At 42.9% G+C, this 72,089-nt stretch overlaps 1 non-coding gene across 1 annotated transcript; it reads left to right on the top strand.

The window, feature by feature from the left end:
• Positions 1–46,010: 46,010 nt before the first annotated feature.
• Positions 46,011–46,114, top strand: LOC123326050. The gene has a single exon (XR_006540840.1). It is a non-coding gene; the product is annotated as a U6 spliceosomal RNA (small nuclear RNA).
• The last annotated feature ends 25,975 nt before the right edge of the window (positions 46,115–72,089 follow it).

Here is a 72,089-nt window from a genome sequence, read left to right as displayed (position 1 = left end):
AATGACTGAGCCACCCAGGCGCCCCTCTACTTTCTGTCTATCTATCTCTTTTGGTTTGCCTGTTCTGAAAATTTCATATACGTGGAATCATATAATATGTGGTCTTTTGTGACTGGCTTCTTTTACTTAACATGTTTTCAAGGTGTATCCCACTGTAGCATATGGGAGTTCTCCATTTCTTTTCATGGCTGAATGATATTTCATTGTATGGATATGCGACATTTTGTTTATTCACCAGCTGATAGTCAGTTGGGTTGTTCTTATTTTTTGGCTGTGATGAGTAATGCTACCGTGAACATTTGAGTACAAGTTTTTCGGTGAATGTGTTTTCATTTCTCTTGGGTATATACCTGACAGTGGAATTGTTGGGTCAAACGGTAACTCAGTGTATAGTCGTTAGGGGAACTGCCAGACTGTAATCTAAAGGGGGCTACGCCATACTACGTGCCCACCAGTTGTGTATGAGGGTTCTGATTTCTCCGCTTCCTTACTGATACTTGTTGTAATCTGTCTTTTTTATTACAGCCATCCTACTGGGGTATGAAGTGGTATATAACTGAGGTTTTGATTTGTATTATCCTGGTGACTACGATGTTGAATATCCTTTCATGTGCTCGCTGGCCCTTTGTATATGTTCTTTGGAGAAATTTATCTTTTAAGCTTGTTCTGTTGGGGTGCACATCATAGTCCCTTTGTCTTCTGTCATCTGGTTCCAGGATAGGGAAGTTGGCAAATAATTTCAAGTCTGCAGATTTTGGGAACCGTAATACAGTATGTTTAATGACAAATCAGTTTTATTATTCTCTGACTCCATTTTAAAAAATAAGTAATACATAACTACTTTTATGAGAAAGCATTTTCCGTCATTACACATACCCAGTGCAACATGATACAATCCAGCTTTCAACTTTAATGTCTTAATTTTATATACTTGATTAGGATAATTCTAGTTTTCATAATATTGTCTTTGTATATAATGAAATACTACTGGTTCAGGACAAATCAGCTTTAAGTATAAAGATCCTTAGTTTATCTTAGAAATACTAGCAATCAAATAAGAGAATTAAAGTAAAACAAATGATTGAGATTATGTTTCTTCTGCTTCAGGGGCCACTGCTGAATTCTAAGGAACAACATTTCTATTCTTTCTCTTTGGATCTCTTACCAAGAGTTCACTGCCAACTCGCCATGTGGTTTTCATACAGAGAGTTCATGGCAGTGCATCAGACTGAGTTCTTCATCTCTTTAGACTGATCTCTTCTAAAAGGATGTCATTAGTCATGCCTTAAAAGCCTTTTCTAAGAGTGAAGCTTCTAGTTTGTGTCTCATTCTTGATTTAGTTCACACCTGGGAGGTGTCAGTAAATTAGCTATGGGTCCTAGACACACACACACACACTCTCTCTCTCTCTCTCTCTGCATTTCTTAAGAATCTGTTTGTTGTTGGGGATAAGAAAATCAGTAAGGCTTGGTCCTAGCTCAGTGAATGAGGCAGGGATATGCAGAAGGTGTTCATCCACCAGTGATGTGAGATGTGTGATGGAGAAGTACACGGGGGCTTGAGGGAGCGCAGAAGATGGTGCCTGGATGATGGAGTCTTTGCAGTGCAGGAGATGTTGGGGCCAAGATTCTGCAGGCCCCAGACCAGTGACACAGTGATTATCTGGAGGGGGGCACATGCAGGTGGGCCGCATGATGGTGAGCTGGCAAGAGTAATAGACTAACACTGTTCTCAGTGGCATTATTGCTTATATGATTTCTTCCCATTGACCTCGGTTTCACTCCCTGGAAAAAACAAAGGGTGAGTGAACTCTTCCTTCATCATAGCTTGTCACAGATTTGACACCATCTCTGATATCCATCTCAGGCCTTCCATTCTCCATGGGAGTGCTCCCCATTCCTTCACTGTTTCCTTAGACAGAATGGATTTGGGGATCATCACCATCTCAGTCTTCTCTGATGGATCTACTTCAGTTTATAAACTTCTCTGTAAATGTGGCTCTCAATGCAGAATCCAGCACTCCAGATATGGTTTTCAAAGTGCGATGTCTTGGGGCTACTCTTGCCTCTGCCATGAACACTAAACATTGACATCCAATCACACCCACCCAGGTGAGCTCATTTTGAACCTCTGAGCCTTGTTTACCTGCTAAACCAGGCTCTTTCAACTTTGGACATGTTATTCTTGATTCAAATTACAGGGCTGGTTGTTTATACATATTTATTTTCATCTGGTTAGCTTTGACTTATTTTTTCCCAGGAATGCCAGAACCTTTTAAAATCCTCGTCCAACTATCTAATAATGTCTTGGCGATCTCTCTCCACCTAGTGTCATCTGAAAATTTCACAGTCATGAAATCTTCTGGTTTGTGTCTATCCAGCAGTTTGATAAAAATACTGATAGCAACCGGGTTGAGAACAAAACCAGTGGTCTTGCTTTTATTAAGAACTGGTGTTAGTGACGTTTAAATGGTGTATCTGTGAAATTGACAGTAGTGTAGAAAGTGTTGTTCATTGATTGATCAACAGATATCCCAGAACAGCATCTCTGAATTCAATCTATGGATTTCTCTATCACAATAAACTGAGATGCTATTAAAGTGCAAATTCGGGGGCCTTGCTGGAGACCGGCACTGCCAGGCACTAGAGGATATGCATTTTAGCAGGTGATCTGCCTGAGCACTGGGGTTGGAATGAATAAAGGAGTTAAGCTGTCCTTAGCGTGGACTCTGAGCAGTGGTCTAGGACAGGCAGTTTGCATCTGGCTTGGTAAAATGAGCTGTGGCATTACTCATGTGGAAATATGTTTATAGTGATGTGTTGGTGAAGTGATGCCAGAGAGGTTTTTGGTGCACTTACAAAAAGTCCTTAACCTACGAGATCCTCCGCTATGCTGCAGCCTTTGGCCTGGGCCTAGGAGCATCTCTGCCTTCGACGAGGTGCCAGCGTGATTTCAGCATGTTGCCGCCTTAGTCACTGCTGTCTTGGGAGCATGAGCATTCTGCATTGTTTGCATGAAGGGCCGATCTCATTGTGGAGTGGTAGCACCTCCGGCCCGGTCAGACTCTGGAGCCGGGGGCCTCGGTGGGACTGCCGCCCATACGCTGCAGCTCTGGCTTCACACCAGGGTAGACAGTATGGGTTTGGCGATGTGCTAGGGAAGAGTCTCCCGAAACACATTTACTGAATCACAGCTCTCGCTCTATATTTACTCGTCTCACAGGGGCTGCCAGGGCTCTACCTATTCTCATGTGATTCTGACACTACTGAGGATTTAAAGATCACTCTTTTCAAAGCCAGTCATGAACGTCACACCTTCCCTCTCCTTAGAAGATTCTCATTATCTGTTTATTAGACATCCCTCTGTTCTCTGCAACTTTGTTCAACACCACAGGCTCTCTTTATTTTAGGAGGCAGTGCAAAATTGTTGTTCAGGACTTCTGTCGGGAAGTTTCAGCGGCTAGGTTCTTCCTCTCTTGGCAATTGCAAGAGTGTCTGGGGGTCATTCCAGATCTTTCCAACATCTGACCACTCCTACTTCATGATGACTTGCTACTTAGCTTTCTTACGTCAGTGTCTCTTCTGAAATATGTCTGAAAGTCTTTCTCTGGTTTCTTATTTATAAAAACTACTATGTCTTAATTTCTACCGTTCATTTTCGACACAAACATCAAGAATGAAAAGCTCATTCAAAAATGCAGATTTCTTTTTCTGATTATGAAAGACAAGCATGGTTGTTGGTGAAAATTTATTACTTAGAAATGTAGAAGAAATTGATTATAATGATCCCACCCAAATACTAGTACATTTTGAGTTTAGTTTAATTGAATCTTCCTCAGTGCACACATATTTTCACAGTTGCCATTACTCCTTATGTACAATTTAGTATCCTCCTTTGTTCACTTAGTGTGTAAGTTGCCTGCTTCATGCCATCATATGAATATCAAAATAAAATTTACTATGTAGTTGTACACTTTTGTTGATCATTGATGGTGTTTCTTATAAATACAGCATCATGATGAATGTCTTTATATCAAGGTTTTCTCTATATGTCTCTCTTGGATAACTTCCTCAGAAGTGCTAGTATTGAACAAGGGGACATTTTTAAGGTTCTTGATATATATTTCCAAATCGCTTTCCAAAAGAATTGAATCCATGTATACACCTACTGGCAATATAAAATACTTATTGGTGTGATTTGTCACTAGGAATTCCATAGTTACACATTTTAAAGGGAAAAAGGTAACATTCTATATTAGGAGAAAATTAAAAGCATTTTCATAGTTGAAGCAGATCTTAAGACAGGTTCCATGAGCACATGGTAAAGGATGCTCAGCAAATCCTTTATCCATTAGGTATGATGTGGTGTGCATTCCAAAGAGAATGAGGAACACCAGCAATAAATAAAAATGCTAGTATGTACATCTCTTGCTTTTCTTTTGACTTTTTAATCATTAACCCAGTCATTCTCACAGCTCTCTTATAAGAGCAAGAGAGAAGGTCAAATGTAATACAGCTGCTTAATGCCTCTTGTGTATTACCTGGGAACCAATTCATGAAGGCAAATCCCTGAAAATCCCAAATAGAGATGAGATAATCCAAGAGGTAGGCTCTTCGGAGTAAATTATTGTGCTCTTGTAGTATGATAAATGGGTCTAATTGCTGCCTTTCACAGAACTCAAATGGTTTTCATGAATCATCAAAGTTGATAGAGAAAATTCAGATAGAGAAAAATGGATATAATAGAGAACCAGGCACTTAAAATTGGTCATCAAAGTTGTTATTCCAGGTGAACTCCTCTTGTCTCCCTACACAAGATCTGCACAGTCCAGATTGTGCCTACCACGCTAAGGAAAGGGACAGTCTTGAGGTCAAACAAACTGGGATGAAAATCCTCGTCCTCTTACTTCTTCAGGCTCCTGGGAAACTTCCCTAGCTTCCCCAGTCTTCATTTTCCTTATCTGTCAAAATAATAAATTTTTTAATAAATAACATTTCTTTTTAATCTAGTGGATTAAGTAAAACAACATGAGTAATTCATATGAATTGTAACATGCACATAGACATTATTCAGCTAACACGTATCTCTTCACTCTTCCTTCTCTGTATAGCCCCCAAATGTGCAACACATATTCCTGCTTTGCCTTTTGGTTTTTAAAATGCACTTTCCCTACCCTACAATATGCTTCAGTGCAAACAGATCTCCTGTTCCTCTAATCTGCTAACCATCACGGCTTAGGCCATTGATCCTTTGCTTTTTCTTTGAATTTTCAAGTGCCAACCAAGTCATTGTCAGAGATCCCTGGAAGAATGTCTTGTGCCATAGTGGTATTTTATTATCAGTCTCTGTGTCTTCTAACCAGACTCTGCCATTCCAAAGGGCAGAAAACACAGCTTTGTATTCCCCTTAGCTCACGGCTCTGCTTCTGAAATGCATCAGACCATTGGTAAATAACCTATTGGTTAATTGAATTTTCAACATTCATTCAGTATCCTACACATATTTTTTTAAACTCATTTTCCTGCGTGCCAGAAATACAGTCATCAATGGGGTTGATAAAATATCTTGGAGCTCCAGTGCACCTCTATCATTTTCATATAGGAACAGCTCAGAAGCAGAAGAAAGCAATATGGATGGAGCTTGAGGTTTGGGAGACTCATCTTGAGCCCAGGTGTGCATTGCAGAGACTGAGGAATGGTCAATTACCGGTATCAAAGAAAGGGACTCTGTTGGACATGGTGAGATTGTAGTGCCCGGTTATTAACTCCTGCCATCCTCCTCATCCCCCTCCAGTGGCTCCTAGAGTAGTAGGGAAGGCAGACATCTTAGCAGAAAACTATGGTTATGTGGTAAGTGCTATGCTACAGGTGGTGCAGGATCCTACAGATGCACAGACGGAGGGTCCTCACCCAGAGATGACATGTCAGCTGAGCATGGAGGTAAGCTGGCCATGTGGTGGGCGTTTCACAATGAAAGAGCCCCTATGTGAATAAGCCTGGAGCCCTAGAGCCATATCTTTGGTGAGCTGAAAGTGGTGTACGGTGAATGGAAACTGCAGGAAGTAGGAAGCAGCAGTAATTCATTGGATTGAAAGCTAAGTAGGTGAGGGGAACAGGAAGGGCATTATAAACTTTTTAAGAGTTTGGACTTTATCCTGAGGGCACTAGAGAACAACCGAAGGATTATAATCACCGGGGTGATGTTATTGTGATAGAGCACCTTGGCTGACGTGCAGAGAGTAGATTTGAGTAGAACAAAATGCAGGTAGGGAGACCTTGAGACTGTTGGAATGACCCAGGAGAGCTGCACCCTCTGACCCTCTGTGGGGTCGGAGGGAGTCTGTGTATTGGGAGAGAGTGTTAAGGCAGAAGCACCAGGGTGTGATTGGTTGTGGACATGTGGAAGTTAGAGGGAGTAAGGTTTATGCTGGTGTTTCTGATTTGGGTGATCAACAAGGAAATGCTTCTTGTCACTGAGCAAGAGAATGCAAATAAATGAATTGCAGCAGAAAGATCATGAGCTTGAGACATTGGGAATTTTAGGTGTTTGGGGGATATCCAAGGGGAGATAGACAACGAAGAAATCCTGCGTTTGAGTCTAAGACTCAGGGGATTACCCTCTGACCTGGAAATGGGGATACTGGAGGCGTGCACATATAGGAGGAAATTAAACCAAGGACATAGATGAAACTTCCCAGAGGGAATGCAGGCTGTAAAAAGAAACACCCAATTACAGTGTTTTTATGCAACAGATAATCAACTACAGACCTGGTCCAAAAGGCTATATGCTACATTGTCACTCAATTTTTACTTATTCCTTTGCTCAGTCATTTGTTTATTCATTCACATATTCATTGTTTTCTTTCTGGACCCCAAGACATGCAATGTAGGTGGCTTCTGACTTTTTCTCCATGGAATGCTAAAGAAACTTTATGGACCACGGCCTGGTCTGGTGGGCTCTGCTTCATACCAGGCCCAGACCTGGCTGTGCTGACAGCCTTCCTAGCTGGGGGACCAATGACCCACCAAACCTCAATCCAGAGTAATGTTTGTGATTAGGGGGCCTGTACCTGAACAACTGCCCGTATTGCATCTTTGAGGTGTTTTCTGACTGAGGACCAGCAGCTCCACCATCACCTGGGTGAACCTGTCCCTATGGTGTATGTCTGGCTTTTATTTCTTGCATTGACAGGGAAGTTAGACAGAATGTAAAGAAAGTCCCAGATGTTCACCCCAAAGCTGCGGCAATCTGTGGGGCACTGTAGGCTACCACAGAGACATGGAGGCTGTTGGCCCAATGAAGTCACAGCCCCTGTGCTGTAAATTGTATTATTGCTCAAAAATATTCCTAGCTTAATGCTCTGCCTTGATAAGTGCCTATTAGTCCCTCAGTTTTAACGACTCATTAAGATACTCTTCTTTGGTAAATTACTAAGCTTTTTTCTTTGGGAAAAGTTCTCAGCTCTACTCACTTACTGTGCGTACTCACTTTGATGGTGGTATCCTCATAGATCTTGCTGTGATGCTCCTTCCTCCAGCCTCAGTATCCCAGAATCCCACCAGATAGATCACCTCCCCAGAACAAATCAGACTAGTCTGTTTTAGATAGTCTAGATGGAGGGAATTGTGCTAATAGCTCTAATTTCCCCTTGTAGAGGTGCTTTGATTCTTTGACATAACATCTAAAAAGGACAACATCAGCAGCTCTCGGGTTCACACACCCAGTTCACTCTGGAGAGGTTGGCTGGAGTGTTGGTGTCTGGGTCCTGGGCAAAGTGGTCCTAGACAGACTCTTCTTTGGTAAACCCACTCAGCCTGGGGAGTTTTCAGAGCCAGAGCCAGAGTTTTCAGAGCCAGCCTTCCCCTAAGTGGGAAGATAATGGCAGCAGGAAATCTCATTTCTGTCCTGCCTCAGGGCTTAAGTCATTGTACCGGAGCAGCCCAGCTAGCTGTATGACTTAGCAATGATTCTCAGCAAAAGCTGGGACATCACGATATATTCTAGTTGTCTCTGAATGAAGTTCTGGGAGTGTGTGGAGAGTTCTGAAAAGTCTTACATTTATTTTCCACAATAGAGATGAGTCTTGTGGCTATTCTCAGGCTTCAGGAACATGAACACGCCTGCTGTGAACCTTGCTTTTTCAAAAGGAAATCCAGGCTTTTTGCTAGCTAGTCTTTCTGCACTGTGTGTTTGCTTGCTTACCTGCTACCAGGTCTTCCTGCTATCAGTGGGTGGGAAAATGTTGGCAGAGAGTAGAGAATGATGAGATTGTGGTCTCATGAAAGCCTCATTGATATTTAGATTCTTAACCCACCCAGCACGATGAGTCACTATGAGTTGTACACCATAATTAGCAAAATAACATTTCTTTATAGTAATATGAGAGCTGTTGTATTTTTCTTTCTTGGGATATATATATATATATATATAGCCTGTTGAGAAAAACAATATAAAACTAAATCATATATTTTCTTAACCTACACGTAGGATCCATGTAAAAAGACATTATATATTCATGACAAGATAATAAAATGGTGTGTGTGTGTGTGTGTGTGGAGAAAGAGAGAGAGAGAAATGTGTTGCCAATAATGGCAACAGAACTTCACTGGGGTTGGTGGTAGCAGAAGGTTGTCTGGTGGAGGTGAGACTGAAGACACGCAGAGTTTCCTTATTGCATTCTATACTTATTATTGTGGTATTTAAGGGCCTCTGTAGCCTGTGCCCACTACTGCTACTTTGTCCTCCCCAAGTCCTATCCCCCACCCACTCCTTAACCACACCTGCTACCTAGATTCACAATTCTTTGGACTGGGTACCACCTTGCTCTGGGCTTCAGCTTATGCTTTCACTTTTTCTGAGTATTGTCCTGTCTCTCATATCTGGGGCCAGATGGTATTTCCATTTTTATTAATGGCAATGTGTTAGAACTTCTAGGACCCAAGAGACAAAGGCCATTTAAAGGGTTTTACCAATATCTCAACATAATGAAGGCCACATATGAAAAGCCCTCAGCCAACATCCTATCAGTGGAGAAAAACTGAGAGCTTTGCCTCTTAGATCAGGAACACTACAAGGATGTCCACTGTCACCACTTTTATTCAACATCATACTGGAAGTACTAGCCACAGCAATCAGACAAGAAAATGAAATAAAAGGCAACCAAATTGGTAAGGAAGAAGTAAAACTTTCATTATTTGCAGATGACATGATACTACATATACAAACCCCTAAAGATCCCCCCAAAACTACTAGAACTGATAAATGAATTTAGTAAAGTGACAGGATACAAAATTAACATACAGAAATCTGTGGCATTTCTATAATTAGTAATGAGGTAGCAGAAAGAGAAATTAAGAAGACAATCCCATTTACAATTGCACCCAAAATAATTAAATGCCCGGGGGGGAAAACTAATCAAAGAGGTGAAAGACCTGTACTCTGAAAACTATAAAACATTGATGAAATAACCTGAAGGTTACTCAAACAAGTGGAAAGATATTCCATGCTCATGGATTGGAAGAACCAATATTGTTAAAATGTTCACACTACTCAGAGCCATCTACAGATTTAATGCAGTCCCTGTAAGAACACCAATAACATTTTTCACAGAACTAGAACAAATAATACTAAAATTTGTGTGGGACCAAAAAGACCCCTAATAGCCAAAGCAATCTTTAAAAAAAAAAATGAACAAAGCTGGAAGTATCACAATCCCAGATTTCAAGACATACTACAAAGCCGCAGTAATTGAAACAGTATGGTACTGGCACAAAAATAGACACATAGATCAATAGGACAGAATAGAGAGCACAGAAATAAACCCATGCTTATATGGACAATTAACTTATGACAAAGGAGGCAAGAATATACTATGGGGAAAAGATAGTGTCTTTATTTCTTTTTTTAAATTTTTAAAAAATTTTATTTATTTGACAGAAAGAGAAAGAGGGAACACAAGCAGGGGCAGTGGGTGAGGGAGAAGCAGACTCCCCACCAAGCAGGGAGCCCGACACGGGGCTCGATCCCAGGACCCTGGGATCATGACCTGAGCCGAAGGCAGATGCTTAACTGACTGAGCCACCCAGGTGCCCCAAGATAGTAGTGTCTTTAATAAATGGTGTTGGGAAAGTTGGAAGGCTACATGCAAAAGAATGAAATCGGACCACTTTCTTAGACCATACACAGAAATAAACTCAAAATGGATTAAAGACCTAAATGTGAGACCTGAAACCGTAAAACTCCTAGATGAGAACATAGGGTAATTTCTTTGACATTGGCTGTAGAAGTATTTTTCTAGACATGTTTCTGAGGCAATGGAAACAAAAGCAAAAATAAACTATTGAGACTACATCAAAATAAAAATCTTTGGCACAGCAAAGGAAACTATCAATAAAATGACAAGGCAACCTACTGAATGGGGTGAAGATATTTGTAAATATATATCTTATAGAGGATTAATATCCAAAATATATAAAGAACTTACACAACACCAAAAAACACAAATAATCCAATTAAAAAATGGGCAGAGGACATGAATAGACATTTCTCCAAAGAAAACGTACAGATGGCCAACAGACACATGAAAAGATTATCAACACCATTAATCATTAGGGAAATGTAAGTCAAAACCACAAAGATCACTTTACACCTGTAAGAATGGCTAGAATCCAAAAGAAAAGAAATAACAAATGTTGGTTAGGATGTGGAGAAAGAAGAACCCTTGTAGACTGTTGGTAGTAATGCAAATTGGTGCAGCTGCTGTGGAAAACAGTATGGAGGTTCCTCAAAAAATTTAAAATAGAATTATCATATGATCCTGTGATTTCATTACTGGGTCTTTACCCAAAGAACATGAAAACACTAATTTGAAAAGATATATACACCCCTATTTTTATTGCAGCATTATGTAGAATAGTCAAATTATGGAAGCAATCCAAGTGTCCATCAGTGGATGAATGGATAAAGAAAATTTGGGGTGGATATCTATAATGGAATATTACTCAGTCATAAGAAAGGATAAGATCTTGCCATGTGCCACAACACGGATGGACTTGGAATGTAAAGTGCTAAGTGAAATAAGTCACAGAAAGACAGATACCATATAATTTCAGTCATATGTGGAATTTAAGAAATTAAAACAGAACAAAAACAAAACAAAAAAGAAAAGAAAGATCAAACAAAAAAACAGACTCTTAAATACAGAGAAGAAACTGGTGGCTGCCAGAGGGAAGGTGAGTGGGGAGATGGGTGAAATATTAAAGGGGATTAAGAGTACACTGAATGTGAAGAGCACTGAATAATGTATAGAATCGTTGAATCAGTATATTTTACACCTGAAACTAATATAATGCTGTATGTTAATTATACTTCAAATAAACAAACAAACAAATGGAGAAAAAATAGAAAGTTTTGCCACATCACTTCTTCTCTCCCAAAATGCAGTGACCCATAATGTCCAGACATCCCCTGCACTGTGTCAGCAGAGTTGACTGATGTGAAGATGCCAAAGGACTGAGCTTCTTTTTAGGACATCCTAAGCTTTAGAGCTCCCAGACAAATGCTCTTTTGCTTTTCCACTTGGGAAAATACATCATTCCTCAAAGCTCAGCTCAGATGTTATTTCTGGATGAAGCCTCACCTCATCTTGCCCCCCTGCACCCTGCCTGGGGTAGACTTAATACTGCCCTCCAGAGTTCGGGCAGTCTGGAGTCAGGCATTTAAATAATGTCTGTTCAGATGTTATTGCAGTAACTGGGTGCACATCTCTCTTCCTCATAGGACTGTGCACTTTTGAGGGGAGGGTCTGACCTTCGTTGGTCTCTAAATCTCCATCAGAGAGCCTAGCTCATTAGGCATGAATGCAAGATGATGTCCCAATGAATGAATGAACTTCTCACGACTGGAAGGCTGGGGGAGAAGGAAGAACCCGCATAGCTGGAAATTCTGTCAGTGCAAATGACTGGAGCAGAAGTTTTACATTAAGCTGTGAAGAAGAAAACATGGAGAGTTAGAGAGACGTTTGTCACCCTGTAGAAAGACTGTGATCAGAGATGTCCTCACTTTCCCCGTCCCTGTGAGTAACGAGGAATGAAGTGAGGGAGATTCTGACATCGATGTTAGACCTTCCAGAGTGGCATGAAGCACAGAATATGGCATTTTATTCAGCTGGTTGGTGTGTGTGTGGTGGGGAGCAGGTGGGAGAAGGGGGTTACGTGTTCTGTTCTGTTACATGTCCTATCAGTTACATGCTCTCTCTGGCCCTCTGGCTCCTCAGCAGCAGAATAGAGATGGCAAGATGCAGCCCCTGGGGTTGTTATGATTGTTAGCTGGGTGGGTCAAGAAAGCCTCCAGCACAGAGTTGGTATTTAATGTTTGCTCTCGCCCACAGTTACGCATTTGAGCTTGGGAAAACAATTTTTTACTGCCAACATTGCCACAGTATTGTTCTTGAGTGAGGGCAAAAATAGCTTCAATTTATCAAGCAGCGACTATATTCCAGGCACTGGACTAGTTCTTTTTTTTTTTTTTTTTTTTTTTATTTTTTTATTTTTTTATTTTTTTAAAGATTTTATTTATTTATTTGAGACAGAGAGAATGAGAGACAGAGAGCATGAGAGGGAGGAGGGTCAGAGGGAGAAGCAGACTCCCTGCCGAGCAGGGAGCCCGATGCGGGACTCGATCCCGGGACTCCAGGATCATGACCTGAGCCGAAGGCAGTCGCTTAACCAACTGAGCCACCCAGGCGCCCTGGACTAGTTCTTTGTATGCATTACATTCAGTACTTACAGCAATTTGACAAGAACAGTTGTATTGATTCTATCTTGCTGATGTGAAAACTGAAATTCACAGCTATTAACAGACTTGCATAGGGATGGTCTGAACATAAGCCTGGCTCTGTACGTCGTGGCAGTCCATTTCTGCATCACACAGTATAGACTCCCTCTCTGTTCTCCTCTTCTTCTTATAGACATGAGAAAGCTTAGCAGCTGGAGTTTTACATCAGAACTATGTGTGAGATTTTGGAAATCAGCAGCAGCAGCTCCCCCTCTTTTGGATCTTAACTATAGTGGAGCCAGTGGTTCATCAGCGGCTCTCTCATGTGCATTCCTCTGTTCTGTTTAATGGTTTAAGCACCTCGTTTCTTATATTAAATCTTTTTGTGTTACAAATACATGGAGTAAATTTTGTTTCCTGTGCTGGATCCTGACACATACAATCACAGAGCAGAGATAGATCAGAAATCCTGAGGAAAGAGCTCTGAGAATAGGATTATGCACATAATCATAGCATCATTTGCATATAGTTACCCTCTTTTACATCATTCTACCTCCATTTTTTCCCTTAAAGTAGTAGAAGTTTAAAAATAGATAAAAGATGATGTCTTTCTTTCCCCCTCTGAAATGTGTCATTTGAAATGTAAGAGAAAATAGAGCATGCTACCATGATCTTGAGGAATAACCTGCTCACCCAGATAAAACATCTTGCTCCATTATGTGTGAACATTTACTGCAGGTGATGTCAGCTCTACGTTTTATACTGGGCCTTGACTATAACCATAGCTCATTGAATTGATTCTTCTTCTATCTTATGAAATTAATCAAATAATCTAGTGGTTATAAATGACATAAGACAGAGCACGACAGCTTGCATTACATGACTTGACTCAGGTTAGAAAAAGAGTGATGGAAAAACTAATACTTAAAGACATTATAGTTAGATTTGTAGAATAGTTTATATTTATGAATGTGGTCTACCCCTGGACATAATCTGAATGCATGATAATGTTACAGAATAACAATGTATATCGATGTGTTGGCATCCTACAGTTTGTGTCTCCTTTGTCCAGTTCTGACCACAATAGGGCATCATGGAATTATCTTTGTCACTTATATCTCCATTCTCAAATTTAAAAGGAAGAAAACACAATGAGTGGGTACATTCTCTCCGGGAAAGCAGCCAGGCAAGCAGAATGAGAAAGAAACACTCAAGGTCTGCCACTTGAGTAGTAGTCTAGGAAAGCAGAAGGATATCGGGAAAGAGAAAGGTGTGGTTCAAAACTGTGTTATGGACAAGCAAATGGAAGAGGTAGTCAAGAGGCCAAGACAGTTGTGTCCGGTTGGTCTCCTGCTCATGTGAGAGAGCAGGAGTAGGCTTGCCTGGGAGGGTAGGTTGGGGTCAAGTGGACTGGAATGCCGGGTTGGGAATACTTACCTTATTAGCTAGGCAATGAAGATGTTTAAGCATTACTCTGATTTTGAGAGTTAGCAAAATTGCTGTTTTGGAGAGGAGTCTGGGATCTGTGAACGGGCTGCATGAAGAGGAGAGAGGCTAGAGGCAGGGCCATTGGAAGGTACCACTGGGTCCTGGTGAGAGGAAACAGGATGGTGGCCATGGGATTGGAAAAGATGAGCATTGCACTGTCCTTTATTTTAGGCAGTGTGTTATGTGCGTGCATGTGTTTATGTGTATGTGCTTGTGTGTGTGTGTGTGTGTGTGTATAGGTAAACACACAAATTTGCAAATTTTAAGCAACATTTGAAGGGGCACTCAGTTAACATTTAATATATACTAATTAAAGATATGTATTAAGCAAAGGTCCATATTACTGAGGAAGCTACTACTAGCCCTTCTGCTAGAGTTAACTCCCATTATAATCAAGTGGTTTGTTAAATAACTTTAATGAATATTATTAAAAGGTGGGTGGTTTTTCATTGGTGAAGTGAATGGTTTTTAAGATATGTAGACTCCTGTCAAGAATGCATAAAAAACTCTTTAAACTCATTAAGAACTTACCCAATAGAAAAATAGTCAAGGGATAAACACATTTTTCCTAGCCAATAAACACTTGATGACTTCGTGATCATGGTAATGCAAATCAAGACCATGCTGAGATCCATTCAGTTGGCAGTAATTTTATACCATTTTATACCATTCAGTTGGCAAAGGTTAAAAATTCGACAACATCAAGTGCTGGAGAGATGCATATCACAGAAGAGCTCTTTTACCCTGCTGGGAGGACAGCAGTGGAGGACAGTTTGGCATTTTTTTCCAAACACTTATCTGCTCTATTGTAGTTCCACGACTCAGTTTATACTCAAGATAAACTTTTGTATATGTATAACAAGAGGTCTGTTCAAGAATGTTTGTAGCAGTGTTGTTCAAAAGAGGAAAAAAAAAAAAGCTGGAAATATTCTAAGTGTCCATCACCTAGAAAGTAGATGAACAAATAGATATTATAAAATAGTCAAAGTGAACTACAGCCACATGGAACAATATGAAGCATATTAGTGAGCTCTTGTAGGTGGGGAAGTCCCAAAGACTACACCCAACATAATCTCCTTTGGTTAAAAATAATTACAATAAAACTGTGCATATATACCTTTTTTAGGAACACATACTGACACAATAGAAGTACGTAAACAGGAGAGGAAAGGATGTTGGGCACAGATTTTGGTTACCCCTGGGGAAGGTGAGGTTTAGCATGAAGCACCATAAACACCATGGATGCAGCTTGTTGTCAAGGTCTTAGCCTTTATTATTATTTTTTGGCTCTTGGGTTCACTGGTATTTAATACATAATTAAAAATACTAATTAAATAAAAACTGATGGAGAAACACAAATGGACTGCTTAGATAAATTACGTAGTCAATTCTGCCCTTGTGTGAACAAGCTAGAAAAGTTCAGTGAGCCTAATTGCCAGTATCCTTTGGAGTAGGCCCTTAGGCTAAGGATTCCAAGCCTGTCTGTGTTTAGCTGATGCTGGAAGGGTTTTTGTCATATGACTTGAACTAGAAGGTCAGCTGAATGATGCTGCTAGAATATTGTCACATCAGTATCAGCTGGACATATGCAAAATACTCAGTGTTGGAAAGCATAAAGGGCTGCATTTCTTCAGTTCAGCAGAACAGGTTGTTGGATATATTTTTTGTCTACTTACTGATGAATATATGTGTTGGAATTCAGCTAAGGCATGTTTTCATTACGACATACCATCTGAGGTTGCAGGAAAAAAAACTCAAGAGTCCTCACCTGACTCCAACTATTGGTGGCTTCACATATTTACCAAAAAGTCCTCACCTGACTCCAACTATTGGTGGCTTCACATATTTACCTCTTAATTGTGAATGTGACCAACTTTGGCTTTGGGTGGGTTACAGCAGTGGGTTTGGAATGAGACTTGATGTGTGGAGATGAAATGATTGATTGAATGGGAAAGGTGACAGTGTGACAGGTTTCAGAAATTATACTGAAGCGTGGGTCCCTATGGTTTGGACATTCCATTAACCATAAAGAGAAGCCTGTAGGAAGAACCAGCTTAAAGAGAGCGCTGCTGAATAGGATCTTATTACTTGTTGGGTTTGAGTTGCTAGAGGAGGTAAGAGTTAAAGCATATCCGTATGTGGAAATTCAGGGTTGAAGGGTGGAAAGGAAGGTCACGGAAATGCCATTTTCTTTTCTGGTCAGTCACATTGAGGCAGTGGATGAAACTTCAGGAGCTGTGCAAACTCCAAAAAACAGAAGACAGAAAGAAAAGGTGTAGAAATGTGGGGTTCTGCAGCATTGGGATACAAGGCAAAGCAAAAGGAAAAGGATGCAGAGCCCAGTGGTTTGGGAGTAAAAGATCTGCGATGCTGCAATTTCAGGAGAACAGACAAACAACACAGCAGTAGCACCTAGAGAGCTATAAGAAGAGTGGCCAGCTGTGTGAGTGTTCCAGAGGGTCACAGGTGAAGAACCCAAGGAAGGGGCAGTCTATACAGTTTCCAGAGCCCAGTGGAAAATGAAAATGCAGGTTCCTTGTTCTGAATTGTTAAGAATATCAAGATGGTGACAGCGGAGTGTTAAAGCAGATTCAGAGCCCTGCTACGTGGGAGGCCTGGGTGAGACTGTGGAGGTGGTACACCCATGAAGTCAGCCCTGCATCATATAGATGATGCTCAGCCAGGACATGGATAAGTTATAGGGCTTTGGGGGAAAGGATATTAATAAATAGGTTATGAAAGGAGGGAACTAGGATGGTAAGTCAGAGGTCCGGGTGAGTAAAAATTCTTTTTCCTTTTTTGAGATAGGGCTATATGGTGATTTAAAAATTTTTTTCAGGGAAGAATGCAGGCAGCAGTAACTTGAAAATGCTGGAGAAAGAGCCATATTATCCAAATCTAGAACATAGTATGCAAACCTGGGTACTTGCATTTTGGAAAAGCTGTTAGAACATTGCAGAGGATCTAGAGGGCAGATGGATTGATGTGATCTCATAGTATGGATGGGCCCACAGGCCTTTGATGTGGAAGTTCAGGAAATGTGTCCCAGGTCCACGACGTTATGACAGGTAGTGGACTTGGATATCAATTAATTTATCAAATCCTGGACAACAACCAGAAAACATGTCTTCATACAAAAAGTAAGTTTAAGAAAACTGAAAGGAAGTAGGTTTTCACACAGTGGCTGCAAAGCTTAAGAAAGCACTCACCCAATGGCCAGCCCCATCTGATGTCAAGTAATGTTAATTAATCTGTTCCTTTGAACCGCTTTGGTGTTATTTTGTTTTTATTTCTTTCTTACTTATTATACTATGTTTAATCTTGTAAGTGACCAAAGCCGTTTGTGGAAATAGGTAAAGTAGGTAAAGTGGATTAGGTAAATTTGTGGGTAACTTATACACATTAGGTTGTAATGGGCCTGGGAAGTAGACTCTAATTTTTGAGATTCACATCAAAGTCCCCCTATAATGAGTTTTTGGAGTCTAATGTCAGAGAGAGAACTTTGAGTAGCATGGGTGAGGAATTGATTCAATCAGAGACAGACCAGAAATTTGAATTTCTGCTTTACCCCTTCCTGGCAAGATGGCTTGGGGCAAAGTCCTTGGGCCTTTGTTTGCTCACCTTTAAAATGAGGTCAAAATAACCACTTGTCATGGATAGTGTGAAGATGAAGAGGTTTCACAAAATTGAAAATCACCTGGCATATTGCCCAAACTCAATAAATGTCAGTTCTTCCTCCTTTTGAGTTGTGAAGAGAGAGGTAGATGTGGGGGCCATAGGAAGTGAAAAGGCTTGGAGGAAAATTCAGGGCAAAAAGAAACACACGCACACACAAAACAGGAGAGAAGCTCAGGGAAACAAGCAGAGAAAATGTGTTGAAGATGGCACAGCTTGCAGACCCAGAGCCCGTGGCCTTTTCTAGAGGTGGTCTCATTTTTTTTGCTTAAAGAACCAGTAGCACTGTGTTTGAGACACATGCACTAAACACTTGGAAGCTGTGTCATGCCTAGTCTAGCAGACTGGGTGGAAAGTGGACTCTGAGACACAGCTACATTTCATAAATGGAAAGTATTCGGTTGCTCCGGTCAATGAGGCAAGCCTTCTAAAGCACAGCCAAACAGCTCTAATTTGTGTTATTTTTATGCATACTGAGGTTGCTCAGTTTCTTAAATAGCCTTTACTGAACCTGAAATTAGTAAAAGCTTATTATTTAAATTTGGAAAATACACTTAATTAAAAAGAATGCAATAAATGCCCTTATAACCAATCTCTTTAACCACTGTTAGCATCTTGATATAGTTCTTACTTTTTTTTTTTTTTTGTACTTTCATCTTTACATAATTGAGAATACATTCTGTAATTTACTCTATTTTTGTCCCTTAACATTATGGAGTAAACCTCCCTCTAAATCATTGTAAGTTTTTAGAAAACTAATTTACTGAGGCTAGAAGACATTTCATTGAGCGTATGTACCATAGATTAACTCATAAATTCCTACACTTGGACATTTGAGAACATTTCATTTTTTAGAACAATAGTAAATAATATAGTAAACATCTTGCTCTATAAGAGCTATTTTATTAATGCTTTTTGGACTTTTGTTTTTCATTTATATTCATTCATTTGAAATTACCAGGTCAAAGGGCATAGCTATTTTAAGACCATGTGTGCACGTGCATGCACGCACACACACACTTGTGTCAGATCATGTTCTAAAGCATTGTACACTCTCAAGAGCAGGATGTAAGCTGGATATATATCTTTTAGAACATAGCATTGTATGGTATGTATGAACCTTTCTATGCCAAAGCTGAATCTTAGCAAACAATGGCTGTTTTCTATTCAAAGTCTTTGGGATTGCATGATTTCTGGATGGATGGCCAAGCAAGTCTACAAAATGATAAAGCAGACTCTTGCATCAAACAATAGCTTTAAAGCATAGTGCTGGGGTGGACTGAGAGTTCTTGAAATGCACACAAGCAATGATTGGCCCTCCTGGGAAACCGAGTGCTTACTTAGGTTTTAACGAGAACACAAGAAATTTCTTTTATGCTGTGATTAGTGTTTTATGTTTCTTTTTGTCTGGCAGCTACTTCTACAGTACCTTCCCATAATATCTACTATCTACTAATTTAATCTGTCACACTCTGTGCCTCCATACATTGCTGCTTATATTTAGAATCAGTTCTTTCTCTCCAAGAACCAGGCAGATTTCAAACCCTACTAAGCCAGAGGATATGTGTGTGTGTTTTGTAACCCCGTTGTTATATAAAACACACACATGCACATACATTTTAAGAACCCACCCCGAAAAATATGGCCTTTGCTTAAAAAAAAATAGTAGAAGAAGACAGTTTACACTGCTGTGTAGCAAAGACCATATTTTCTTGTATTTAGGAACAAAGACATGTCAGGCTTTATTGAGCACATCACTAACTATATAACTAGCGTTAAACACTCTATTTGCAACTGTTGCTGTGTATTTTGTGTGTGATTATCACCCCTAGATCTGCATCCTATAAAAAGATATTTCTGTTTGCTTAATTATAAAGCTCTTTATGAACAGGCTCATCTGTAAATAGCTTGGTGCAGCTGAAATAGAAATATAATTATAATGAAGGCAGATGTTTGTGAGATACTGGCTCATGAAACTTGTTCAGAATCTACAAAGGATAAACGTGGTGAGCGTGTGTGTGTTCTGGTGGGCCAAAGCGGGGAGCAAGGAGTGTTCGCCTTACACTTATTTTATAGTCATCATTTTTATGCTCACTCTTTGCTTCCCTAGATCTCTGTAATTTGGAAAAGGAGTGGCTTACCTCATCTTACTACTGAGCTGCAGGGAAAAATTGTTTATAGAAGAGTGAGACAAAGCCAAAAAGAATAAAATCACTAAGTCGAGTTTAGGGGAGAGAAGCAGTATTTAGCATGGCTTCCATCATTTGTGCAACTTGGGTTGAGTTTTCCTGGTTTGAGATTGGAGATCGAAGATCCCATTGTGGTTCAGATGTTGTTCTTTCAGAGACAAAAAGTTCCTTTTTGCCAATGCAGGTTTTCTAGAAGACACATAAGAAAGACCTAATGTGTGGAGAGAAGGTTAAACACATGCTGATGTAACAAGCTTTAACTGCTCTCCACTCTGGAAAGTGGGCATGCTGATGAACGGTTTTGGTGGACTGCTGCACAGGGCTTGGGCAGACCCAGGAGTTCATTTGAGGTTTTAAAATTTAAAAAAAATTACACATCCAATCAAATAATTATTTCCAGGCAGATAGTCAGTTGTTCTATTTAAACTTTTTGATTCAAATTAAATTCTTTTCTGGATTCTTTTGTAAGCAGACCTGGTCTTAGAATTACTACATTTGGTTTGTCCAGTTTTTCTGAGCCGTTCCCGTGTTGGGGTCTTTTATGTACTTTGAACATTAACATGTGCTTAATTTTTAGCTGTTAAATAATTGAATGAATTAAGGCACAGATTAATCTCCTGTGTTAATAGTCTTTCTGTGGGCACATTCTTTGTGGTCATGCGTTCAAACCACTTACAGCTATGTGTTGTGTTTCAGAATTTGCGTTGGGAGATCAGTAGGCATTAATAGCTATGATTTTCAAATGTAAACAAACATGAATTATTTTCCACATGTGCCCCTATGTGATGAAATATATGTGCCCCTGAGATACTAACTATAAATTGTACTTTTAAAAGTCCAATTAGGGCGCCTTGGCTCACGTCATGATCCCCGGGTCCCGGGATCCCATTCCACATCGGGCTCCCTGCTCCACGGGAAGCCTGCTTCTCCCTTTCCCACTCCCCCTGCTTGTGTTCCTGCTCTCGCTATCTCTCTCTCTGTCAAATAAATAAATAAAATCTTTAAAAATAAATAAATAAAAATAAAAGTCCAATTAGTTACATCTTAATTTCAACAGGATGTTAGAAATTTTATGGTGGATCTGCTTCTTTCATGAGTGTTCATAATGTGAACAATTTCCCTCATGTCTCTATCATATGTATTATATTTTTATGTATCTATTATGTATATGAATATAAATCTGTCTATCATCTCCTGTATTTTTACATTTCTTGCGCTTGAGCACACGCCAGCCATCAAAATTATTTTACCATATGTACTGGCAATTGGAAACCAAGCATTATGAATGTAAATAAACATTGTAACAAATAATATTCCTCAATAATCCACCATCTCAAGGGAATAGTCTCAATAAGTGAGTTTTTAGTGTGCATACTCTTCACAATGCATAAATTTTCAAAGTTGTCCATATTTATTTGGCTGGCGGTTGGTCTGATGGCCTACCCGGGAGCTGCCAGTACCCCATTGGATCAGGTGGTGCTTGGCAGGAAGCTCAACATGAATCAGCAGCGAGAAGTCGCTGTCAGAATCTTGCTGGAACAACAAAAGATGGTAAAACCAATTATGTATTGAGTGCCCACTATGTGCCAGGCTTTATTATAAGCACATACATAATTTAGATACAAAGCGGGTTATTATTCCTGATTTTCAGCTGAAGCGTTGAAGCTCAGAGATACTAAGCACTGTCTAGGTTTGCAATGTAAATAATTGCTCTGGGGAGCAGTCTTACAAAATTTAGAATCTCTGTTTGGTTAGGACTGTTTCTTTAATTATAGGTCTTTTAAAAAATTCTCGATGTATATTTCCAAACTTTTCCACTGAAGGCAAATATATGTGTACCCTTGCACAGTAGGCTTGCAGCATTGAAAAACCATTTACAAATCCTTCATACATTGATGGGTGAAACATAGTATCTCATTTTGCCAGTTGGTGGGAGTGAACCTGTTTTCAAATGTGTTAACCATTTGTATTGATTCTGTGAAATTTATGTTTAGGCATTTCATATTTTTTTTTAAAAAATTAAATATTCAGAGATTTTGTTGATGACGAGTAAGTGCTCTTTATATGTTAAGAACATTGGCCTTTTATCATTTATTGTGACTATATTTCCAGTTTCTTTACCTTATTCACTTTACAGTGTGGCTATTATATTATTTAAGGCATCATTCAGACTTACCAGTGGTTTTGTTTTGTTTTATTTTGCATTGTTTACATGCTTAGGGACTCCTTTTCTATCGTCCTTTTTTATAATTAGATTCACATGTATTTCCCTTTCTGTGCTTTCTTTTTAAGTTTTCTTTCAACTCTAATACATATAGAGTTTATTTTTGGTAGAAGGTAAAATTCTAACTTGATTTTAGTTAACATTCAATTTTTTAAAAAACAATGGTTACACTGAATAATCTATCTTTTCTCTCTGGTTTATGACGTTTCTGTAGCAAAGAAACTGTACATTTCTGTGTGGGGGGGGTTGTCTTCTGTTGCTGTTTTCTCTCATCTATTTCTGTCAATTCTTCTTACATAAATGATAAAATGTCTTTTTCTTGATTTAGTTTTAAAAGAAGTTTTAGTTAGGGAAAAAAATCTTCCCAGTAATCATTTATATTTAAAATATTTGAAGTTGTTTATATATATTCTTCAAAATGAATCTGAGAATTATTTGTTCAGATATAAAAAATGTCAGTTGGGGTTTTGATAAGTATTTAATAATCAATTATAAAAATAGTTTTAATGACATTTTCAGTCATGAAGGGAACTAATCTAATCTGTAAGAGGCCTGAAGGCAGTTTGGGGAAGTTGGATGTGTTTTGTGTTCATCGATGACAAATGAGCTGTGTCCCAGAAGAAAAATGGTACCTGCACCCTCCCATCTACTCTCCCTGCAAACTTGGTGCATGAACTTCCCAAGAGCCATCTTCATCACACTTGGAGCCTTTTTTTTTTTAAACTTCCTTCCTTCCTGATTTAGGATCATTTGAAATAGCTGGGGTAGATGGATATATGGATCTCAGTTCAGAGTACAGTGCTGTGGTCCAGACATCCAGTTACACTCTTCTGGTGGGGATCAGCATCATTTCTAGCTTTCATACTGAGGCAGAGTTACATACTTCTCATTCTTATGCTTATATCTTCTTCCTATAAGGTCCTCCTCTGCCTTCCTTTTTATTTTCCTAATAAATTAAATTGCTTTCACTGCAGAGTGTTGGGCCCTCACCAGTGTGGCTGTTCAGACACTCTGCACACTTTCACTCATTGGGATTGCTGGGTTCTAGGGTGTTTGGTACAGTTGGAGACAGAAGTCCCCTCCGTGGCTCTGAGGGGGTGCGTGCCACTCGGGGTCCAGGCTTGTCTGCTTGTGCACAGATCCTTCCAAATCTGTCCAGAGCTGCGGTTCTTCAATTTGCTGGTCTCAGGACCCTTTCTCATTCTTGAAGATGATCAAGGACTATTTCCTATATTAAAAATTAAAAGACATTGTTAAAGCAGAAGGATGTACAAATGCCCCTCCTGTACATTCTGCCAGGGCCTGCTAACACATATAAGAAAGACTTTTCTCTTGCAGCATGAGAAGGAAGCTGCCATGCTGTGAGAGGCCTAAGAGAGGGGACCATGTGGCAAGTAACCCCAAGGGGCCCCTTGAGCTGAGAGTGGCCTCAGCTGAAGGCCAACAGCCAAAGGACATGCATTCTTCTAGCAACTGAGGGAGCTCACAGGCAGATCTTTCCCTCCGTGAACCTCTGACGAGACTGCAGCACAGAGCACACCTCCATTGCAGCCTCGTCACACCTTGAGCAGAGCAGAGGACCTTTCTAAACCCTACCTGGGCTCCTGACCACAGAGTTAGTAAGATAATAAATGTGTGTTATTTTAATCCACTAGTTTAGTGGTAATTAGTTACCCAGCATAGAAAATGAATACACATGTGATGGCCAGATATGTGATGAGTATTTCTGTGAAACCAATAAAAACAGTGGATTCCTTCCTATATATAAAGTAATGTCTGTTATACAAATATGTCTCATTTGAAGGAAGCCCAGCAAGAGAACTTAGAAACAAATGGATCACTCATGATTCTTCATTATGTTAGAATAGTTGCTGCTGAAGCCCTCCAGGGCAAAACATTAGGAGAATTCAAAGGGGGGCCATTATGGAGGAAAAGCAGTTTGGTAAGCAAAATTCCACACCCCTGGCTCGGTTGGATAATCATAGACCCAGGGAGTGTGTGGCTGTGATTGGGCAGGCAGCTGTCTTAGAACCATGAGCACACACTGTCAGACTGAAACAGACCTTCCCACTGCAGAACCGATGTGAAAAGTTCAGGATTCATGAAATCCCTTGAGCATGAATCCTGCACTGTCTCTAGACTTCCATTTGTACAAAGCAATGTTTCTATAATTTGAACACTAATACTAATCCTGCTGATAATATTTCATTTCTTGCTGCATTTCACTTAATCCTTAAAAATAGGATTGAAGGAAGGATCATTAACTTCATTTTAGAGACTGCGAGATGGTCACACAGCTAATAAGCAGAGGAACAAGAACTCCTACCCAGATCTGTCTAATTAAAGCCAATTCTCTTTCCACTATACCTTGTGCATACTCTCCATGGATAGTTAGTAATTGATTTTAGAGTAAAAAGGAAATGTGAAAATTATCCAATCAAATCTGCCAATTATACAAAAAAATAAATTGAGGCTTTGATTGATTAAGGATGGTAAGTCTTTCTAATTTGGAAAATAAGGAAGTGAGATGTAGATATCTGAGGTACAAGATGATAAAATACTACAGCTATTCTTTCAATTTGCAAATTTGAGTTTACATTAAATAAACCAAAATTTGTATACAAACCCGTATTTTACATATTTAGTATTATATATATTCTTAATGGTAGGAAATCTTCTCAAAGAGACTACCCTTTCATTTTTTAAAAACTTGGTAAGGAGTGGGGAGAAGGTATGTTACTTATTTTCAGGAACACAACAAATAGTAAACCATCAATGAAGTGAAAAGGCAACCAACAGAATGGAAGAAAATATTTGCAAATCATATATCTGATATATAAAGACCTCATACAACTCCAATAGCAACCCCCCCCCCCCCAGCAATCTGATTTTTACAATGGGCAGAGGAAGTGAATAGACATTTTTCTAAAGAAGACATACAAATGGCCAACGGGTATATAAAACGGTGCTCAGCGTCACTGATCATCACGAAAATGCCAGTCAAAACCACCATAACATGTCATCTCACACCTGTTAGAATGGCTGTCATCAAAAAGATAAGAGATAACGAGTGTTGGGGAGGATGTGGAGAGAAGGGAGCCCTTGTGCTCTGTTGGTGGGAATGCATGCTGGTGCAGCCACTGTGGAAAACAGTATGGGGGCTCCTCAAAAAAATTAAAGATAGAATTACCGTCTGATCCAGCAAGGCTACTTCTGGGTATATATCCAAAGGAAACAAAATCATTATCTCAGAGAGATATCTGCACCCTCATGTTCATTGCAGCATTATTTGCAATAGCCAAAACATGGAAACAACCTAATTGTCCATCAAAAGATGAATGGATAAAGAAAAAGTGATGTATATACAATGAATATTATTCAGCCATAAAAAGGATATCCTTCCATTTGTAACAACATGGATGGACCTTGAGGCATTAATGCAGAGTGAAATAAGTCAGACAGAGAAAGACACATCCTATATGATCTCACTTATATGTGGAATCTGAAAAAAACAAACTCATAGAAACAGAAGAGATTGGTAGTTGCTAGAAGCATGGAGGGAGAAATGGGTGAAGGTGGTCAAAAAGTACAAAACTTCCACTTACAAGATCAGTAAGTTCTGAGGGTGCAGAGTACAACATGGTGCCGATAGTTAAAAATACTGTAGTGTATATTTGAAAGTTGCCAAGAGAGTAGATCTTAAAAGTTATCCTCACAGGAAAAAAAAAATTGTAACAGTGCATGGTGACAGATGTTAACTATACTTATTGCGGTGATCATTTTGTAATATATGTATATCAAATCATTATGTTGTACACCTTAAACTAATACAATGTTATATGTCAATCGTATCTCAGTTAGGAGAAACCCCCACAAATACTCTACTATAAGGAATCCCTGAATTTCTTAGATTTTAACTATCACATGTGTGTTTATGTGTATGTGTGTGTGTATCTAGCAAAAACCCCGTTTCAAAACACAAGGAAACACACATCTAGGTTCCGTGCTCTGCCTCTGTCATTAACAGAATCAGTTAATGTGTCTAAATGCCTTTATATATGGAAATGTAGCCTATTCGTTTATTATGGGCACATCATTAAAATTGGTAATCTCACAATTATTTTTGATTTTCATCTTTTAGTCTCTGAGTGCTTTGGCAAAGCACATTTCCCAAAACTTGTCTAAACTGATAGTTTTTGCAATGTGAATCATGGGTTGAAAGTGTATATCCTATAGGATGTTGAAAGGATTTTGGCCTTTCTCATACATCTGCCCCTCCCCTTTCTTTAAAGACGGTTGTTAACAAGCTCTTAGAAGTTGTGATCTAGAAACCAGACATAAACACAAGGTAGATACAGAATTGACTCTGAAATTATTTGAATGTCTGTGAAGGTTTAACTGGCCCCTATAGACAGGAAGAATAAGAAAGGGGAATCAAGCAGTAAACAGGCTATGCTGTATGACTCTCCCCTTTGCCAGTGTGTAGGATTTTTGCTGGGGCTGTGGTGCTCCAGTTCCATCTGGAACCTGTTGTCTAGGCATCCCACCCAGTTTTCAGTACTGTACAGCCTCCGGTTGGAAATTTCATACCCAGAAGCACTGAGCCATCACTCTAATCTGTTGTATTTACGGTGTGGGGCCTTGCACAAGAACCCTGTCCCTGTGGTTCTCACAGTTGTCAGTCTAGGGAACAGAGGTGCCTCTGCCCTTACACACAATTCAACGCATCTTTATCTTGTAATCCATCTTCCTAGTGGACGAGCAGATCTTGCTGAATGGACATAGAGGTGTTCTCCGTGGTGCTCTAGCCTGTGGGCCCTCTTCTTCCAGAGGAAGAACATGGTGACTCCTTAGTTGGCCTCAGGTGTCCAGGAGCCTTTGGCTCTTTTGGTTCCACTGGGAGCTGACTCCAGGGTACGGTTGTCCCTCAGAGCACACAGCTTCCTCCCCATGCTGCAACAGGAAGTGAGTGGTGGAGAAAAGGAAGTAAATCTGATCAATCAGTGCTCAATAAAACTGAGGTGCCTGTAGTCATCAAAAGGGTCTACAAGCATCCATTTCTCTCCCCCTCCAACTGGATTCAAGCCCTAAGCCATTTCCGGACTTGCCCTCGTCCAGGTTTTGGCATTGTTCTTCAAATCTTCTTAATTGTTTGAACTTAAATCATCTAAATAAATAGCAGTGAAATTATAAATGTATGTGTGTTGTGGGTAGAAGGCAGAGATAAAAGGGAAGAGGTGTGCAAGAAATTGGTGAGTTTTGTTTTTGTTTTTGGGGGTGTAGGGGCAGAAGGAGAGAGAGAGAGAGAGAATCTTAAGCAGGTTCCACACCCAGCATGGAGCGCAATGTGGGGCTCGATCTCACAACCCTGAGGTCATGACCTGACTCGAAATTAAGACCAACAGCCACCCAGGCACCCCAGAATTAAGGGTTTATAGTGGGAGCTTGTCTCCTCTTTAATGACTAACAGCACTGGGTGGGTTGTATTTTCAGAAACCAAAAATGGACTCTTTAGTTCACATTGAAAAGCACATTTCTGTTCTTGGCTTCAATTGTCTACATGTTTTATGATTCTTATTTCTTTAAGCCCTGAAATTCTAAGTTATCTAGTTTAGTTGGAAATTTATATTGAGGCAGTCAAAAAAATGAACTTTGCCATTTGATGACAGATGCCAGACAAACATTCCACATGTCATAACTGGAAATAAATGTGAGCCACAGATAGTTCTATTCCCTAATGTTTACAAATTAATTTTATTCTTTGGACTCTCCCATCTCCCTGGTCCTGGTCTGATCTTAATTATTCATGCTTCATCAAGCCTTAATTTCCTCTGTCTTTTGATATTATCCAGAGTTTCCAATCGGCCCAGAGTTTTGGGCATGGTAAATCTTACTCCTAACTTGGGTTTCCATTTCCAGCTGGTGATCACTTAGAGTGTTGAATTGCAGGGATCTGCTGGCCAGTTTTCCCGTGCATGTGTGTGTACATGCGTGCATGTGTGTGTCTGTGTGTGTTGCTTATGTTAGACATTAAGTATAAGAAATTGGCCTCACAGATTTATGCCCTGTAAAAGGGGTCTATTTTTGTTATTTTTTTCCTCCTAATTTGTATCAACGAAGAAAGAGGCCAGGTCTAAAGTTGGAACTAAGTAGGGAGCCCATCTTAGGGAGAGTTGAAGGTCTTTAAAGAAGTATCACTGAAGAGAACAATAGTTACAAGTCAGGACTCATCCTCTCCTCCACAAATTCAGGTGCCTCCTCACGATTTCCTCCTTCCCCACAGAGTAGACGCTCAGCAGGTATCTGTGGAATGGACATACAGATGATGGAATAAATGTGTGCTGTGCATGAGACTCACTGACATCCAAAGTTACAGTGCTCTTCCATAACATTATTGGCCCTTACTTTTTACAATGTGGATTCCTTGAGGGCAGTAAGTTAAATAGAGAGATCAAGAGGTCAGCAGATGTAGGAAGATTGCTCTTGTCACTTTCACATGGGTGGAGTTGGTGTCGTTGAAAGCAGTTCCTGTGGTTCTGTTATGTGCGCGATGACACATCTGCACTGTCCAGTAAGGTGGCCACTTGCCACACATAGCTATTGGAATTAAAATTAAGTACAATTAGAACCCAGTTCCTCATCACACCCGCCACATTTCAAGCACCCACTAGCCAATTGTGACTTGTGGCTACCATTTGGGATAGTACAGAGATCGAATATTACCCTTGTCACAGACAACACTGGTTTATGTATACAGTAGGTTTTTATATTAAGTTCATCAAAGATCAAACTGATTCTCAATAATTAAAGAAGATGACCTGTAGTTATATAGTTAACAAACACCTGCTTGTCTCGGATCCACTTAAATGTCAGTTTTTCTAGATATTAGGCTGTAAGGGAAATCAAGGAGGCTAATTGGAAACCAACTGTGAGAGATTGACAGGAGTGGTTCCTGTTGCTGAACTCCTTCGTATGGCATTTAATGGGTTCTAAGATGTGCTGGAACTTAAGCCTCTATCCCATGTGAAGGGAGGTTCTCTTGTTGACTGAAAAGGTGATACACCAGTGCCTTACAATACCCAACCAGAGCATCCTAGAAATGCGCTGGCTCTTCTAATGCAGCTTCCCCCATGGAGGGTCCCCTGCTTTAAGTTCATGCTGAGGTAGATCAAAGAATCCTAAATCATCCAAACCTGAACGGACCTATTGGTCAAGTAGAACAATGCCTTTGTGTCATAGATGGGGAAACTGAGGTCAGGCAGCAGAAGTGACTCACCTGCAGTCACACAGCCAACACCGAAGAGGCAGGACTTGGAGCCACGTTTGTTCATTCCCAATCCATCATTCCTCCTGCTGTGCCTGCTGATTGATTTAAATAAATGACATCTGCTTTGCTGTGTAGCATCATTCATTCCACCATTTAGATACATTTTTATTAGTCATTCACCATGTGCTGGGCACTGTGAATAGTGAACAAATTGACATAGCCTTGCCCTTATAAAACTTCGGTCTAGGGCGCCTGGGTGGCTCAGTTGGTTAAGCAACTGCCTTCGGCTCAGGTCATGATCCTGGAGTCCCGGAATCGAGTCCCGCATCGGGCTCCCTGCTCAGCGAGGAGCCTGCTTCTCCCTTTGACCCTCCCCCCTCTCATGTACTCTCTCTCATTCTCGCTCTCTCAAATAAATAAATAAATCTTTAAAAACAAACAAACAAACAAAACAAACAAAAAAAAAACTTCGGTCTAGTAGGAGAGAGAGCCCATAAGTAAGTAACGAGCAATGGTTATGGATTTGGGGTCGTAGAAGCAGTATGGAACTTTTGGAGTGCCTCTACTGTGGACTTGACAGAGCAGCCTCCCCTAGGAAATCACTTTTGAGCTAGGATGTGAAGAGCAAATAGGGGTTGTAGTAACCAGGTGAAGAGGAGAAGAAAGAACATGAGAAATGCCTCCCCCCTCGGGGTGTGTGTGAGAGATCATATCGCCCTGGGGACTGGAAGAATGGAGTGTGCTTGCAGTGGGGACAGCAAGGGGAGAGATGCGTTCAGTGTGAGGAACACCCAGGGAACCATTCTTTCATGAGGCAGGAACCCCCCTGACGGTGTCAACCTGTTTTCAGGGCCTGGAAATACCAGATTCTCACTTGAGATTTGCTGGGGGGGATCCAAAGGGACCCCAGATGGTGCTGCTCTCTGGGATCTTCTTGATGGGCACACCCAAGAATGACCAGCACCTTGGTCTCTCTTAGCTTCACAGGGAATTGGTAAGATGGCAGTGTCTCCCTGGGTATGAGCTGTGATTCTCAGAGTCTGCTGCACATTGGAATCACCAGAGGTGCTTCTAGAAGTCTCCAGTATCCAGACCACACCAAAGGCCAAAAATGAGAACCACTTAGAGTGGCCCCTGGGCATCAGTCACCTGTAAAGCCTTCAAGGTTTTCTGGTAGCAGCCGAACTTGAGAACCACTGGTTAAAGGAAAACAAAGGCTCATGTGAAACCAACATCTGTCCAGTTTCTTTTCTCTCTCCCCACATTTCCTCTTCTCAGCTCTCAGTCTCTCTTCTTCTCCCTCCCTCCTTTTCTTTCCCTTTCCCTCTCCCTTCTCCTTCCCCCTCTCCCTCCTCCTCCCTTCTCTTCCCTTCCCTTCCTTTCCTTCTTTCTTTCTTTTCCTCTGTCCCTTATTTCCTTTCTTTTATGAGTCTCATTGATTTGGAAACTATTCCCTTTTGGCTACTCATTTCATAAATGTATTACAAAGATTTTATTGATTGCCTGTTGTGTATTAGGGATCCTGTATTCAGTGATTTAAAAACAAAGTGACAATAAAAATTCATGGACCAAAAAGAAAAAGAAACAGGCTCCTTGACTCCACAGAGTTTACAGTCTATAGGAAAGACATTCATCAGGTGAACACAAAACAAATATTTTAAAATGTGACGCAGACTGTGAACCACAGGGATAGAATGTGGCTGTAGAATGAATGTTTGTGTCTCCCCACAAATTCATTTGCTAAATTTCCAGAGTGGTGATGTTTGCAGGTGGGGCCTTGGGGAGGTAATTAGGTCATGAGAGTGGAGTGCTCCTGAATGGCATTAGTGCCCTTACACAAGAGACCCCGGAGAGCTCCTTTCCCCACCTTGTGAAGACAGAGCGGGAAGACCTGGTCTGTGACCCAGGAAGCAGGTTCTCACCAGGCTCTGAGTCTGCTGGCACTTTGATCTCAGACTTCCAGGCTCCAGAACTGTGACAATAATTGTGTGAAAAAGGGATATTATGTCAATATGAAAATGTGTTTAACTAGAAATAAAAAGCCAAAGAATATTTCTTTCACTTAAGTAGTATAACTGGATCCTTTTACTATTGAACATGGCTTTTATAAATGCAAGGTTCGATCATCTTATTTGCTGTCAGTATTTAATAGCTTATCAGTGTTTTCCTTCCCCTCTAATAATGAATTTTAAATTACAAAAAAAAAAAATCATCCAACAGCTTCAATTTAAAAAAAGAAACTAGATATTGAAATAAATTTCATACTTTTCTATGTAAAAGAAAGTCTTGTCTAAGCCGTCCAGCCTCTGGTATTCTGCTCTAGCAGCCAGAAAAATAAGACAAACACTCAGAGCAAAAACAGAGGGGCCTACTGTAGTTGGATGGTGATGAACCCTCTTGGGGAAGGTACCATTTAAACTCTGGCTTGAGAGATGAAAAAGGAACCAGTCAGAGAAGAATGCAAATAAGAACATTCCAAAGAGAAGAGCACATGGGAAGGCTCTGGGGTGGGGAAGACATCAGGCCACTTGAAGAATTGCGGGACAGTGAGTGGTCTCAGCAAAGATTGGGGAGAGACCATGCTGGGCAAGTAGCAAGGGTCAGTCCTGCAGAATGAGAAGCAAGAGACTGGTGTCATGAACTTGCATTCTTAAAAGATTATCACAGAGAACTTCCAAAAATGAAGATTTACTTAGAATAAAACCCTAAAAGTAATTGGGAGCATGGTGAAGGAATTATCCTAAAAATGTAGGCTAACTATTGAACACCTAACATTTGGCAACTGTAGTGTTAGTAGAATGATCGTCTGGAAATGGATACACCTTTTCTTTTGCTAGGCCTTCAGCAGAGGGATTTGAGTCAGTTTAGTAGGGAATTTGCTGAGTGTGAGATTTGTTATTGCTGTCATTGTCCTTGGTGCTGCACGTCACAGGATTCCAGCTCCTCTGGCATTACTTTGTGCTTCAGCTGGGGCTGGTTTGCCTGATGGGTTTTCTCTGTTGTTTCACCATTAGTTTTAAGTCTTTACTTTATGCTTGAGCCTCAGAGAGACTCTCCCTCCACACCCTCACCCTGCCCAGTGGCAGTCCTCTGTTGTCCTGGTTAAGCCTGCATCTTGGGCAGGTCCTGTGACCCTAGTTCCCTGGGTGGGAACTCTAAGAGATGGATCATGTCCTCCCCAGCAATAGGGGATCTCTAATTTTCCAAGCCCAGGACATTTTCTCATACCCCCTCTCTGGAGGTAGAGTATGTTTTCTTCTGTTCCATTGCTGTAGCTGCATTGGATTTCACCTGTGGCCTTGGCACAACACACTTGCTGTCTTCCTTCCAGTGTCTTAAACCATTTATTACCTAAAGGAGATGGTGGGAGAAAACTCTGGGTGGAGCTTTGTGGCCTCCCGCTTCTGCCATTTGCCTCCCACCCACTTGCCCACGGGCTTCCTCAGGTTTCTGCCCTTCCACAGTGCTCTTGTGAGCACCTCCTGAGGTCCACAGAAAGAAAGTGGAACTCTGTGTGAACCTCTGTGTTTGGGGCACCCAGGGGTTCCATAGCCTCTGGTAGTGCACCCTTAGTTACAGATATTCTTTAGTGCACCCTTAGCAACATCTGCTCCAGGAAGCCAGTGCTTACATCCACCTCCTTCCCAGTTCCCATCTTTCCCTATGTTTTGAATTAGTTGGTTGCACTGAGACCTCAGGTCTCTTACTGGTTCAGGAACTTTTGTGATCTTCCAGGTTATCTGTCTTTTTTTCCTCTTTTTTTTTCTTGAATTAAGGATGGGAGCAATATTTTTTTTCCACATCCTAGGTCTCCTCACCCTTTTAATCTATAATTTTTTATAAGTTTAATTGTTTTTTTAAATAATTTCTATACCCAACGTGGGGCTCAAACTCACAACCCCAAGATCAAGAGTCACACACACACTTTTCCTGTGGAGCCAGCCAGGCACCCTTTAATCCATTATTAAAAGAAGATAGTTGGGCTTTGCTTTTTTGTTTTGTTTTATTTTTAATCCAATCTGACAGATTCCATGTTTAATTAGCAGGTTAGGCCTTTTACATTTAGTGTAATTACTTATATGATTGATTATACATTGAGGAATTACAGTTATGATAGAACCATAGGCTGTATTAAGAAGAGCACATGGCTTGAGGTCCAAGATTCGAGGCCAATTATGTAACTTGACACGTCTTAGTTTTGTGTAGTCACTTCATTTTCTGAACCTCCATTTATTTACTGTTAGAAGGGTCTTATGATACCAGACACAAGGAATTACTTTGGGGAGTGTGAAAATTAATGTAGCTGATACTGTATTAAAACTGTGTTCTATACAAATATTTGATGGTTTTATGATCAAGGAGGAAATTGTGGTCAGACAGTTCCATGGCAGCTGGATGGGTTTGTAGTTTTGTTCTGCCCTAGACCTGCAGTGATGGTGATTTAAGTGGTGCCTGTAACACATTGAGCTTCCTTTACGTAATTCTTTGTAATACTTGTCACATTCCTTGTACTTACTTGCTTATGTTTTTCTTGTCAGACTAGGTCCTCATTAAGAGCAGGAAATACAGTTTATTTATGTCTATATTTCTCTCTCTTGCCGAGTGCCTGGCACAATATATGCTCAATATGGGTTTGTGGAATTGAAATACATTTTAAAAATACAGCACTGAAGCTCTCCGCACTAGTTGGAAAATGCAGCATTCCCTGGATACAGGATAGCTAAGTATTTAAGAATTTGACCAACCTCCGAGGTTCTTACTTCAGAGCCTCGATTGCCGTCGACATTGCCTGAACCCCTTGACACCCAGGACAGCGCTCGCTAGTCAGCAGGCATCATGGGTGGTGAAAATTCTTTCCGAAGCTCCTGGGAAATTTGCCTGTCAGGTCACGGTCAGCTCTACACAAATGTATTGCCAGTTTCCACGACTTCGTATGACCACTCTCCAAGCTGTAGTAATTGTCGCGTTTGTGTGTGACTTCTCAACATTCCTGTGACGTTACCACTGCCTTGCCACAGATGCAAAAGGGTGAGAATTAAGTGGGGATTTGCAAACTTGTAGAGAAGCTTGGTTTTTGTTTGCTCATGAAGTGCTGAGGTGGAACTGAAAGGTTCCTCTCTGAAACTTCTGTGGAGTTTCTGTGGTTTCGCAGCACGTGTCCAGGTCTGGGTCAGCTCTCACTTGTCATCTGCTTCTGAGTGGGGGGGGGGGGGGGGCTGAGAGGGGCTTTCTGAGTAGGGATATGCGTGCCCCACGTTATGAAGGTTATCTTCCCCACTCTGGCCATCTCCAGCCACTCCGAGCTTGCCCCAGCCCAGCTGCCCTTAGTCTGTTCCACATAACCGAGCACCAGGTAGAGCCTCACCCGCGTTGTTTGTTCTCTTGTTACTTGTTCTTGTGTTGTTCCCGCAGATTATAATTTCCTCAGACCAGCAGTCCTGCCTTAATTTTTTTTTTTGTCTTGAAAGGCCAGATATAGAGCAGGGTAAGTGGTGGCTTCTTGCTGAACGTGTGCTAACTCTACGTCTAGCTCCATCCTTACAGACTGGAAGCGTTTCACATGAGGATTATGTAGTAGTAACACTCAGAGAGTTGAGATTCAGCCATTCCACATATCCATTTTTGGGAAGCAAATTCAAGTTATCCTTTGTAAAACCGAGGGATGCCCAAGGTATAGCCAAGGTTGAATGGGGGAAGTAGTTTTGGCCCCCAGCAAAAACAGTTTTGACAGGCCGATAAGGGCAGGTCGGTATTGATCCACAGCAGTCCAGGCTGGATCCCCTTTTTTGTGCCATTGGCCTGATAATTTATGCTGTTTTACCTCTTCTTAGCTGCCCGGTGGTGGCAAAACTCTGAGACCTTTTCACTGGCTAATTGATTGCTGGCAAACACTGGCCTCTCTGGAGACCCAGGTGTCTTCACTGGGGAGATCCTTGGGTTTAAATTTTTTTTCTTTTCAGGAGACTTTGGATAAGTGCCCCCACCCTACTTCAAGCATCACTGGGCCCAGGAAAGGAAGTGTGGATTTAGAGGAAGTACTAAGGAAAAACTAGTGAAGCCTGCTGCCCATGGCAGCGGTAAGCTCTCAGAAGGCAGGGCTGTGTCTTATCACTCTCTCCTCCTGGCAGAGTCAGCAATCAGACAATATTTACTGAATACATGATGAATGACTGGGTTGAAGGGGGGACGGGTTTCCCCTGTCAATGAAAAGATTCAGTATATACAGAAATTTAGTCATGGAGGATAGAACTCTTGATATCTGCCTCGCCATGATATGCCATGATTGATTTACTTGGTAATGGACACAGCTTAGCAAAATGTGTTTTATCCCCACACCTCACTCATTGTTTAAAGATGCTGGCCAGGCGTCAGCGCAGCCTGGGCCAGGGAGAGCAGTTGGCCCGTTAGTCATCATCTGTCATGCCTACAGACTCCAGGGACCAGGACATTTATACTCAGAATCACAAAGAGAATTAGCACATTAATGCCTTTGTTCCTAACCACCAGGGCTATTCATCCTGTCCCAGCCTGGCGTCAAGGTCTTTGGAAGCTCTGCCAGCCTCCTCACCTGCCTACCGCTTCCTTCTAAGACTCCTGCTCAGCAGCGCCTTGCATTTGCTCCTTCTGGGTGGCTTTGTGATTGTGCAGAACTCCAGGGCATGATTCTTCATTCTCTGAATGCACGTCAGCATTGGGTGTAATGATTCTAGAAGGCTCAATGTCTTCCTCTTCTGTTTTTGCCGTATGTTTTTAAATCAAATCAGAATGTAGTTTCAGTTTAATTCAAGAACTCTCTGTCTAGCGCTTCTAGTGTACCGTGATGGAGATAAAGAGCGCTTCTCATTCGTGATTGCTAGCTGCCCCAGGAATGCCTGTCCCCCCTGTATGCTAGGCTGGCTTTAGGACGAGAGTGGATTTTTCCTTAAGACCTAACCTTCCTCAGTACTTTTCACATTTGCTTATTAGCCACATTTCTCGGAGTCTCCTATGAACCAGGCACTGTGTTAAAGCCCTTACTGGTGTTCTGTCATTGACCCTCTTCACTCGCTCCTTATGAAGAGAGGCATTATCGTGTCCACTTTACAGATGAAGAAACTCGAATTCAGGCTCAGGGAGATTATGTGATGTACCCAAAGCAACCTGCACAGAGGAGAAGTAAATTTCTCAGGAACACAGAGCCAGTAACTGGGGGAGATGGGACTTGAAGACAGGCCTCTGGGGCTCCTCAGTGCTAGTTATTAGCACAGAAGGCTATCTAAATGCTTTACAAAGTGATTGGGTGGACGATCGATGCCATGGCATGGATGACTTTGCAATGTATTTGTAGAGATGTGATAGACCTTAAAAATAGGCAAGATAGAGTAATATATAATTAAGTACTAAAGTAGATCAGGGATATTTGATGTTATGCTACAAGAAAGCTTTTCGATCCAGTCAAGTCCCATTATCTTCATATAATCAATGAAGAGTCTGAAGATTATTGACATTGCAGATCTTGTACAAAGCCACAGAACCAATATCAAAAAGCCGAGTCAGCACGTGATGGTAAGTTATTTTAATGTTAATCCATTATTCATTTTGATATATACTCCTGCCTTGATGACTTCCCAGAAGCAAATGTTATGAGGGTTTTAGAAGCATTCATGCAAAAGTGTTAGTTTTGGCCAAACAGTGTCTGTTGTGCATTTCAATCTAGGAGAACAAAGCTGGCATACTTACGGGAATAGAGCAAGTTGTTCCTCACCCTAAATTATGCAGCAATATCTGGGTGATTCCAGAAGGCTCAGTGTCTTACCAAAAAATGTGTAGTGTCAGTCTGAACTGGTATTTACAAATGAAGAGATGTTATTTGGGGGGTAATTTGGTTAAATGAATATTGTGCCAAATTATCTCAAATTTATAAGATAACACTTATAACAATTTTATGGAAAATTGCTTCCAAAATTATACCCTTATAAAGTGCACACATTAATAACACACCACAAGGACACGTAAATTATATAAGAGTCATATCCTTTTGCAGTTGCGTACATTGAATAATGTGATGTTTTTGCAAGAGCAAAAGGTATACTATGTTATTAAAACATACTGGCATTTTAAAGTGCTACATTAACACCACCATAGACAATTTGGAGATACAGATACAATAAAGACAGTGTTTTGAGCAAGATGTGATTTGTTCCCTTTCTAAAGGGAAAAATTAAAACAAAAACAGTATCACACATATAGAGAGTGAGGTGAGCTCCAAATACATGTTAGGAAGGGTTGATGTAGCCTGTGGTTATTTTGTAAAGTGTGTTACACTGAAATGAAGAGATAAATGTGACCATCAGAATTGTGAAGTGCTTAGTTACCCAGCAACAAGGTGGAAACACTTTTCCCCCATTAATTGCTGGGATTGTGGCTGCTTTGTCAGTGTGAAACATGAGTACCACCCATAAGTCTAGAAGCCATGGGTCAGTACCCACCGTCCCGCAGGTGGCTGGCTGTATAGAATGGCACACTGTGCTGTCTTGTGCGCACCCCACATCATGCCTTTACTAATTCTAACTGCTATAGAGCACCTTTCCTTCCTGCTCCATATTCTCTCGTCCCGTAGATGCTCTGGTGAAGGCCACCTCCCCCTTCAAGGTCTGGATTGAGAGTCATAATCTCTGTGAAGACTTTTCTGACTCCTCTCATAGAATTACAGTTTGTTCGTTCGGCCTCCACTGGAATCCACTTAGTGCACTTGTTGGTGTCCATGTTTGTCTCCCCATTAGACTATAAGTAGTCTTAATCATCTCTGTGAACCTAAACACCATCACTGCTGATAACTCAGAATGGTGCACATTTCTTGGATGAATGAATGAATGAAAGGAAAGCAAACATCTGAATGAGACCCTGAAGGGTATAAAAATACGGCTGTCAACATCGGTGCTACCAACTCTACCGTCCGTTCTAGAGGTCACTTGGGCTGGACCATAACATTTGCATATTTGTGATTTATCTTTGTGGTTTCTGGCACCTTCTTGCTTTTCCATAACTAGGGCACTTTGTTGACAGGCTTCAATTTTGGATCAGCTGTCTTCATTTTTGGGATGGAGCTGGTAACTGTGACACGGGGTCTCCATTGTTACAGGAATTTTATAGGGAGACTCCCCCCCAAGTCATACCAGCTAAGCAGCTACCTTCTGTATCTACGTCTGAGGCATCTGCCTAAGTTCTAGAAAAACACTCCTCTCTCTCACACTCAATTTTTCTTCCCTAGTTCCTCCTTCCTTTCTTTCTTCCTCAAAGATGTTTTGAGGACCTACTGTGTTCAGGTCACAGAGTCAGCTGTTAGGGACACAAATACTAACAAAATCAATGCAACAACCACAACAACACATTTTTTTTTTCCCCTCTGGCAGAGAAAGTTAATGCTTACCAACATCTGTCTCTTTCCTCTTGTTGTGTCTACTGCTAGACAGTATTTGTACTCCCCTTGCAGCTTTTTTGGGCAAATGACTGGATTTCAGCTAGTGCAATTGTAGGTGGAAGTGGTGAATGCCATTTTTAAGTCTGACTCTTAAATCTTCTGTAACATCTGAGTTTTCTTTCTCTCCCCCTGTCGGCTAACTGGATCGAGCAGATCCAGGGGAGAACTCCTGAGCCCCGACCCTGAGTGAACTGACAACAACCCCTAAAAGTTACTTTAATGTCCACCCATATTTTCCCTCCCTTTGCATTATATTTAGGAAATGCTTTTCTTCTGGTGTAGGACCACCTCCTCCCACTTACCCAGGGAATTTATTTTCTCTTCAACATCTTCTTCCATCAGCACTGAAGCACGTGCAGATTTCTATCCTCTTAAAAAAAAAAAGAGAGACAGACCAGATACCCTTCTGTGGACACTTTGCCCTTTTTCTTGCTCTCCTCCCACACAGCTCTCCTCTCATTTACAGCTGAACTTTCTGAAATATTTGTCTACACTTTCTATGTTTTCTCAACTCTTGTCAACTTCTAAACCTACTGCAGCGTGGATTCTCTGTGCCCCCAACCTCCTGCCATGAAACTCCTCTTAGACTACCACCAACCTGTGTGTTTGTGTATGTGTGTGTGTGTGTGTGTGTCTCAAACCCAATAAATATATTAGTACTTATTTTACTTGTTTGTTTTTTTTTTTTACAGCATTTGGTTTTGTTAAACTTTCCTCCTTCTTGAAAAAAATCTAGTCCCTTGGCCTCCATGATGGCCATTTCTCCAGGTTTTGTTTCTTTTTTCTGACCATCTTTCTGGTTTTCTTTGAGGATCCCTTTCCTTCTACCATTGCTGAAATGTCAGTATTCTAATCCAGATCATCTTTTCCCCTCCCTTCTATATGTATGCTTCTTCTGGGCAGGCTCACTCCACTCTCCTAGCAACATGAACTACCTAGATGCTGATCCTTCCAGCTCTTTCTCCAGCTAGGATGCTTTCTTGAGCTCCAGTGTTCACCTAATTAGCACATGTGAGCATTGTAGTGGTTGCCTTCTATCCCAGAGTATTAATATACCAGAAATTCTTAAACCAAACACTCAGTGATGGACATTTCAGTTATTTGTGTTTTTGTTTGTTTTTTCTTCTGCTCTAACAACATTGCAGTAAATATCCTTAAACATGAATCTTTAAAAAGCAGTGATCTCTGTAGGATAAATGCACACACTGAAATGAGTGGACCATGTGTTATGTATGTTTAAGATGCTGATACGTGTTACCAGGTCATCCCCGGACTTGTACCGATAGTTCATGGGTGTGTCAATGTTTTGAACTTTCCAACATGGTCAGTACTTTTATCTCATCTGATATAGAAAAATATATGATTTAAATTATATTTCTTTAATTAGAAAAAGGGTTGAAGATCTTTTCATACGTATGTTGTCCATTTAATTTTTCTTTCATGAATTGTCCATGTTTTTGAAAATACTAGTATTTTACTTATTATTTTTAAAGCACTCATGGTATATTAAGAATATTATCTCAAAATACCTTTTTCCTGATGTCATTTTCTTCTATCAGCTTTGTTTGTTGTGTTTTTTGGCCATACTAATGTTTCTTTAAAATAGTTTTCTAGCTATGTTGACATACTTAAAATGGCTTTTCATGTCTTAAGATTATGAACATATTCACCCAAATCCTTTATAGTGATTTTAATCTAAGTATTTTTGCACTATTGTTATGATCCACATGGAATTTATTTTGATATGAAGGATGAGGGGAGGATATGGCCTTATTATTTTTTTTCCCAAATGGATAGCCACATTTTCTCATAATCATTTCCCCAGTGACTGAGATCCTGCAGATGCAGTATTTCCCATCAGCATCCTCATCTGTAAAGCTGGACTAGCAATTTCATGAGCTGTCAGGAGCTGAGATAACCCACGGAAGCCCCGCACAGAAATGGATATAGGGCAGATGCAGAGGATTCCTGTTATAGGTATCCCTCTACCCTCTACTGCTGGCTCTGAATCCGGGGCCTTGGTCACAACTTTAGGGGCTGATTTCATCATCACTAAGATCAGAAGATCTGGACAGCTGTAACTGAGGGACTGTGTATCTCAGAGCGGAAGCAGGCAGGGATGAAGAATGCCCTGAGGTACCTTCCTGTTTTGCATAAAGGGGATCTAGGATGTTGACTCAGGGATTAAGCTATGAGGAAAATATACTTCTGCTACTTACTCATTGTGGGGACTTCTTGGAACTTCATTTCTCTGCAGGAAGATGCTGGGTGACTAGGGAAGCAGAGCTTAAACTGAGGCAGCCATAGCCAAGGAACTCCTGGGACCAGCAGAAGCTGGACAAGGCAGGGAGGATCCTTCTTTGAGGATTTGGAGGGAGCATGGCCCTCCTTATCTGTCTCTCGTTTCCTGACATCTACGTTCACTTTTGCTAAGCAGCCCCAGACAAGGGGCACCGCACCTTTACTTGGTGGCCTGTCTCTCCCTGAGTCTGTCCCCGCCCCACTAGTATTTTCTCACCTCCCAAATCGATCTGTGGTCTCAGAGCTGCGGCCAAGGTAACTGGCAGCACCTGTTGCTGTTTTGTTATTTTCATTGTCACTGCAGCTGGGAGGAGCACAGAATTCCCTTATTAACCTGCAGATCTACTAGAGAATGCCATACCAGACATCAGACACCTGAGGTCTGTTTTCACCTCTGTAGTTCTGCAACTTCTCAGGTGTGCTGATAGCTCAGGGTGGATGTGAGTCTCCGTGCAGCTTGACCAGGAAAGTGCTTTCAGTGCCCCTGGTTTCTGTGGGGAGTGGCATGGGCCACAACACGCCAGGCCTCAGCCTGATAACTCAGGCATCATCTTGGCCCAGAGCAGTTGGGGCCGGCTGCTACAGCAGGTCAGGTGTGAGGGGCACCCAGCGAGCTGGCATGGCTCCCCTTGGGACGTGCAGGCCCCCGAAGCTGCGGGAACATAATTTAAATAAGAGCCATGCTTGCAGGCGTAAAAACAGACGGAGCCATTGAATATCGTAGTCACAGTGGGGAGTGCCACATAGATCTGTGCTGGGCTGAAGACAGATGAATGAATATAGCCTCCATGCCGGTTGTGGCCTCAGGCTGAGCGGAGCCCCTCCCTGGGAGGTGGTGAGATCCAGAATTGCCTTTCCGCTTGTCCTGAGGATGGAAGCCTCCCGTGGCTGGGCTGCAGGCAGAGCACACTGTCTGGCCCGTATGATGCTCACCAGCTGGAAATACGGGGGCCAGTTGTTACTAAATCCAACGGCGAATGAATTTGGGGAACAAAATTAAAACAAACAGTATAGCAACAAATACCAGTGGTGAAATCTGACACGTAAGTGGTAAGTAAATGGGTTTCCTTATCACTCCAGATATCAGCTGTCTGAATGTAACATATGATTTGTTCTCCACCACAGCTGTCTGTCCCCTTCCGTAGGTGCTATTCTGTCAGTCCACCTGATTAGGAGCTTTGGGAATCTTCATACATATACATATGCAGTGACTTTTTCTCTCAGTCAGTGTTTCCCCAGGAACATCAAAGACTGTGTCCCATTCATTAATTCCAGTGTGTACTTCCCTGGTGGAGAATAAGAGTGCAGAAATTCTGGGAAAGGCCCAGAAGGAATATGGGGTAATGTTATCAGTAGGTTCCCAGTATTGGGTCCTGAGAACAGAAGTGATAGTATTTGAAAACAGCTGACCCTCAAATCCCTTGTGGGGAATTCAAGGTCCCTTGCAAAGTAGTCACAGCTGTTTCCAGCCACACTGCCCCCGCGCCCCCCACCCCGCTTTCGCCCTCCCCCACCCCCATCTGGTTCTCTTGGATTCTTTTTTTTTTTTTAAGATTTTTTATTTATTTATTTGACAGAGAGAGGCACAGCGAGAGAGGGAACACAACTGGGGGAGTGGGAGAGGGAGAAGCAGGCTCCCCGCGGAGCAGGGAGCCCGACGCGGGGCTGGATCCCAGGACCCCGGCATCGTGACCTGAGCCGAAGGCAGTCGCCTAACCGACTGAGCCCCCCAGGCGCCCTCTCTTGGATTCTTATCCCCATATCAAGGTTGCTCTTCACCCGCACCTGCCTTCCATGCTTTCTGTGCCTTTGCTCTGCTCCATGTAGCTGCCCCTGCCTTGACTGTCCTTGTTTTCAGCTTCTCTCTTGGGAGAATTGTCTCCTCGCCTTCAGAGCGGAGCCTGAACAAGTATCTTGTCTGTAGTGCCCCTTGAATCCACCCACTGCACCCTTACCTGCTAAAACAAAACTAATTGTTTCTTAAGCTTTTCCATAACCCTGGGCATGGCCAGGGAGTGTCTCTCATTCATCTTTGTGTTGTTTGGAATTGGTAAGTGGAGTTTTTCCAAGGTTTTCTTTGCAAGATAGGAAGGCTAACGTGGAGCGGAGGGCTGCCTGGGAAGTGCTGGGGGCTGAAGGGAGAGCGGAGGGAGGGATCTCTAGAAGGGCAGAGCAGCAGCACCCTCACTGCTCCCCACACTAACAAGTCAGGGCAACTGTCTGGGCTCACCGGGTTGACCTTGGCCAGGGAGGTAGGGAAGGCAGTGATGCCCCTGAGCCAATGTGGAGAGAGAGCTCGTGCCGCGGGCTGGCTCCAGCCATGCCTGCCGTGGTCTCCAAGGAAGGGCAGTTCTGGGTCTCTGAGTCGGTTGTCCTGGCAGCTGGCCCAGACCCGCCTCGGGGGCAGGGTTTCACCCTCCGGTCAGTCAGGGCAGTTGAATCCAAAAACCTGCTTTCCACTTTTGGTGTGGAGTCCCCTGGCTGAATGAGGTCCGCAGGCTGGAGAGACTGTCCTCGTTTGTGTCGGAAGGCCCGCTGCCCTGCAGTGTCGGGGTGGCGACTGGGTCTGGCTGGGGGCAGTGGGAGCCGAGACTCTGCTGCCTCTGGCTCAGGTGGACTGCTGTGCCCTGCCTGGTGACCAGGTCGAGTGGAATCCATGCAGCCCCGCCGTCTGCGTGCCGGCTCCCAGGGTGGAAACCAGGCTTGGGGTTTGCCTGCCAGTGGGGAGAGCTGGAGGCAGCATAAGCCGGCCAAGGGTTGCTGGGTGCTGTTCGGTCTCTGCTCCCTCCAGCTCTGGTGTGTCTGCTGGCCCATCCCCCGAGGGCCGGCTTCTGGAGCGGAGCGTCAGCGGGCCGCTCTGGGCCTCGGCACCAGCAGGGTGGCGGGGACAAGCACAGCCAGTGTGAAGGGGAAGGTTGTGTCAGGGGTGCCAGGGAGGGAGGGATCCTGGACCTCTGAGCCGGTGCAGAGTTGAATGTCACGCCTGGCACACATTTTTACACTGTAAAGTGGGACAACCCAGTTACTTGGCATTATTCATCTAGAAATCTGTATGAGTTATCCATTGCTATGTAACGAACGACCCCCAAACCTGATGCCTGAAAGCCCCAAACATTTGTTGCCTCACGGTTTATGCGGTCAGGACTCTGGGAGAGACTTGGCTGGGTGAGCCTGGCTCGGGGTCTCTGAGGACAAGGACAAGGCTGTTACTGTCTCAAGGCTCAAGCACACTCTTGTGGTTGTGGACAGGCCTCAGGTCTCATGACCAGAGATGGCAGTTCTTTGCCATGCGGGCCTCCCCATACTGCTGTTCACGACACGGTAGCTTGCTTCTCCTGGAGCATGTTTCTGAGGGTGGGGGTGCAAGCTGGAAGGTGAAACCCAGTCTTTTCATAACTTTATCTTCAATGTGCCATCTCCTCCCTTCTCCATGTTCGATTCACCAGAAGCAAGTCAGCAAGTCCTGCAGACTTCCTGGGGAGAGATGATACAAAGGCGTGAGTCACAGGAGGCGGGTTCCCCTGACAGCAGGCATTTTGGCAATGATCGTGCCCCAGTAAAGGTGCTGATTTTTGAGGATATGAGTGGTTGGAGGAGTCAGGAAACAATTCAGGAAGAAAGTAGCCTTGAGAGGAGCCTGGGGGACTGTGTAATTCTAATTCAGGTACTAACGACCAATAAATCATTATTGCCTGAATAAATGCACAAAGATACACAGCTCCGCCTTCTACCAACCTCCACCTATAAAGCCCGGCATTTTGAACCACAAGGTAATGATTCATAGGGTGTGTCTGTGGAATAAACTGCCCCTGATTGGGAGCTCTGTGACCAGTCCACAGTAGCACGTCTCCTCATGGCCATGTGCTTCCCCCACAGTGAACTCTAGGGACCCTGACCCCACCTCTTTGCAGCTACCCCCCAAAGCACCGGGCTTAAAAGCATAAGCAAACTGCACACAAGGCCAGTCTGCACTTGGCCGAGAGCCCCGCGCTTGAAGTCTTGGTCTTCCAAGCAACTGTGTTCAGTGGAGTCACTTCCATTATCCCCCTGTACACAGAGCTGCGTTATGCCGGGCAGACACGAGAAGGGGACCTGTGGTAAACTTCTCAGACATGCCTGCACCTGGAGACACGCTTTGGCCTGGCTTTGCTGGAGGCAGTGGAGAGCTGTGCTGAATTGCAGCAATCGGACTAGACCTGGGTGCATCGGTGGTGCGAGTGTGGACTGTGGTTCCCCAGAGGCCTGACTGCAGCACCCACTCCGCCACCACCTAGCACGGCCTTGCTCTGCCCTCGGTGAGCATGTGCTCTCGTGCGGCGCCTCCCAGGCCTTGCTGGGAGGGCCCCAGACTGCCCGCTTCTAGCAGCATGCCAGACACTTGAGTAATGCCACCCCTTGTCCCCAGAAGATAGAGCTGGTTTTGATTCTGCTCTTTTGCTTCCAGATCCTTTCCTGGTATCAGAACACAGCTAGAAGTAAAGGGAGGTCTTAAGTGCTTTATCATCTCCCTTCCCCACATTGTCCACGAATCCCAGATAGTATACGGTTTGCTCATCGCAGCAGAAACCAGTTGTAGGGGATAAACAAACCTTTTGTCTCCAGATCTCTGAAGTGTTTTAAACAATTAGTCTGGTGCTTGCTTTGGCAGCACATATACTAAAATTGGAACAATACAGTGATTAGCATGGCCCCTGCACAAGGATGACACGAAAATTCATGAAGCATTCCATATTTTTAAAGAAGACATACAGATGGCCAACAGATATATGAAAAGATGCCCAACATCACTGATCATCAGGGAAATGCAAATCAAAACTGCAGTGAGATAGCACCTCACACCTGCCAGAATGACTAAAATCAATAACAAAAGAAATAACAGGTGTTGGTGAGGATTTGGAGAAGGGGAGCCCTCGTGCACTGTTGGTAGTAATGCAAGCTGGTGCGGCCCCTGTGGAAGACAGTATGGAGGGTCCTCAAAAAGTTAAAAATAGAGCTACCCTATGATCCAGTAATTGTACTACTGGGTATTTACCCAAAGGATACAAAGATACTAATTCAAAGGGGTACATGCACCCTAATGCTTACAGCAGCATTATCTACAGATATCTACATAATATCTCAAATTATGGAAAGAGCCCAAGTGTCCATCAACTGATGAATGGATAAATATATATATAAATATATATATTCCAAATATATATCTATATGGAATAATATTCAGCCATAAAAACCGGACTGATGAATTACATTAAGTACATAATAAAATGATTATGAATAGGTCAGCGTTAATTTAATCAGGGGCAGTCTGCTCAAGTGCCTTCAGTAGGCAGACAGTAGCTGGAATGTGGGGAGCTGCTGGGGGCAAGATGGTGGGGATGGAACAAGAGAGCACATATCCTGCCTAGAAATGTTCACGTTTAATATTTAAATAAAATACAGCACTGGCCAAAACACATTTGTACGCCAGAGGGCCTCTAGTCTATAGGCCCTAATCTGGCGGGCCAAGTGGGTATGGCTGTTTCTTGCGCTGTATCACTGCTGAACCGAGTGGCACAAATCCACAGGGTAGAAGGACCCTCTGCAGACCTCAGACCTACGTCTCAGTGATGGGCATGGCCTCAGGGGCACAGCTCTGTGGCTACGTGGCCCGAGTGAAACACAGCTGGGTTCCTGAGGTCCACCTGTGGGTTCTTCCAGGGGCGTGAGAACTCCTAATAGCACAAAAGGTGTTAATGGAGGTTAGAGTTGGGGCTCTGGGAAGTTTGGATTTCATTGCTTTGTCTCTGTTGACCCTGAAGCCAGTCAGATTTCTGAATCTTGCTCATCCTCAGCTCCCTCACTGGGAAAGAAGGGATGGTACCAGCACCTCCCCTGTGGGCTGGCTGGGAGGGTTCAGTGTGGAGAGAGATTCAGGGCATGCTCAGTACTCAATGAGGGGGCATCTCTGCTCCTACGGTCATTCCTTCTGTGCTCCCAGAAGATTTGAGGGAAAGGCGTGGGGAGAGATTCATGTTTAAATTAAAGAGCTTCAAACATTATTTAAAGGCTCCAACTGTCTTCCCAACTGCCTCGGTTTTCTGTCTCTGGACTCTGTGAGCCCTTTGCTTCTCTACCATGCCTCTAGATGATGGTTTTCTGCTCTTGTCCTCACCCCACATTTGCCACATCTTTCAGGGGACTGGCACGCTATTTGCTGAATGAATCAGGGAGCCAAACAGAGGCTTCTCTGGGCGCTCCTGTGCGTACTTTAGGACTTCTTCCTTTCCAGACATCCAAGACCTGCCATCTCCTGCCCTCTTACGAGGTGACTTCCCAGCCTGGTGCTGGGCCCCTCCTACCTCCAGGGCTTCCTGAATCATTCACCTCTCCTTGTGATCCAAACCCCAGACGTCAGATGTGCTCCGCTTGACACTGCAAGTGCCTCTGCTTGTCCCCTGTGCCTTATGGTCACTCCCCCTGAATGCTGAGAGGAAAAGTCCCAAAGGAATCCTGTAGATTTGCTCGACCGCCTCCCACCGAGCCCTTCAGTGTACTCTGCTCATGGTGATCCCCACTGCCCAGTCCGTTCTTCATCTGCTCGTGCCCCTGTAACATAATCCTGCAGGCTGGGGGCTTCAACAGCAGACACTTACTTCTCACAGTGCTGGAGGCTAGAAGTCCATGATCAGGGTGATGACAGATCTGATTTCTGTTGAAGGCTGTCTGTCTTCTTGGCTTGCAGATGACCACCTTTGCACGGTTTCCTCCTGTGACAGGGAGAGAGAGGACGCAAGCTCTCTGTGTCTCTACTTATAAGGGCACTCATGCCATCGAGAGAGCTCCACCCTCATGACCCCATCACCTCCGCCCGTGTATTGTCCACTCCTGAGCGGCTGCCTGGGTTCAGACGTTCAGAATCTCACCCAGGGATTATTTCTACTTCACATTTGCCAGTTGCTCTGCTCCTTCTCAGTTCATTTCATCGTAACATTTTCCTTTTGCTTGTTTTAGATGGAAACAGACATACAAAGATCAGAAATACGTACTTTTTGATCTCTTGAGGAAAGGGCTAACGTGATGTGTTTGTTTCTCAAGGTTATAAAGTCCTACAGATAAAGCTCAGTTTTTAATAAAAAAAGGATGGTAGATTCTGGAAAAGCTTTGTTACAGTACGATCTTCCAGTGCCATCGCTCAATGGCACAACCATAGCAGGGAAGGCTTCGGCCCCAGGGTCTGCGACTGGCCGAGGAAGCAGGGGTGGCCGGGCTAAGTCCTGTCTTCCGTCTGGAATTATGACTACCTTTCTCCAGCATTGCTTCACGAGAGCTGTTGGTACTGCGTCCAGAACAGTTGAGTCAGGTAGCTCAGGCCACGCAAATTGTTCAATTATCCTTCCTTGGAAACCGTACCCTCTGTCCTGTCTGGCAAGGAGAGTTGTCTTAGCACCCAGCTCAGTGCCAATCCCCTGGGGCTTGCCAATATTTGTTTATTGAACTGGTAATTTAATTAACGTAGAGTCCTACATGCATCTGGAAATGTATATTGACATATTTCAGTTCGAAAATTCTTCTTAACAGGATTAGAAAATTATGTAAGTTCAGAACTAGAGTCACTCAAGAAGACCAACTGTTTTTATTTTATATTTTTAATAACTGAAAGTGTATGAAAGTAACAGTGGGAACACATTTCCTACAGAACTGTTCATGTTACTCTTTGTTTTGACACTTGCTAAAAACTTAAAAAATCTGGGATCATGTGTGTGGACCATTCTATCTTAATCAATATCTGCTCATCACTTAGGGGATGGAAAATAAAATACAGCCAAAGAAAAGATTCCTGAAGAGTTTTTGATAAATTGCTTGTGACTGTCAGAAACATTGATTCCAGCAGATCTCAGGCAATAATTTGAGAATGTTTTATCTTTGGCGGGTATTGCAAATGGGTTAAATTATTTTGCCAGGTCACTTACACCCTGTCATCCCACACTTCCATTGGATTCAACATATTTCTAATTTAGCTGGAAATATTCAGGTTTCCAAAACTTTGAAAAGTAGAATTGTTGGTACAAAACAAAAATTTCGCTTAATCTGCCATTTTGGAGCTCTTTGGGAGATGTGAGAAGGCCCTCACGAAGCACGTACTTTTAAAACCAAGACGGGGCAATGCCTCGCCAGTCCTGGCCCACTGATTTCCTAAGGAGACCCTCCAGGGGTCTTCCAGGGGGTTGTGGGGTGAGCAGCTGGAAGCAGCCTGGGTCACACGTGTTTCTAATACTGAATTCTATGCTAGACTTGAAACTGGTTCCCACACTTGAAAATCACAGGCAAATTTAGAAGAAATGCAGAAGTGTTCCAGCAGTAAGGAAAAAAAAAAAAAAAGCTTTATCTACTGCAGATTTCGGGGCGCTTGTGTGAATCAGGCACCTGTCTTCATTTTTTGCAGAGTGGTGAACTAATGAGGTTTGACTGGTTTTGCTTTAGGCAGTCCTGGAATTCTGTCCTGAGCCTTTCCAGTGACCCATGATCTCCAGGAGCACACTTCTGCGTCTCTGTGCCTTGTCTCCTTGTGTCTCACCCAGCAGAGTTCCAGACTTCTGCTGAGTCCCCAGTGTAGTGAATGAACCCATTCATTGGAATTACAGTGGTTTCTATACGTACATTAGAATTCCTCCAAACCATCTCTGCTGATCCCCCCACGGCTTCTCATCTCTTGATCTCTTACTTCACGTCTTTACCTTTGCTCTTATTCCTGGCTACTGCCTTGTGGACCACTACTGACCCAGGTAGGAGAACCCCGCACCTGACCTTCCTGCTGTGTCCCCACCCATGGGGCGAGGCAGCCAGCATGGCCCCAGGAGCCTGGGCCTGCCTGTTCCCCAACCCTCCCCCCACACGCCCTGAGGGGATAGCAAGCTGGGCCCAGCCCTACAAGGACAGCAGAAAAATTAAGCTTTTCTGATTCCATGGTCCCCCTCAGGGCAGGGAGTTCCCTTTGGGGTCCAGGCCAGGCTGATTTAAGACTCTTTCCTAATCTTAAACCCTTTAGTGGGAGAAGCGTCATTATGACCCCAGTTTGCCATTATTATCCCAAGCCCTGTTTATCACTGAGAACTGCGTATGTGCTTTGAGAGAGGGCTACTTGCTGAGTGTTGACAAGACTACACCCCACCATCAGCCCCCGTCCCAGCACTTCCCCCTTGGGCCCTCTCTCCCATTTATCACACGTGGACTGAACACTGCAGAGTTCTGGAGGTCCCCTGGCGGAGACACCTCAGAAGACGGCTGGGCAGGCGAGGGCCGGAGGAGCTCAGACCCTCTTGGGGTAGCACATCAGGCTCTCGGCAGAGGAGGTGAGCGTGCTGGGGACACTCACGCGCACCGTCACACTCATGCTGCCCAAGCCCCAGGGGATAGTGTCCATACCTCTCTCTGATACTTTGGGCACGGAGGGCCGGCAGGTTCACGTGCTTCTCTAAGGCCAGGCTGCTGTGAAACAGTGGGGATTTGAACTCTGCTTTCCCGGTCCATGTCCCCATTCTTCCTACGATTTCCAGCATCTTCATGTGACGTTGTCTTTCTGAAATGCTCTGTGACCAAGAGACAGGTATTTGGTTTTCTTTTCTCAGGTCCCTCTTGGGTCACACGGGACACTGGGTTGGGTTGTCCCACGTGCAGGACAAGGCAATCTGAAGCAGGACAAGAAGTATGTGGTGCTGAGGGGCAGAGCACAGCAATCCAGGGATGACGCCCACCACGCCCCTCCACCCCCACCCCCGCCCTCCATACACGATTTTTTGACAAAGTAGTCACTGATTCTGAGGTTAGAAATACTGATCTTTATTTGGTCTTACTCAGCCTATTTGCAAAAATCCCAGATTTTGTGGCCTAAAGTGCCAGTGAGATCCAGTTTAACCAAACTTTTACTTGGTTCAACTTATTAGGAACCAGAATAGATCTTTGATGCATCCATAAAGAGTCACAGATAAGAGGTTAGTCTTCTCTGTCTGCATTCTGGATTGTACAGGCCCCCAAAGAGCAGATATGCTCCATTGGTCTGACCATGTTTTTAGAAAATAATGAACACATGGCTGTGCAATGTCACCAAGGTGAATGTTAACTTGTGCAGCACACTTTCGGGTTATCCAAATGGAACATAATTGCACATCTGCACTCCCTCGGATGCAGGTTCCACCCACCCCCAAGACACCCATTCTAATTGTGTTTCCAAAGCTGTAATCATGTTGTGGTTATCAGGACACATGGCGGCTCCCCTGGACTTCCATTTGGTATTTCTCAGAGGGTGGCCATTGTGTGTGAGGAGCCATCAGGGACGTGGTTCCTCTCCCCAGCCACGCTTCTCCCAAACCCTGAGGTTTGAACAGCAGGCCATTAGCCAGCTTTTTGTCCTGCCAGGGACAGCTTTGCTTTTTCTCCTGTGGCTCTTCTGAGTTCAATAAAGCAGAAGCTCAAATTCCTATCTCTCCACTTTTCAGTTGCCAACTCCCAAGCCAACTCTTACCTCATTGGAATAATAAAGCCCTTGCAACCTCTACTTATTCTTCAGTCAGTCTCCAGCACCCTGTTCTTGAGCAGTATCTGTCTCAGTTGCAGGGTGGCACTCTGGCCACAGACTCCAGCCTCCTCCTGGGTGGTGCACACAAAGCTGCACAAATGTCAAATCATCAGCTCTTGCATTTGCTGGGGATCTTATCGATGATCTAAATAAACCCTTCCATTTTGACACGTGGTGCAGCTGGGTTCCAGAGAGGTGACAGTCAGCTCAACTTTAGCACTGCATGGTTGGTCACTTGGTCCGGACTCGAAGAGAGGTGCTTGGCATCTCATGCCGTGGTCCTTCCCTGGCCCCATATTTGGGATCCAGCCTCGTTTCTTTCACTGGTTGTTGCTTTTTTATTTTCAAATCCTGCTAGTCTCCATGTTTATATTTCTGCCCTGCTTTGTTCCCAGAATTATTTCATGTGGCTTACAATACTATAATAAAACAGCAACACATAGATTGATTTTTAAGATTCAGAGTGAAGAGAAAAGAACGATAAAATGGTACAATGAAACCAGAGGGAAAGATAGTCATGGGATTTTGTACTACAAAGTCCTGCTGACTCAGTGAAGTTGGATTGCAAGTTAAAACATGGGCTCTTCCCAGCAACCGGAGCAAAAAGAGAAAGTGTGCAGTTGAAGGTTCACGCTATCCATAAAAATGTATCAGTTACTCAGAAGTAAGCTTTTCCTGGCCATGTTTTGTCCTATATTCTGGATTTGGTTTTTTGTTTGTTTTTGTTTTCATCTGAGGACATAAATACCGTGTCCTTCATAAAATGTAAGTTTATTTTCCTGTCACACATTCCCTCCAGCTTGTTGTACCATTCCCTGGCTTCCTTCCTTCCAACTAAGGGCGAATCTCCTTATTCAGTCCGTGGCTTGCAACTTTTCTTTGGTAACCGGGCCTCCTGAGCTTTCTTTGCTGTGCCCCCCTCGCCTCTGCCCAGGGCTGTCATCCTTCCTCGGAGCAGCTGTTGCTTGAGATGTTTGCTGTGGTTCATCTGCATTTGCCTGGTGCCTGAGCAGAGCAGCTGGGCACATGGGCATGGAGCCCCCATCATCAGTGCGGTTGTGCCATTCTCCTGCTTGCTGGCAGCGAAAGGGGAAGACAGGCAGGGAACAGGGGGCTCCTGTTGCACTTGCCTCCTGCCCCTGGGACGCCTTGTCCCCTGGCCTGTCACCAGGACCCAAGGAATGCTCTAGGGCCCAGGTGGCAATGGCAGTTTAGGGGCCACCAGGCAGAACACATCCTGTGCCCGGCAGAAACCAGTGGAGAGTTGTTTCTCTAAAATTTTGATATACCATCTATTTGTATTGCCTTTCTGTCTCTTTGCTTACTTATTATCCATGTATATATCCCTTGCCTGTTTCCATAAATTATGTGAAGGGACATCACATTTCAGATGATACAGTAGGGTGAAGGGAATATCCAAGGGAGCTGGGGCCAAGTTTACTTGCCTGGCAGCAGGGTCCTGGCTGCTGGGTGAATGGAGACTTTGGGGTATGTTGAGTCCCATTACTCTCTAATGATGACTTGTTCCTGTTCCTCCTCTAGCGACTTCAACTGTGAACTTCTTTTCTCTTGGGCATCTTGTGGATTGACAGGCAGTCTGTAGACTGTGAGTGTTCCCATTAACACGCTCAGCCAGCACATGCCAGACGATCACCCAGTAATAACACGGCATTTGTGTAGTGCTTTACAACATTGACTGATTGATTCTCGGGGGAAAGGATCACTTATGTGTGCAGGGATTTTTGCATTCTGTTTTGTTTCCAGGCCTCTGCTGTGGTCACTGAAGTCACTGGGCAGAGCTAGAGGACTTCACAGCATGAACATCACTGTTGTACGGCTCTGCCTTTTTTCAGATGTTCCCCAGCTTGACCAAGGACGGCAGAGGTGGAAGTGGTGTTTGATAAAGAAAGCTGGGGGTGGGGAGAGAGACTTTATGAGACTGACGGGCTACCTACTGCGCTAACGAGGCACCTGGGGAGAGAGACTTTAGCCCCTGCTCAACTGCTAGCATGCTGGGGGATCTCCAGCTGGTCCCTTGGCCTCTGTTTCATTGGCTGCAAAAGGATGACATTGAATTCGGTGACCTCTTTGTACCTGTAAGTGTAAGCGTTTGGACAATAAAGATCTTTCCTGCAGGAACTTCATACTTCACCTGGCTCGCAGATCTCAGCATTCTGCCCCCTAGCTGGTCCTCGGTTCCTCTGCCTCACACTCCTTTACAGCCCCTTACAAAAGCTGAAAGGGCAGAAACAAAGATAATGAAACAGTGCAAAGTGAAGCAGTCACTAAATCCCTCACTCCATACATAGAGAATTATCACCAGCTGTTGCCCATCTAGCAGAACGCACACACTGCGTGCCCAGCCAAACCACTTCCGGGAAAACCCAGAGGATCCGAGCACAAAGACACATTTTCCCATAAGCTACGTTTGTGTTTTCGTTAGAAGCATTCCAGCTCGGAGACGTGGTGCATAGGCACCGAGCCCCGCCCGCAGGGTCTCTGCACAGCTTGTACACACACTGTATCTTCAGCATGTCCAGAAAGGGCGTCCGAAAGGGTCCTCTCACGGCAAGTGCTTGCAGACTCTCTAAGCTCTTATTAGTGCTCTGCACGGTGAGCAGGTGAATGCAGTGTGGTCCGTAGCTGTGTTCTCCGTTTACACGCATTTGCCAAACGTTCACTGCCCAGCTTCTGTGTGCGACGCTTTGCTGCGTTTCCGAGTATAGAAATCAATCAGACAGGTTTCCTGCTATGAGCAAACCTAAAGTCTGGCTTAACTGACAGATGTGGAAACCAAAATACAATATTACACCATTATAAGGGCTTTTCTAGGAATTTGGACCAAAGCAGCAAGCATCAGGATCCTTGGAGGAGCCAGAGAAAGCTTCTAGAAGGAGCTGTGTTAGAGCTGGGACAAAGGCATGCATGGCTAGTTCTTGAAAAATCTGTTTTTTCTCTATGATTAGGGGTTTTTAAATTTGTTTGTTGCTTGTCTTGTGTAAGAAATCTTTTCCTACCCTAAAACCATGAAGATATTTTCAAGGGATGAAGATACCATTTTCTATTATCTTCTAAAACCTTTATAATTTTGCCTTCCCTATTTAGGATTATAAGACACATAGACGTGATTTTTGCGCAGGGTGTAAAGTAGAGATCCAATGCAATTTTTTTTTCCCATATGGATACCCTACTTCTAAGCACAGGTGCTGTGCTGAAAGCAGATCGTGAGAATGGGAATTTCGTTCATTCCGTCCTGTTGACAACTTCAGAGGAAAAGCTTTCATTGTTTTACTGCAGGTATTAGGATTTTTGTAGTGTTTGGCTGATGCTTATTATTAGATTAAGGTGTTCCTTTCAAATTCCCCTTTGTTTAGAGTGATTTTTATCATGAATTACTATTGAGTTTCATCAAATTGTTTTTATTCATTCATTAAGATCATATGGAGTTTCTCCATTAATCTGTTGAAGTGGTGAATTTCATGGAATTTCTAACGTTATGCCAATCTTGAATTCCAGATATTAAGCCATACATTTCTCATAGTGTATGAATTCCTTTATATACCGCTAGACTTGGAATGCCAACATTTCTTTTTTCAGGATGATTGCATTTATGTTTAAATGTCAGATTGTTCTATAATTTACCATTGTTTTTCAGACCTAGTCAAGTTTTGCTATTAAGGTTCTTCTCATCTGTTATTTGTGGAGAATACTTCCCCCCCCCCCCCATTCTCTGGAAGACTTTGGGAGAGATTGATTGAATTTGCTATTGAAGCCATCTGGGCCTGGAATACTCTTTATGAGGAAAAAGTTTTGTTATTGATTCATTTACATTAATTGAGTCACTTCTAGTAAGTTTTGTTTTTTCTAGGAGCTCACTCATTTTGTTTAAATTTTTGATATTGGCGTAAAGTGGTAAAATCACCTACATTTTCATTTTGGATCATGCTTTCTTTTCCTCTCTTTTCTCCTTCTTTCTTGAGCAGTGTTGTCACAAGTTTACAAATTTTCTTCATTTCTTCCAAGAATTAAATTTGTTTTTTCACCTTCTTTATTGTGTGCCTTAAAAAAAACAAACTTTATTGATTCCTGCATTTAAAAAAATTCTTTCGGGGCACCTGGGTGGCTCAGTCGTTAAGCATCTGCCTTCGGCTCAGGTCATGATCCCAGGGTCCTGGGATCGAGCCCCACATCGGGCTCCCTGCTTGGCGGGAAGCCTGCTTCTCCCTCTCCCACTCCCCCTGCTTGTGTTCCCTCTCTCACTGTCTCTCTCTCTCTGTCAAATAGATAAATAAAATCTTAAAAAAAATAATAATAAAAAAATTAAAAAAAAATTCTTTCAATTTTGTATGGATATCATTCTAGATTGTTGATATGGATGCTTAGCTCATTAGTCTTTCTAATGAAAGTTTTTCTCTATTTCTTTTCTAATATATATAAAACCATTTCCTGAATTTTGATATGTAGTATTTCTGCATTATTTTATTTAAACATATTTTCTAATTTTCCCTTAAGTTCTTGATTATTGAGGCATGTAATTCTTAATTTCCAAACGTGTATGTATTGTCAAATTATCTTTTGTCTATTTTTACTTCCAGTATAACTGCATGGCCATCAGAGGATATACTCACTATAAATTCATTTCTTAAAAAGTGAGTCATTGGTTTTGTGACCCAATATGTGGTTTATTTTTGTAGCTGTCTCTGGTGTGCTTTAAAGGAGAATGAACTGTACAGTTTGGGGGATAACATTCTATGTCTTTACCAGTCAAGTATGTTATCAAGTTGTGTGTATCTCTGTATCTCCACTGTTTTTTGTTTTGTTTTTCCTCTTTGAATCACTAATTAGTGAGAGTTGTGTCAAAATTTCTGAAATGGTGGTGGGTTTTTCATTTATCCTTGTAGTTCTAGCAATTTTCATTTTATGTATTTTGAGACTATTATTAGTTGCATACAAGTTTCTAAGTTTTTTTCTTCTAAGTGGTTAGAACATTATGTTATTATGAATTGATACTCTATTAATTAGTTTTGCCTTAAAATATATATTATATAATGTAGTTACATCAGATTTCTTTTGGTTAGTGTTTACATAGTATATGGTGTTCTTTCTTTTTACTTTTGACAGTTTTTATTTACTTTTTAAGTAGGCTCCACACCCAATGGTGGGGCTTGAACTCAAGACCCTGAGATTAAGAGTCACAGGCTCTACTTATTGAGCCAGCCAGGTACCCCAAGTTTTGAAAGTTTTATCTGTTTGTTTTAGATATATGTTTATATAAACTGAGTATATTTGGATTTTGTTTTCTTATTCAGACTGTGGCGATTTTTATCTTTTAGCTAGATCACTTAGTTCATTTAATTAAATGAAATTACTGATACGTTTGGTTTTTAGTCCTTCATGTTATTTTGTACTTTCTATTTATCTATGTTTCCTTTCCCTTTTTTTCCTGCATTCTTTTAGTGGCAACCTAGTAATTATAACTATTTAATTTATCTATATTAACAAATGCTTTTGTCCTCCTTTTGGACAAGACAGTACCATAGATCACTAACTCTATTTGTCCCCCTCCTGACTCATTGGCTGCCGTCTCTCTTGCCCTTGGAGATGACATGTTCTCTTAGTCATCTCCATAGCTCTTGGCAGATCAGGGTCCCCAAATGCCGTTCTGACTTTGCCATCCATTGCAATAATTGCACTTACCTTTTTTTCTAATGGTTAAGCATTGCCACCTAGCTTTTGGTATTCTGGGATCCTATTGTCATACTGATATCGGGGAACACCATTCTGTGTGAGCATTTCTTACAGTTCATGATGACCTGTAGAATGCATGAACCTGATGTCTCCCATTCACCAGGGCATACCTTCTTGCTTTGGCAAGCAGAGGGCCTCCAAGCCCTCCTGCCTACTAATTGGCTGGTATTCCACCATTCCCTGTTAAAACCAAGGGGTTTCAATAGTATATCGTCTTTAGCAATCCCAGTTCTCTGAGAATTTGATCCCTTCTTCCATGCTGCTAGAGAAGTTCTGAGATTTCTAGTTTACTTAACATGGGCCGTTGCTTTCTCCCAGCTCTCAAGTGCCATTATAATGTGTTATAGTGTGTTAGCACCATCTCCCATGGTCCTTGCCAAGGTGTTAAATCCTTGGTCACGGGAGAATCCTCTCTTATCCTCCTTTATGTTTCACCCTGACCTAGATCCCATAATTCCAGGATCGAGTCCCATGCATGTTTTCTTGGCTCTTGCTGATATATCTTGGTGAGATCTTGTGGCTCTTTTGGGGTATAGTTCCTTTCCTGTGTCTGTATGTCCACCACTTCCCTAGCCACATATGTTGGGACTTAACCCTAATTATTGATCTGGTGGCTAGGAGGGCTGGTGGAGTAGATCTTAAGCAGGGGGCAGGGGTGGGATAGAAGTGGGATTGGATTCCTGTGGTCTTATGTGTTAGAAGCCACTTGATTTTAGCAGGAAGGAGTGAGTCACTTCTGCAAAGGACTTGGAATTCTCAAGTGCATCTGTCTAGATGACAGCACCCCACACCTCAGGTTCCACCTTCCCAAACAGGGATCTGGCCTTGGCATAGTAGCCTTGCTGAAGTTGAGAATTCAACCTTTAGAGCCTGCTACACCAAATATTAACTTCTGGACCCAGTTCTCTAATTTTCTACCCCAAATATCAGTAACATTCAACAATTGCCAGTCAAGTCCATTGTCCTTATAATTAATTACTGTACCCATACTTGAATTTCTTAAATGCATGTGATATTACACTCCTGGGGCATGCCCTTCAATATATCCCTTCCTGGTTCATAATTGTGAACCTTTCACAGTTGTACTTTAGTGTGCCCTGGGCTCTTCACACTTCCTTTCCTGGTCCTCAATGATGGGGTCTTCATTGACAGTTGGCCAGGAGGTCATCCAGTTCCAGAATCCCTCTTTAGAGTCAGCCTCCTCAGACCAGTGCTGGCACTGGCTGCCCTAAACCAGATTCCTGGGAAAGCGGACTCTGAAATATAAATTTGAGGGCAGGAAGTTGATTGGGGGTGTATCCTTGGGATCAATATCTGTGGAGATTAAAACAAGTAAAATTGAACAATTGAAATGCAGTCAACACAAAGGTCTCAGCTGATTCCACAGGGAACTCTGGATGCTATTGTCCCGCCTGGAGGCAAGGAGGCTGGGTTTTCACACGCTTTGAATTGCCCAGTCACCAGGGGCAGGCTGTCCACAGGGAAGGGAAAATCACCTTGTGGAGATGGCTGTCTTGAATTGCAGGCAACTGGGGCATTCCCTGGAGGGTGACTTAGCTGTGAACTGTCAGCAGCTGGTGGAATGGCTCCAGGGAGGGTAGTGGGGCCATTGCCCGAAACAGGTGGTGTTGTGGCTGGCTTTCATTTTTTGAGGGGCTTGGACCATTGATGCCAGGTTCAGAAAATAAATGTGGACTAATTTGGGAGAAAGGTCAGTTAGGCTGGCTTTTCTAACCAGTAGGAGCATCGGATCCACAGGGATTGGGAAGTTTTGTGTTGCAGAGATTCTGCTAGAGAGATATATACCAAATAGACTGAGACTAATAAGAAGAGTGTCCATGTTTTCTCCCTTATGTACTCACTCTATTCCTGTGAATGGTTACAAGGAAAGGAACGGGCATGGGGTTCTAGTGGGGAGAAACCAAGCTCAGACCCCAAAATATTGTCCAATTGTAAGGTCTTAATGTGCAGTGTGAAAAATAGGAGAAGCTTCTCAAAGAAATTCTGAGTCTTGGGTTTTGTAAGAAATGGCCAAGAATGGGCAATAGAGAATTGGTGAGTGTTCTAACTAAGTAGAAATGACATAGTCTACAGGGGAGTGATTTCTGTCACTGATTCATGTTGTTTGTTTATACATCAGTAAGATTGTGGAGGGCAGCGATGATCAATAACCTGGTGTTATGGACTGAATTGTGTCCTCCCCTAAATCCATATGTTGAATCCCTAAACCCCGGTGGGACAGCATTTGGAGATAGGGTCTTTAAGAAAGTAGTTTTGATGAAATCAGGTCATGGGGGCTCCTAATCCAGTAGGACTGATGTCCATATAAGAACAGGAAGAGACACCAGGGATGTGTGCACCCATAGGAAAGACCATACGAGGACACAGGAAGAAGGCCACCATTTGCAAACCAAGGAGCAAGGCCTTACCAGAACTCAAAACTATTCACTCCTTGATCTTGAACTTCTGGACTCCAGGACTATGAGAAAAAACCAAAAACAAAAAAACACACAAAACAAAAAAAAACTTCTGTTGTTTAAGCCACCCACTTACGATATTTTGTTATGGTAGCCTGAACAGACTGAGACACTTGGTGATTTCTGACCCATTCTGTGCACATCAGTGTGCCTCGGGACAGTGGTTAGAAACCTCTTCAATGTGGAAATATCATAGGAATATACGTATTTGAAGGAAAAGTGAAACAATACAAAGCATTGAAATGATTAAAATTCAATTTAATATAGTGGTTACCGCTGTGTGATTGCCTCTAGGGAAGGTAGAAAGGGATGTAGGGGAAGAATTGGTACAAGGTGGGCTTCATCTCGGTTTGCAATATTTCGTTCCTGCAGCTGGTTGGTGGGGGCATTGCCATGTATAATTTCTTTTATGTCTTTATATCATTTTGTATACATGGAATATTTCATATAATGTTAGAAAAAGAATAGTAAAATATTTTGAATAGTCACTGATCAATTCAGTATTTATTGAATCCTTTTTTAAAAAAAATATTTGAGAGAGAGAGCACAGAGGAGAATGAAAGGGAGAAGCAGACTCCCTGCTCAGCAGGGAGCCCCACACAGGACTCGGTCCTAGAACCCTGAGATCGTGACCTGAGCGGAAGGCAGACGCTTAACTGACTGAGCCACCCAGGCGCCCCTGAATCCTTTTTTTTATAATATTAGTAGAATAGAAGGGAAGAAGTAATCAAACATATGCTTGATTTTCTTTTTCTTTCCTTCTTTTTTTCTCCAGCTTTATTGGTATATTACTGACAGATAACATTTGTAAGTTCAAGAAATACAATGTGACAGTTTGAAACACATATTTATTGTGAAACGATTAAACAGTAAGGCTAGTTAATACCTCCATCGCCTCACAAAAATTGTTGTTTTTCTCTACTCTCATAATAGCTTTCCAGTATACGATGTAGTGTTGCTAATTACAGTCACCGTGCTGCACATTAGATCCCTGGAACTTGTTCATCATACATCTGGGAAGTGTGTGCTCTTGGACCATCATCTCTTCATCCACCCAGCCCAGCCCCTAGGAACTACCATTCTCTTCTCTGTTTCTATGAGTTTGGCATTTTTAGATTCCACATGTAAGTGAGAACATACAGCATTTGTCTTTTACTGTCTAATATATTTCAGTTAGTATGATGCCCTCAAGGTCCATCTATGTTGCCACAAAATCAGGATTTCCTTCTTTTTTACGGCTAGGTAATATTAAATACACATATATAAATACATACATGTATATATATATAATTTTCTTTATTCATTCATCTGTGGATGGACACTTAGGTTGTTTCCACATCTTGGTTATTATAAATAATGTTGCAGTGAACGTGAGTGCAGAGATATTTTTGATATAATGATTTCATTTCCTTTGGATGTATACTGAGAAGTGTAATAGCTGGATCATCGGGGTAGTTCTAATTTTATTTTTTTGAGGAACATCTATACTGTTTTCCCCAGTGGCCATACCAGTTTACATTCCCACCAACAGTGCGCAAGGGTTCCCTTTCTCCACATCCTCCCCAACACTTGTCTTTTGTCTTTTTGACGACAGCCATTTTAACAGGTGTGAGATGGTATGTCATTGTGGTTTTGATTTGCATTTCCCTGATGATTACTGATGTTGAGCACCTTTCCATATACCTTTGTACTTCATGTACCTTTCATGGCCATTTGTTTATCTTTGGAAAAATGCCTATTCAAATCCTTTGCCCATTTTTTATCCAATTTTTTATTCTTTATTTTTATTTTTGCTGTTGAGTTGAATGAGTTCCTTATGTATTTTGCATAGTAAGCCCTGTAGATAGATGGTTTGCAAATATTTTCTCCCATTCTGTAGGTTGCCTTTTCATTATGTTGATTATTTCTTCAGCTGTACAGAAGCTTTTTAGTTTGATGTTGGCTTTATTTTTCAATGTAGTTGTGTTGCCATTAACCCAACCATGCTTATGGCCTGGACCCTCTTACAGTTAGACTTCTGCTTTTTCAAGGTCACTATGTTCAAGGCTATAGGGCTAGCTTATTTAAAGAACTTACCTGCAAAGTCTACTGTCTTTAGGCAAAAGATGCACATTTATTATTTTTTTAAAGATTTATTTTATTTATCTTAGAGAGACAGAGACAGAGAAAGAGAGAATGCATCTGTGCAGGGGCGAGGGAGGATAGAAGGAGAGGGAGAGAGAAAATCTCAAGTAGACTCCCCACTGAGTGGGGAGCCTGATGCGGGGCTCGATCTCAGGACTCTGAGATCATGACCTGAGCCGAAATCAAGAGTCAGATGCTTAAACGGACTGAGCCACCCAGGTGCCCCAGAGGATGCACATTGATGGTAAATTAGGTTTTATTTCTGCCTCGAGGCAGAACCATCAAGATTTTCTGCTGATTCCATTCAGTTGTCCTTGCAAAAGTTTTCATGCCCCATGATGCTTAAAATAATGCTAATTATACCTGACATTTATTAATGGCTTCATAATTATCAAAGTGCTCCAAAGGCCTTGATAACTTATTAGATCCGACCATCCTAAGAAGGAGAGTGTCTCACTTGGACTGCCTGCTATCCCAGGGAGGAGCCCCAGCTGAGGAATGGGAGACCCTCCCTAGGAGGTTCTCTGGCAAAAAGAACAGGAGGAAAGGGGTGCAGTTAACCAAATGGCAGAGTACGCAGTATGTGATACCTCCAAGATCTTTCATAAACTGATAAACTAAATGGCCAGGGTGATTGGATTGAATGCAGAAGGCTAAGGTGAATGTCTGAGCACAGGGCATCGCGTGCAGAGGAACTGAGCTGTTGGCACTCACAGAAATCAGGGCTTTAACCTCTTCCTCCAGATCCAGAGTTTAGGCTGATTTTAACCAGATTTCAAATGCAGAAAAAGCCCCATCCAACACCTGGTTATGTGAACAGCGGTGAAAATACAAACTGGACTGCCCGTTATGAAGGTGCATTGACAAAAGCCCTAGGAGGGAAGGGGACAAATCTCAGCCAGCAGTGATGATGCTGGAAGTTAGAGCTAAGGCTTCTGCCTCCACACCATTTCTGCCTTCTCAGCCCAGACTAGCACCATGGAGTAAGCAGGGATCCTGAGAACTCACGTCCAGGATTCAGATACACAACCCTAGCTCAGTCATCAGCGAGGGAGGAAGGCTGATGGAGGAGGAGAGAGAAGCAGCAGGTCTGAGGCGGGGGTTTCAGTGGGATCACAGGGTGTAAGTGAATGGTGCTGCAAGGTAATTTTCTTCTCAGATTCTCCCGGCCTCTGGTGACATTTCCCGAGGCTTTGTATTATCTCCAACAATCAGTCTTAATTACAGCCTTTCCAGTGGCCTGTGTCCTGACTGGGCTGGGTGGTGTGCTGAGTCAGCAGGAAATGATCTCATCAGCTCCATGGGAAGTTCCTGCATTGTAATGGAGAAAACAGAATCCAAATAAATTAGATTGAAAAGAAAGTCCTCATCAGCAAGAAAGGGAGTTTGAAACATCACAAGTAACTGTGTTGGGATGTTGGGGGCATTTTAAACGGGAAATGTGATTAACTTTTTAGATTTTGGAGGACTTAACTTAGTGTAAAAACAAGGTAGAAACAGGCAGACCAAAGTCTCTTTTGTTGTAGTCACCCCTGCAGTGTATATTACTCAGAACTTATAAAATTATATAATTCTCTCTCAAGTAAAGCTTGGAACTCTTTCATTAAGGAAAGTAGGAACTTCCCTTAATAAAATAGGTAGCTGCCAGGCCTGAATTTGATTTGTATGTTAAAATGGGAAGGAAAAAAAAAAGTGATCCCCTTAGCTTCTTGTTTCCAAGGGATTTTTTTTCCCCAGAAATATATTGCTTATTGGATGGTGAATCTCTAATTTTGGAGACCATATGTTCTAGGTATTCTGGGAAAGATCCGGGTTTCAAATACTGTGGCCATTGTTCCCAGAAACACAGCATAACATACTTGAGAATCCCAGAAGTGATAGTTATCTCTCAGTGAACACTTTCTGTGCCCCAGGGACTTATGTGCAGTAAATCATTTCATTTTTCATGGTTAACTCTTGAAGTGGCTATCACTGTTGTTACAATGTTATCTACGTGGAAACCAACACTCCTTCAGCATTTCAGCAGGCACAGGGCAGAGCTCTGTGGGTCCAGAGTCTGACATTGTGGCCAGCATCCTGACTGGGAGAGTGATCGTGCTTTTCCACCTGGTTGTCAGCGGAGTTTCAAGATGAACCCAGGACCTTTGCACATCCCTACAGTGCCCTCTCCCCACTGCTGGCAGAATCTGTGTAGGTGATGATTACTAATCACTCCCATGATAGATTCCTGACCAGTAGACTTGGAGTTCAAAATGGGGCTTATCTAGGTAGGCTGACTTGATCAGGTCATCTCTTTACAGGCCTTAATGAGGTTCTCCCTGAAGTCAGAGGGGTGGAAAACCTGTGAGGGCCCGTAGATGGGGTAGCCTGGCAAGGACATCACTCGGCCTTTGTCCCCAGGCTGACAGCTAGCAGGAAAGCATACTTGCCCTCATCAGCCTCTGCATGAGGATAAAGCCGGCTGACCTCGTGGCTTCAGTCCTGTGACACCCTGAGCAGGGGACCAGTTAAAGTGCACCATACTTGCAAGGAAACCGTAGTGGATGAGTCTGTGCTGTTCGAGGTCACCATGTCTGTGGGAATCTGTTTTGCACAGTAGAAACCAATACTCCTCCTTCCTCTTCTTCTCCTGTCCTTCCTCCTTCCTTCTACTAATATTTACCAGCATTTATTATGTGTTAGAATATGTGCTAGGAGTTGTAGCCCCAATGGTCAGCACAATCAGATGAGGGCCCTGGCTTGTGAAGTTTATGACATGCCGAGGGAGACAGATATTAATCAGATAACAGCAGGATACAAGTAAAACTGTGCCCGAGGGGGCGCCTGGGGGGCTCAGATGGTTAAGCGTCTGCCTTCGGCTCAGGTCAAGATCTCAGGGTCCTGGGATCGAGTCCCGCATCGGGCTCCCTGCTCCTTGGGAGCCTGCTTCTCCCTCTGCCTCTCTCTCTCTCTGTCTCTAATGAATAAATAAATAAAATCTTTAAAAAAAAAACAAAAAACTGTGCCCGAGGTAACTGGGAAGACCTTCCATACAAAGGGAGAATATAACTGTAATCTTCCGTCTAGCAGAAAGGACAAAAAATATGTTCCCCAAGGCATGAACGGTTAGGCAGAAGTTGAAGTGTGAGTAGTAATTACCTTGGCCAAAGTACTGGGAAGGGCATTATAGGTATAGGGAACAGCAATAACCGTGTCCCTGTGCAGATGAAACCACACATACAAGGCAGCACAGAGGGCCTGAGGTTGTGCGTGGACACAGGGACAGGAGGTGTAGGAGGCTAGAGATAGGAGACTAAAGCTCTTTGTTCCAAGGGGTTTCCTTTGTAAGAACAATGGAAAGCCCATTCTAGAAGCATATGAAGTGAAGGGGATGTCGGGAGGCAGGGAAAGAGCAGGACAGGTAGAAAACACGTAGCGCAGCCCTCAGGAGAATGACCAGAGTGTGAGCCAGAGCCATGGCCTGGGGAGAAAAGGTGGGCACAGGCTGGTGACAGATGGGAGGCAGTGTGTGCGGTAGAAGGGTAAGTCAGCAAGAGCTCCAACGTTTCAGGTCGTGGTGACCGAGAGGAGAGGCTGTGGCATTAAGCGGGGCAGGGGGTGGGGGGGGGGGAGGCAGAGGCCTTAAGAAGGAAGGTCAGGGTCTAGCCGACCCTCCTGGGGTGGAGCATCTGGGACACAGCCAGGAGGAACTCTGCATACTGAGAGCCAAAGAGGCAATTGGAGACATCTGATCCGTAACAGAGGAGGCTGACTTTATGAGAGAGAATAGGATCGCTGATGAGGAGAAAGCAGAGAGAAAAAGGCCAAGGGCAGAACTACCTGGAGACCATCTACTTCTTTCTCACCTGTCTGGGTGACCCACATGTTCTCCTTCATAAATAAAGAAGTGGGGAGCATGTACTCCATTTCCGCCAGTATCCAAATAATGAGAAATTTAAATAATAATAAGTAATTCACTATAAATTGTGCTATAATTTATATCTCTGTAATATAAAATAATAAAATTTAAATAATGGACTTTAAGAGACTATAATGTGATATAATAGTAATTGAGGCTCTGTTATAATGACCCGAAGACAATATAAAGCCTCAGATACATTAATACATATTTAAGGTAGGTACTTTATTAACTTTAAGCCATGATTTAACTGGCCATGATCAGAGGACCTACAACCATAGGACAATACCAAATCTACTAGATACTGTTTGTTTTGTTTGTTTGTTGTTAGCTGAAACTCTATGTATTGTAAATTTTTCATGCAAGCAGATCTGGGAGGCAAATCTCAATTTTGATCTGAAAATGAATGAAGAAGAATACTTCACGTTTAGTTTTGAATTCACTGAATTATAGGAGAGAGTTTGTGTTTTAGAAATAAAACAGTATGCCATTTTTAGCCAGGAGATGGAGTGGTCAGTATCACATGACCCCCTCATTCCACTCTGATCCTTTTCCCAGGATATATTCCATTTCCATCCAGAATCAAGTAGGACGGGTTCCAATCCCAGCTCTGTCACAGACCATCTCTGTGCTTCTATGGAAATTATTTATTCTATAAAATATTTCTTGAGGCTGCCATGAAGATTATAGGGTATCTGGAAAATAATAATTGGTAAGTGGAAATAAAGCATCTGATTTAAACTCTGGTCTGCTCTTCCTACCCCAAATAAAATCCTATCCTCTCAAGAAGTAAAGGAACAAAAAGGTGAAAGTGACGGTAATATTACCTGAATGCCTCCTGGGATACTGTGGATCGAGTGGGGGAGTTCATAAAAAATTCTAGCATTTCATTCACTTTCAGCTGCTGTGTCTGACATATGGGAGGCTGTAATTTCACAAGGAAGTGAAACCTTACCTCCTACCAGGTGCCAGTATATTTTAAGCAAAGAGATATTACAACTCTGGAATTATTGAAAGCCTATGTTCAAGGAAGACGTAAAAAGTCACGTTTTTGAAATTAGCGTATGACATCATTGGGACTGGGTGTAATGGAGGTGACACAGTGGATGTGGAAGAGCAACACTTGGGCTGGGCAAGTCTGGAGGGCAGACCTATTTTTAGGATTTTATGATGCAGGGCTATTCTGATGCTCTAAAGAAACTGAAAAACTGTCGTCTCTCAAAGTAAATTGATACTTCATTGCCCTGGATTCTAGAAACTTTTTTTTTAAAAACTTGCTTTCTTTCTTTTTCTCAGCTGTCAATCTCTCCAAAGGTTAAAAATCAGAAGGTAAATTGCGTGTGTCCTCGCTATGCAGCCGATTTCAACTCATTTTAAGTGTCTAATTGACTTTTAAATAGTCTTCAGTTCATCTTGGAACTGTTTCCACGTAGCAAGAAAATATGAGGATGCGTATGATCTACTGACATAATAGCATCCTGGAAAAGTATGTGGAGAATGTGTGTGTGTGTGCTTGCATGATGTGTGCATGTGTGAGTGTATGTGCATGTGTGTGAGTGTGTGGGAGTATGTGGGTGTACATGTGAGTGTGTTTGAGTGCCTGTGAGTATGTAGGGTTGTGTGTGAGTGCATGTGAGCGTGTGGGAGTGTGTGTGCGTGCATGTGAGTGTGTGGGAGTGTGTGTGCGTGCATGTGGGTGGGTGTGAGCATATGTGTGCTTGCGTGTGTGTGTGTGCGTGCGCATGTATGTGTTTACCTCCCCCAAGGAACGTCAGTGCCCAGTATTTACTCGGTTCCTATTTTTGTCCTTTGTCATCACTGCTGTAATGGAGCCCGCTGTCATCTGGTAGGAATATTTACCCGCCCAATGGATCTGACTTGGCCTGGTAATAGTGAGTGCACATCTGGAGTCTAGACTTGGCGGCTCTGTGGGCAGGCTCAGATCCCAAGGCTCCCTGGGCCCCAGGGCTCCACCGGCCGGCGCCCTGCTCTGTTGACATAGGTGGTGGGCCGCCTCATCTGTTTCGGCAGCCTTGCCTCCCTGGCTCACCCCCAGCCTCCGCGGCCTCGCCGTGTCCCAGCTCTGCTGTGCACTTTGGAGGGCAGCCACTGGAGGACCCCTCCCTGGCCCCCTTCCGTGACCCCCCTCATGCTCAGGGTGCTTTGCCAGAGGGGGTGGGAAGGAGGGAAATTCTGATGATTTGTGGTTCAGCCTGTTGGAGGTAGTGGGCTGTCTTGAGCTGGAAGAAGAGCTGTGAGAAGTGTATGAAATAGAGGAGAGAGAGGAACTCGCGTGGTGAAAGGGGTGCAGATGCTGTTACACAAGCTTCGGGTTCAGATCTGTGCTCAGCCATCATAGCAGATGTGTGAGCTTTAAGGTCTCTGAGATTCAAATTCGTGATCTGTAAATTTGGGGGAAGAGTGACCACCTTATACAGTTGTTGGGAGGGCTACATAGATTAATCCTTAAAGTGGGAAATAAAAACCAGTCCCCTTCTCTAGCAGGTTTATCACATTCACAGATGAGATAGTGATTTTTGACCCAAGGCAAGAAAAACAGCAACAATTGCTGAAAATATAGGTGGTTGTTTGTCAGGGGCGTAGGCCTGAGCAGGGGTGCTGAAAAGTTTTTGAAGCGGGTCCAACAGCAATACCTACTTTTAGATACAAGGTAACCAAGAAAAAAGGCAACCGCATTCTTGTGGCTGCAACATTTCCCATGTGGGATTTTTTTCCCTCTTGTTTCTTTTTATAAAATGAAAGTGTTGTGAGGCTCTGATAATGGACTGGTGACTTCCAGAACTGGGCTGGAGTCCCTCCGGAGCTGAAGCACCCGGACATGGCATGCTTGGTATTTGAGAGACTCTAAATGCATGGGCATTGCTCTATTTTTTTTTTTTTTTTAATGCAATGGGTTATTTTTTGGTCTATCACCTGCGCCAGGATACTATGATAAACCACAACAAAGACTTTATCCATATGGGTGTACTAATTAATCATATTTATAATAAAGTGACATCTAAATAAATTTCCCATAAAGAATAATTATTTGGATGTCTACCCAGCAAACAAAAGCAAGTCTTTGAGAAATTATAGGTTTCTTTCAGAAAATTTACTCTATTATATTGAGGTCGGCAAACCACGGCCTCCAGCCCACAAGACAGTAACCGTCTATCTCCTGCCAAGCCTAAAATATTTACTCCCTGGCTCTTTACAGAAAACATGTATTGATGCCTACAATTACATAAATGAATGGAATTAAGAAGTATGGTTTTCTCTCTTAAAATTAGGCATACCTCTCTGTCAGTATAATCTTACCATGATACTACCTGCCTTAAAATCCATCTGATGCTCTCACTGACTACTGTTTTAATTGGCTTGGGCTGCTATAGTAAAATACCACGGACTGGGAGGCTTAATCAGCAGACAGTTATCTCTCACAGATCTGGAGGCTGGAAGTCCAAGATCAAGGTGTCAGCAGATTTGGTTCTTGGTGAGAGCCCTCCTCCTGGCTTGTAGACAGTTGCCTCCTTGCTGTGTCCTCACGTGACAGAGAGAGAGAAACTCTAGTTTCTTTCTCTCATCTTAATAAGGGCACTAATCCCATCATGAGAGCTCTATCCTCATGACTTTATTTAAACCTAATTACCTTCCAAGGGCCCCATCCCCAAATACCATCACATCAATATGTGAATTTTGGGGGTATACAACATTCAGTCCATAGTACCTCCACAAGAAATTGCTTACCATGGTGTGGCAAGCCCTCCCTTCCTTGATTTTAGCATCACATTCTGACTTCATTCCATGACACTCAATTCCGTCGGCCCTATAGGCCAAACGATCAAGTTCCTACAAGACTGCATGGGAACAGAAATGAGGAGGCAGATCATTTTGCCTGAGGTCCTCAGAGACATGTGGGGGGTGGTGTATCTGCTCTGGGCTTAGAAGGCTAGTGAGAAGAGGGAGGGCCACGTGCTGTAGTCAGGGAAAGCAGCACAAACCACAACCCGGTGGAAGGTGTGAAGCTCTGTGGCTTGCTGTAGGAATCGCAGGCATCCGCGGAACAGGACACTAGGTGTGTGAGGCCAGTCTGGAGTCATGGGTCTGTTCTGTTGTTTACAGCTGTCTTTGGGAAAGTGCTTAGGTTCATATAGGTCAAGATTCTCACCTGTGAAATGGGACTGCTGACAACACCTATTTTCTAAGGCTACCAGGATGATGAAATGAGGGGAATGGTGGCTCAGTGCAGTGAGGGCTCAGCCAGCAGCCACCGCTGCCCTTGCCATGACCTTGCTGTCCCTATGACCCCATACCGTTCCTCGCACACCTGACCCAGCCCCGCCCAAACTTATCACCCTCTGTGCACTCTGCCTGGTGGCCGGGACTCAACTCACTCATGGTCTTCTTGCTCTTCAGAATCATGATTACAACACTGTGTAGTGATCGTGGTTTCTCCTAAAAGAATCATACAACCTGAGCCATCTAAAACCACAACCAGCAAGTTGTCTATTGCCATTTCGGTATGAATGTTAGACTTGTGGGCTTCAAGAGAGAGTTGGAGCTTGTCACAGAGACCATCAATCAAAGATTTATGTTTGGTTGGGGTTTGGTTTATGTACCCATCATTTTCCAGTTTGGTAACTAGTAGCAGGAATCTAGCAGGTTGACCAAACCTAGCGTTTAAGTTTTAACAACATGAAAATGTATGAAAATACAGTCACTCACGGGGCTAACATCCCTTAGTATGTTTTAACGTCAGTGGTCCATACAGTTAGGTGTACAAATAGATTTTAAAAGTCAAATGCATTCAATATAGGTCCATCAATATTTAGGACTCTTCTTTAGACTGATAGATACAGGATATTTTAACTCTGGGTTATTTTTTAACAGTTACAGTGAAAATCCCTAGTACCCAAGCTAAGTATTTGTTTTTATTTGTTTCTTTTGCCTGTAAGTGAAAAAATGAGCCTAAGGAAGGAAAGAAGTAAACCTTAAGTCTTTTTTCTTAGTCACCAGAATAGCAACAGCTGACATCGTTCAATAATTGTGTTTGTGTGTGCACATGTGTGAGTGTGTTACATGCATGAGTGTGTGCATGTGCATACATGGCTGTGTGCATGGATGCGTATGTGTGAGTGCATGCACGTGGGTGCATGCAAGAGGATGTGTGCCTGCATGCATGTGTGTGCACGAGTATGCATGTGTGCATGCATGAGTATGTGTGTGCATGCGTGAGTGTGTGTATGCATGGGTGTGTGTGTGTGCACGCATGAGTGTGTGTGTGTATGCATGGGTGTGTGTGTGTGTATGCATGGGTGTGTGTGTGTGTGTGTGCGTGCGTGCACATGGCGGTGGGTCTAAGCGTGACATATGTTGATGCTTGCAGATGAGGAAACACTTAAATACTAGGCCGTGTTGACTCCATGGAAGGTTTGCTGACTCAAGGGCTGGAAGGAAAGTGGAAATCTTGTCCCCATTGATCATGACAAGGCCCAGCATCCCTGATTGCACTCTTGCCTTTGGATGGAGGTCCTGCCGGGTTAGCAGCAGGATCTGATTTTGAGTCATGAGTTGCTCTCCGCAGTCGCCGAGTTCCTTCCGAGCCTGATGGACAGGAGCCAGAAGGCTGCGGAGCTGCTGGCGCACACTACGCTTATCTATGACAGGCCTGTTTGGCACATGAAGTGGGAATATCTTCATTGTCACCAGCAGCAGCAGCAGCTTCTGCTTTCCTGCGGCACGCCCGTCCCTGCAGTAGGATTTCTTTTGTGGAGCCCCAAACCAAACCTCCTTTCAGGGGCTCGTCCCAGAGAAGGTCAGTCCTGGGAGCGCAGAGAAGAGTCCAGGTACCGTTATTTTAAAGATGCAGGATTGGAGGCTCGGAGAAGGGCTTTGCTCCACAAGAGGCCACA

Source organism: Neomonachus schauinslandi, chromosome 10 (genome assembly GCF_002201575.2).
Source record: "Neomonachus schauinslandi chromosome 10, ASM220157v2, whole genome shotgun sequence".
Classification (NCBI taxonomy): Eukaryota; Metazoa; Chordata; class Mammalia; order Carnivora; family Phocidae; genus Neomonachus; species Neomonachus schauinslandi.
Note: the sequence above shows the minus strand (reverse complement) of the source record. Positions and strands in the feature narration are given on the sequence as shown.